Here is a 50,679-nt window from a genome sequence, read left to right as displayed (position 1 = left end):
AACAATAAAACACCAGTGAAAATGTAAACAACACTAGATAATATTTTATAACATGGAATTATTTACATTTGATATTCTGTTGTTTACTTTATCTATTTTAATCGTGAATTTCTATATTTTGTAAATATTTTGCTTTTGAACATTTTTTTAGACATGTACATGCATTATTGTAAATATCATATCATGTGAATGTGTTCAACAATAGTTTATTTAAAAACATTTTGAATAGTGATTTCTCATATGCAAATATTTGAGAATATCAGTTCTTGGTAATTTATGCAAATTATAATGATAATGATTATGTATATAATTATCCATAGTAATTCGATATATTATTTTAAGTATGAGCAAGAGTTTCTGGGGTTTCGAAGGTGAAATTTGATATTATCCAAGATAAAGGTTTGTTTGTTTTTTTGAATTTCGCACAAAGCTACTCGAGGGCTATCTGTGCTAGCCGTCCCTAATTTAGCAGTGTAAGACTAGAGGGAAGGCAGCTAGTCATCACCACCCACCGCCAACTCTTGGGCTACTCTTTTACCAACGAATAGTGGGATTGATCGCACATTATAACACCCCCACGGCTGGGAGGGCGAGCATGTTTAGCGCGACGCGGGCGCGAACCCGCGACCGTCGGATTACGAGTCGCACGCCTTGCGCGCTTGGCCATGCCAGGCCCAAGATAAAGGCGTGCAATCTCGAAAAGAATCGGAAGAGGGAGGATATGCCTGATTGTTCTTGGTTAATTCCTGTTTGCATCTTTCAACTGATCTGTGAATATGTGCTCTGTATACTTTTGTTATTTACAGCACAAGATTGGCTAGAATGAAAAACAAAAAAGAAGAAAAAAAAAACAAAAAGCAACTAGACTTTGCCCCTTTCTTCACTTGTAGATCTGGGTCAAGTACTTCGAACTTGTCGAAATTAAGCCTGAAAATAAAGTGTTGCTGAAATGTTGCAATTTATTTTTTTACTTAAGGTTCTTCCTTTTCCCATTGTTTCAAAAGTAAGTTTATTCTTTCTGTGTATTATGGTTAGAATAATTTAAAAGTTAAAACATAAATGGTACGTCTAAGACTGAACTTGTCAATTACGAAAAAAATGGCCTTTTGGCTTCACGCTCCAAATAAATATAAAATTTGCGGTTTCTTCAAAAAGGTCGTTTTTTTTTCTAAACTGTTACCAAAATTTTTTAAAATTTCCTCCAGTGTGCGCCACAATTCTTGAAAGACAACAAAAATTAACTTGACAGTGTTTTCATTTGCCTGAGAGTTTTCTACCAATTAATGGTTTATTTGGACTAAGGGAGCAATTCTTTTTCAGCTGTTGAGTGCTACTGATATTATTGTGCAAATATTATGTGGATAGGTATTACTACATAACCAAAACAACGTGTTGAAATTAGAACTTCGCAGTTGGGATATTCAAAAATAAAATGCAAATGGAGATTTTCAATCCCAAAATACAATGAATCAACTGTATATAGCGTATATTCTAATATTATGTGAAATAAAATTTATTTACCAATGCGTGTTTGGCTCTCAGTATATTTAGACACAAGATGGTTGCAGAGTGCATTCAACCTTTAAGTTTTTTTATGCCATAATAACTGTAATTGAATAGGTAATTGAAATAGCAACTATTTTTGATGAAATCACTATTAACGTTATTGTTAATAATGTTGCATATCTCCATGCTTTATTAGAGTTGACAATTTTGAGCATTTCAGCAATAATTTGTAAAACATGGACTGTGGCAATTGTGTGTGAAACATATGATATTTATATTACAATAGTTTTAACCAAATGTTCATAGTAGTAACTTTGTCCTAGGAGAATCACATAATGTTTTAACAATGTTATTACCATGAACATTTGGTTAAAACTGTTATAATGCAAATATCATATGTTTCAAATAGAATTGCCACAGTGTTAACTCAAGTAAAATGTTACTAACAGTGCTTTCTTCACAGTAGTAATAAGTGTTTATTTGAGTTAGGTTGAATCATTCTGGAACCAGATTTTTTTATTTAAAAATAACTTAAATACATTTTGGTAATGAAATCTAGTAAAAACATTAATCTTTAGAACAGAAAATCTCTTATGTTTATCTGTTGTTGTTGTTTTATTTTTGTTTAATCCCTGATGCCAGATTTAGACTTTGAAATTCTGATTGTTAAGTTTTGAATTCTGAATTACAATTGCTAGGTTCTAATTCACAGATCATATCCTATACATAGTTTATTCTAGTCTTCAGAACTTTTATATTATGTCTTACTTATATTTCATTATTCTTTCTAAAACACTACACCATGTATGTCTAGTGTATATAGTATGGATATGTACAATTACACACCTTAATTTAAGGATAATATAAATTGCTGGAAAGGTCTAAAGGCTACTGTTTTGTAATAAAATTACTCCTTATCGTGACTACAAAAGGCACGTAAAGCTTAACTTTAGTTTCCTACGATACAGATAAATATGAATGGTGTTTCAAGTAGTTTTGCAATCTTCTAATTTGCCAGTTTATGTGTATAAAATATTCAAAAAGTGCAAAAACAGCCTTGGATGCCAGAAAAATGCATATTTCCAGTAAAAATTACAAAATATTTCCAAGGGAGATACACTCCAAGATCTCCCTATAAAGCTATACCATTAATTTCCATAATGGTATAGTAATTGTTTACTCCATAACTATTTTTCCTTTATAGGTTTTTGTAACTTCACCACTCCTTTTTAGTATCTATTTTTCTGATGCAGTATTTTGTTAATGTGTGTGTCAAAAAGTAAATATATATAATTCACATTCATTATGGAACAAGAAATGACTTTTTATATGTTGACAGCATGCATATTATTAACAAATATTTCATTAAAGTGGCTACAATAAAATGCTTATGATTGTTTACAGAATCGTTAAATCATGATGCTTCAAGCCCTTGTGCAGAAAACAAATGTTATTGGTACTGATTTGACTGTGTTATATACTTTAGCCATTTCTTTTCCAAATTCTAGATTGAATTGATAACTTTATCTTAAATTTACCTATATTATTTAGTTTATATAACAACCTCATTTTTCAGTTCTTCCTTTTGTGGTTAACTTGGAATTTTACATTTTGTATTAAGTTTGCTAACATTTCCATTATCTATTTTAACATAGAATATTCCACTTCAGATACTGTTGATTATAGATTATTTGATTGCTCCTAACTTACATGAAAGTGCATTAACAGCTAAACCACAGATGCTAATGTTTATTTGTTTAAAAAATAATCATTTTATATTGCAAAAAAATGCCAACATTAGGAAATATGCACCTTGTTCTATAATGAATTAGTGGTATTGTTGGTAACGTACTTCATTACGTCCATGTTTTTTTACTTGTTTGTGAAATATAATGAAGCTACAATGATATTTTAGTCTTAGTTTATTATAATTTGTTTGTAGGGCCAATAGAACAGTGGCTTTATAGGGCAAAATAAATGTAATGATTAAGCTGTATATTATGGGAGAGGATGTGTCAGTTTCTCTGATCCAGGTTTATTTTCATTTAAAAGATATGCAGAGGATAATTCCACTGATATTGAGCAAAATTACTGTAAGTTGAATAATGTGTTTGTTAATTGATGCAGACAAAAATACACAGTTATGTTAATCAACATTGTACTTTTTATTCATATTTATTTCAAAATGTATGTAAATGTTTGTTGGTTGCACTCGGGTAAGAATTTTATAAATTACATAATCTCCTTTCGGTACTTTAGGTTTAAAAAATCAGTTGTATTCCATCGTGTTGAAGACATATTCTCTTTGGGTTTAATAATCAAAATTCATCATATGTAGTATTGGTCTGAAATTACTCAGTTGGCATAAAAATATATCTGTCTGTGAAGTTTATTGACCAGAAGCTGATCTCATATGAATGGTCAGTTAGTTAATTCTGTTTCAATGATGTAGATGGTCTTGTATATTGTCAGCATGGTAGTATTAAAACAATGGCTATTTATGAAGTTATTGTACAATTGATACATGAGAGTTGTGTATGTAGTCTTTTCTAATGTTAGAGGCATGTAATAGTAACATAAGACATTGAGTTTTATTTCAGTGGTACATTTGATTCAAACCTTTCCTTTTTTCCAAAAAAGAAAAAAACGTTTTGAAATTTGACTTGCAAAACTAGAGAATTCATGCATTACACTATGGTAATAAAATATGGAAGTGGAATTAATCGTCTTCCCAAAAATGGGCTGAAGATCATCTGAATTAGTTATCTGTTTTAACAAGTGGCACTATTATATAATAATGATTTGTTTTTCAGTCAGTCAGCAGACACAAAAATGACACCACATAAGGGACATTTAACATTGCTGCCATTTGTTGTGTGGTGATTTCAGTAAAATATGTGCATACCATGAATCGTGAGAATAATTATTCTTTCTGTAGTTACAACACATGACATAAACTTTAAAAGTAAGAAATAAAAATATTTCCCTTAATTTTAGTTTTATTTACTCTTGAAACAGATCATTTTAAAGGACTATAAGCAAATACATATAGTATATGTTTACTCTTATGCATACATTTACTCACAGTGCTTAGCATTTGCATCACATGTGTTTATCAATCCTAAACATAAGGGCCAAAACATACAAGACTTAAGACTGCAAATCAGTATTTCTCATTTGAATTTGTGAGGAAAGTACATAATGCTTATAGTTGAAATAGTATATGAGGAAAAAGAAATGGTGTATAAATATTGTCTATAGGCTGGTTTGTTCTTAGTCTAATGTATAAATATTGCATTGCCATAAACACTGCAAATTGGACTTTGTATTCTGTAAGAAACTATATATTATAAATTTCAAATTTCTTTATTGGTATTTCAGTCAATATCACAGATGATATACAGCCATTGCTAAATGTATAATTCAAACTATCTTTCATAGTTGTACTCTAAAAATGACTTTTTACATAAGTAATAACTTTCTTACATCCAAGTGCACTTCATAGTTTTTAATTTTTAACGTAAATGTTTACATGTAATTTAACTATTTGTAATCTATATTTCAGAGCACAAACAAAATTCTTACCAGAATGTTTGCATCTGGAGGTGGTTTAAAGGTATGTTTATATCTGGGTTGATCAGACCATGTGCATAACTATACTTACGTTTTGATATAAGACTTGTACAAATTTTAATGTTTAGTATATTAATTCAGTTTTGTTATTGAATCAACAATCATTCTTTCAAAACTTTCTTCATGTTCTAAACATAAATAGATCTTACTCTTCATGTAATTAAGAAAACAGTGGACAGTATTTCTTCTGTTAAAAAATCAAATCATCATTATAATAAATCTGAGTTCCTCAGGGTTGTAGTTGCTTATTTTAATATGAGTTGGAATTTGTTCTCAGTGATTAAAACATTCTCTAGTTGTAGAACAGTGAAACAGATGATTTCAATATTTGTAATGGTAGCTTAGAAAGTGAATAAAAATTTATAAAATAGAAATTGACATATTGTTATTAGTTATTTGCTGCTCAATAAAATTGATTCAATTCTTCTATTGCCTAAATAATCATATAATGAGCAATACAATAAGTAAAAGTATCTTTAGTTTCTGTATAATATCTTTAGTGTTACATCAGCAAAATGTATATATGAAAGGATAATGGATTATTTATATAATAACCTAACTTTTATAATTTTTTGTTAGCAAGAGTTTTATGTTCAAATTTGAAAATGGTTTTTACACAAAAATACAATTTGTTACCATTGTGAAGTTTTAAAAAAGAATGATGTAATTCCAAATAATTGTGTTAATTTTTATTTCATGATTGATATAACCAGTTTCTACAAATAATGTTATTCAGAATGACGTTGAAGAACGTGTGTGTAAATTTATTTGTTTCATGAAAGTTATTCACACTAATTATAAGATGCAGTTTACCAGTCTCACTCATTTTCTTTTTTATTTACTGTTTGAATGTTTCTCAGAATGGAACCTTTGTGTTTCTAAATTGTATAGTTTACTTTCAGTTATGTTATTAAAAATGTCCCTTCTCAGTTTAGCTGAATGAAACTATACTTGGTGGATATGTATGTTGCATATAGATATTGTAATTCATGATAACTGCATGAATAATTTATATCTTGAATCATGGTTAAAAAACAGTAAATGATGTACAGGTGACGAAGTTTTTTAAAAAAAATTAATGAAGAATTTCAGTGAGAAATTTTAAGTGTGATTCAAGTGGGACCAGATTAAGATACATTTCTTTCTATGTAAGACTGTTAGATAAAATTTGGTTATTCTACCAGTTATTCTTAGAAACACTCAGAGGTTTTGTTTTTTGAATATTTATCTATTTTACTGTATCCTCTATCATAATTTGCAAAAACTAAGGGAAAATTGTCAAATTAGCTGAACTACTTGAGCATTGCTCAGAATGAAATTTTCATATCTCTGCTTTTTTTAAATGTTTTTTTCTAATTTAATGTGAAAAATATTTTTATTTTTGTTTAAAATGACATTTATGTTATGAGATCTTAATAGTATCAGAAATCAGCTGTAAATTGGCTTCTCAATGTTTAATTATGTGCAGTTTGGAATTATTGTTACATTCATGTACATCTTGATTGAATTTCAGCACTCCTACTAGACTACATTCTATATGTTCATGTGGGGGTTAATTTTATCTCCAAACAGTATATGAAATAGGTTTTTTTGTAAAGATCTTTTTGTCTACTGTTGCACTGTATTTTACCATGTTTTTCTATTTCTAGGAAGTTTTTGTTGTTTCTGCAGCTCGTACACCTATGGGAGCCTTCAGAGGTTCATTAGGATCTTTGACTGCTCCTAGATTAGGAGCAATTGCAATTCAAGCAGCCCTGGAGAGAGCAGGTATTTTTCTCACATTCATACTTTCTTATTTATTTATTTATTTTCAGTTACATAATTTGTTATTTTAGAGTTATACATTTTATTTGTTGCTATTCTCTATATATACAAAAACATTTTTATGCATGCAACAAGCCTTTTATCTCATTGGATTTGACTGATTGCTATGCATCTTTGATGCGAATCATAAACCCTCCACCAACAAGAGTGCAACATCCTTTCAGGGTGCATGTGACTTTCCGTATTCAATTCTATTAAACTGTCACTTCTTGTTTCGTCGTACTCATTTTCAGACTTTTTTCTCTTGGTGCCCCTTGAGTTGGATTCCTATACGTGATGAGAGGACCTCCCAGTGAGGGTTCTGTACTTTCAGTTTACCTTCTCTGGGATCTGAACATCCACCAACATGTTTGCTGTATGTGGCAATGCATGAAGTAGAGGAAAGGGGCCTAGTGGTTGATGGATTCAACCCAACATGCCACATTGGCCTTGAATTCCTCTAGATGTGCAATTTTGGGGTGAGTTCCCTCAAGGTCAATCGACTGGTCCACTTGAGCTAGGGTCAACCAAGTGCCAATGTTGGACATTCTCAATGGATGTTGTAGACATTATGTGTGATGCTGGTGTTTGGGTATAGTGCTCACAAAACCCTAGTGTTGCTGCAGTCTCCTTGTTTGGCATTGTAGTGCATTCTCTTATGGGGACCCATGGCAGGTGAGGTCAGTGGGCACTGAAATGTGTTTATTTATTATGGGTGCTCACATCCATGAAAACAAAACCAACTGATCATTGTAAAACAACCACGTATGGACAACTATGTCAGATTCTGTGCTTCGATTTCTCACTATGCATTCCTTGTCCAAGAAATCCATAGGGCAGATGTCTCCTTTTTCTTCATTCAAAAGGGATTGGAGGGGCTTGCTTGCTCTCCACAAGTCAATAAGGAAGTTGTGCTCTTGAGACATTTTGGTGGAAATATCATACCACAACACACCAAACTCCTCATGAATTTAAAGATCATGTAACTTTGAATTCCTCAAGAGGAGTTATTGTTGAGAAGGATTTAAAGAACATTTCTGAGTTGGAAATTCTCACTGTTTTCTTCAGCCAAGGTGTTTCTCTGGTGTGCTATTTCTCTACGTAAGGATGGAATAATGCTGCCTGTCAGTGTTCTTATATTGACATTTACATTGCCACATCCACCTGCCACTATCAAAACAGGTTACTTGAACTATAAGATATGTCCATATATTTCAAAACCTATGATGTTTCCAGTGTTAGCAGTTCTGTCATTCAAAAACAAATGTGGACTGGAACCTCGCTGTGATAACTGTAGTAGTTCCCCACCCTCTTATTTTTTGTTTTGCTCTAAGTGGGTGGAGGAGAAAGAGGTCTAACATTTGGAAACAGTGAACAATATTTTTTATCTTGAGGCTCAGAAATCGCTGTTTCCTACTCCATCTAGGACGTATGCTGTTGCACTGCATTTCACTTCTACAGTGAGAGTGCAAGCAGATTTTTTCATGTTGCTAACAGAGATATTCTCCAACCATTGAGGAGTCTTTTTGCCCTCCATGGTTTAAAAAGTTGACAAGTCTACATCTACTTTCATCTCTGTTCTCACCACTCCTTTCAGTGGCTCCTTGGGTCCACTTCCCTTTAGCTCTGAAGTCTGGCATTTTCTCAGGTCTTTTTTCTTCTTTGGCCCCCGAAATGCAGAAAAATTATTCTTTCATGCCTTCAGTTGCTGGGATCTTTGTCTACCAACAGAGACCTGCCCACTCTACCTACCCAGGGTAGGATCCAGGGAGGTCTATAGATCTCCTTCTAATTTTGGAAACATTTTTGAAACCTGCTGATACAGTCACCTTTCAGCAGTTTTCTTCATACTGGAATGACAGGTTTGTGTGATGGACAAGTGCATAAAGGGGTGGCTCTGCTGGTTGACAAGCATGTGCCTGCCCTATTTTTACTATTTTATACACCTTGGAGCCATCAGTGTTTTCTTTGGGTTGTACCATCACTGTTTGTCTTGTCTCTAGTGATCAATCAGATCTTGATGCTTTCACTGAACAGTTGGCATCTTCGTTTTTAATTCTAGAGAACTTTCATGGACAATCCTCCCTGGGGTGGTGCTAATATTGATGAGAGGGGTTGTTCCATAGAGTGAATGCTCTCAGATCACAACCTTTCTTTCTTCAGCATTGTTTTATACTTATTTTCATGCACCTAGTCAGTTTTTACTGCTATTGATCTCTCTATCAATCCCATTAACTTTTCTCTCACTTCTCTTGATGGGTTGACAGTGACCCATGGGGCAGTGATCATTTTCCTATCATTTGTCACCTGACCCATGAGCCTTGGTGGAAACTGGACCAGGCCAATTGGCCCTCTTTTGCTGTTCTCCCAAGAATTGATCCTACCATCATCTGTAAGCCATTGGTAAACAACTGAGTGGCATCAGTGACTGATCATATTATTGAGGCAGCTGCTCAGTTTATTCCCAAAACATCAGCATGTTTTCCACCTTATCCTTGGCCATGGTAGAATTCTTCCTGCCACCTGGCACAAAAACTCAAAAGCAGGCCTCAGATACCTTTCATAAGTATCCCAAACTTTCAGACAGCATCACTTTTAAGCAGGTAAAATGTCAAAGCCAGAAAGAATCTTGGACTAAGTTCACAACCAGCATCTCTTCTACCACCAGTGCCAAAATCACATGGGACAAGATTAGGATGGTCAGTTGGTAGTATACATCCCTCCTTGTTTTGATCTTGATTTCAGATGGCCAGGAAGTTGTTGATGCTTTAAGCATTGCTGCTACTCTCGGCAAAAGCTTTCCTCATGCATCTAGCACATCTGTTTCATCTCCTACCTTCTTAGCCATCAAGACTCAGGCAGAGTGATTGCCTCTTTCCTTTTGGGCTGATCATCTCTGTGACTGTAATCACCCCCTTTACAAGTTCGTGTGTGCTCGTTACTTTCCTGTTCTTTCCCACAGGAACCTGGATTCCCTCAGGGATGAGTCTTGAGCATCACTTTTTAGTGTCATTCATCAAACATGAAGTTCATTGAGCAGCAGTTTTACACTGCTTTCAATTGTTTATTAAAGTTGAACACAGCAAACAGTTTTACCTTTCCTTTCTATAAAACCATTTGCATGCACTTTTGCTGCCTACTTGGTATTCACCCTGCTCGTGTGCTTCATCCCAGTGTAGTTTTTCTTCCCATGGTCCATAAGGCAAAGTTCTTTTGGCTTATCTTTGACTATAAGCTAACCTTCTTCCCACATATGAAACAGCTATGCATCAATTATACAAGGGCAATAAACATCCTCCACATTCTCTCTTCCACCTTTTGTGAAGCAGATTGATGTTCTGTGCTAAAGATCTATTGTGCCTTCATTAGATCCAAACTGGACTATGGGCCTGTGGTCTGTGGTTCTGCCAGGAGTTTGGCCTTGAAGGTGTTGGACCCCATTCATCATCTGGGACTATGGCTCTGCATGGAGACTTTCCACTCTTCTCCAGTCCAGAGTTTGTGCATTAACTTTCACAAATCTCCTTTACATTTCTGCCATTAGCAACTTTCTTTACTATATATTTCAAAGCTTCATTTCTTACCCATGGTGGTCCATGCTTTTCCTTTTGGCCTTCATATCTAGCCAAAGCTGGATAAATTGGGTCTGTCCTTGGGTGACATTGCTGTCTCCACTGGTCAGCCCATCCCACCATGTCTTAATACCATTCCCAAATATGACCTTTCTTTGAGTCATCTGAGGAAGGTGGATATTCCCGATTGGTAGTATTGCCTTCTATTTGCAGAGCATCTTTCAAACCATCCTTCCATTCTTATATATGTAGATAGTTCAAAATCAGGTGACTCTGTGGGCTCTGCCATGGTTTTTTTGTGGTTCAGTGACTGCACACAGGATACCATCTACAATTTCTGTATTCAATGCTGAATTTTATGTGATTTCTCTTGCCCTAATCATGTAGGAACTATGCAGTACATCAGGTGTACTGTTTATATCAATTTTCTTAGCTCTCTACTAGCCATAGAATCACTTCAGTTTAGTTCTCACCCTGTTGTGAGTAATATTCAAAATCAACTGGCCCATCTCTCTCTATCTTTCATTTCTATTGAGTTGGACCCCCTGCTAGTATAGCAGCATGTCTACAGATTTACGATGCTAAAATCAGGGGTTTGATTCCTCTTGGTGGATTCAGCAGATAGCCTGATGTGGCTTTGTTATAAGGAGGCACATACAAGTTCTATCCAGTTTTTCAAGATATCAGGCCACCTCAGTATTTGTAGGAATGAGCTCACTGACACTGCAGCTAAGTCTGTCTGCTCTGGTGTTATCACTGCTGTACCTGTTCTATACATGGACTACATCCTGTAGTTAAGGCTTGGACCCCATGCCAGTTGGCAGTTGACCATGAGTGAGCAACATGATAACAAGCTTTTCCAGATTAAATCCTCTGGTGCTCTTTAACCATCTTATTACCATAAAGATCAGAAGGAGGAAATTGTCCTGGCAAGGCTATGCATTGGTCACAGTTTTTTTATTCATTGTTTTCTTTTATCTTTGACCATTGCATGGCCTTTGTGACACATGAGTCACAATAGCTCAAGTTTTACTTCGTGGCATTGTTACAACTCTGAACCATGGCACTATTTTAGATTAGTTTTTTACTGTGGGCTTACCCCTGGTGCTGGACAATGTCATTGGCGATGGTGATACTGTCCACTTATGTTTTTTTGTTTTTAAGGGCCATTGACCCTTTTAATTCTATAAGTTTTTTATCCAAATTTAGGCCATTGTTTTATCTTGATTACTTTTCACATTTTACAGGGATTTTAATTTTTCTCTTTTGTTTATATAAGTTGTTTGGCACAGATAGCCCAGTTGCTTTGTGCCAATAAATGTCAAACAATGAACCAACCAATTACATTTTTTTGGTGTTCTCGATGGGAATCGTTTTCAATATTTTAATGGTTTAATTTCTGAAGCAGGATTATTTTCTTACTTGTTTTTGCTTTACATTGAAGAAATCTTTTAATTTAACATACTTCCCCAGTCTTTTTTTTTCTTCCTCATACTTGCATATTTTACATCAAACACATTTGTTTTACTTATGTATTTCTACTATGAATTTTAAGGTTTGTGTTCCCACTTCTGGTGTTATACCTCTGGTACTAATTTCATAAGCTGTAGATGGGGAAGATCCTTCAATGGATTTCACTATTATTATCTGCAGTGAGATTGACCATTATATAGATGGGTTAATCTTTTTCTCCTGCACTTGCCCTACTAATCTTCCTGAACAAACTGAACCTGTTTGAGCCAATGAAGATTTGATAGCCTTTTTACACCAACAGATTTAGCTGTCTTTCTGTACACCTGCAGAATTAGCTAGGCCTAATATAGCCTTTTCTGACATTATTTCAGAAATAATGTGATATGTGATGTTTTGTCCAATGACCCATTTTTTTTTATTCCTTATTATCTCCATGTTGGCTCTTTTGTCATCTTAGGCTATCATTTTACACACTTTATTTTGCTGTTGTTAAGATCATGTTGGTTGCAATGTGACCTCATCCTAACTTCATTTGCTGTCTCTTTTTGAGATTTGCATGGGCCATTTTTGCTTTAACAATATGTTTTCAATGTATTGAGACTTTGAAATCATGTGGGTAATCTTTTATCAACACTCTATCTTTTAATCTTTGGTTGCATGTTTATTGCAGTTGGAGCCACAAGAAGCCTCTATTCCTTTCCTGTCCTGGTCATTATCTACCCTTCCCTGCCTCCTCATGGGAGTTTCTCATCTTGTCATTTTGTTAAATGTAGATAGGCATGTTACCAACAGTACTGGAGATTAACTAGTGAGCTCTGGTCAAGTGAGAGTTTGACTGTATTATTTTGTTACCCTTTGGCATATTTCACTAAAGATCCATGTGTTCTTTGGGTTTATCAGAAGGACATGTTCTACTATTTTCCCTGCTTCCTTTATCTCGGGTACCTTTTTTCCTTCCCATGACTAGCATCTATCTAAAGTAGTACAATATTTTTTGTCTCAAACCATTTTTCCTGTTCATCATCTTTCTCCAGGCTGTTTGTTGTCCTCATGACAAATAATAGATTGGTGGCCCATACTTGCCCATACTTGGTTTGTCCCACCTTAATCTGATTTTTGATCTACCTCATTTTTATAGTAGCCCTTGTTTCCTTAGGTCAGGCTTATTTGTGATCTCTTTCATAGGTTCTTATAACTAGTGGTATCTTGCAAAGTATCCATTATTAGCTCTTATTACCTTTCCTCCTACCCTAGTTAACATTTGTAAAGATCTGGTGTTTTGATCTGCAGCTGAGAGGTCTCATCATGTCAACATCCTGGAACTTCTCTCTGTACATCATGTTTTGATTTATTTTCAACTTTTATGCACTAATTGCTTATCTTTATTAGCAGGGTAGTACCTATTGTTAATCTCTCTGTTTTCATGTTTCCTGCCCCACACTTTGTTTTTGTTGATTCCACAAATATGTACCTCTCCTACACTTTACCTGTTGATGTCTCTTCTTCTGTTTGCCTACAGACATTGGTAGTGTGTTTATTCACTACTGATTTTCCTTATACTCTTTATCCTTCTACATGTGTTCTCTCTTCTCCAGACTGTTTTTCTCCCTAAATCATTGGCAGCTCATGAAGATAACTCCTCTATTCAGTTGATTTCCCTTCCTTCCATTTGATAGGCCCGGAATGGCCAAGCGCATTAAGGCGTGCGACACGTAATCCGAGGGTCACGGGTTCGCATCCCTGTCATGCCAAACATGCTCGCCCTTTCAGCTGTGTGGGTGTCATAATGTGACGGTCAATCCCACTATTCGTTGGTAAAAGAGTAGCCCAAGAGTTGGCAGTGGATGGTGATGACTAGCTGCCTTCCCTCTAGTCTTACACTGCAAAATTAGGGACGGCTAGCACAGATAGCTCTCGAGTAGCTTTGTGCAAAATTCAAAAACAAACAAAACAAACCTCCCATTTGACACCTTTACCCTTGTTCTAATCTGGTGTCCATTCTTTTTCCTTTTTTGGTAAATGCCCTCTGTTGATAATCTTTCTCCTTTATCTTCACCAGTTGGATTTGGCTCTTAACTCAGTTGGCTTATTTCTCTTTATTATCTTCTTTTGTACTTTATTCCAGGTGTCTTTTGTCCAATTCAACACCTACTTTTTCATTTGTTTTTTATCTTTGTTGTCCCTTGGAGGTTCTTCTTCAGTCAGTCATGTGGACTACTCATGATATGTCTGTCTCTCACTATTTGCATCAGATCATGGTTTTCTACCTCTTTGTGTTGTCATCTTCCACTTGTAGGCATTCTTTAGAATTCAGTGAGACTGACTAGGTAAGTTATTTTTCATTATTTATCCTTTTCAGGGGTTCTCTTCCCTTTTATTATTGCTCATTGTTTTGATCCTGCTCTGTGGCAAGTGGTGCCTGACCAAATATATTTTAACAAATCATATCCATGCTGTAAGACCATGTTGACTTGAATATTATTTCCCTGGCCACATAATGCACACTGCAGAGATGGGATGTTCCCTGAGATTGCTGTTGGGTGCTCCTCTATGTGAAGAGGTATTTATGTGAAAGGAAGTGAGTAATTATTGGAAGCTATAATTTTCCTGTACTGAAAATATATTTCCAGTTGGTACTTACCTCCTCTCACACTTCTCACCCTTCCAACCCACTGAAAACCAGTGCTTTCATCTTCTGCTAAAACTTGAAGTGATAGTTTAGTAGAATTGGAAGGTTAATGCATGATTATTTGAATGAGAGATGTATTGCAATTAGTTAATTCCAATAGAGGGGAGATAAAAAGCTTGTGGATTTAATGACTTACATTCAAATTTTATTAATCTACTTTTTGCTTATGTTATACAAATTAGTATAGCATAAAATCTTAACTAATAACTCTTATTTTATTGGTGTATAAATCTAGGCATGTTCTCTTTTCTATCTTACCCACTACCCTTCCAATAAGTATGAAATTAAATATAAATTATGCCTTGTTCTGACAAGGCATAAATTTTATAGCCTTCAATTTTGTTTGGTTCCAGAGCGATTGAGTAGAAAGTCAGTCTTCTCCTGCCATAACTACCTGTCACATCCTCTCTTCCAGGACTTGTTAATATTTACATTTAATTCTATATTATCTATAACCATTAGAAAACCAAAGGTTTAATCTATCAAATGACATATTGTATAATGTTGTTTTCTGAATGGAGAACTATCAATTTCACTGTTAGTAGAAGTTTTGTTCCCGTGGAAAAGGTAACAACTAGCTTGGATAATTTTCCAATGGTTTTTGTAATGTAATTAGGAAGCCAGAAAAATAGTGAGAGTTAGGGGAAATTGTCTACTTTTTGCATGTTATTAGTTTATGTTCATTGGTGTGCATTATTTAATTGAATAAAAATTATTTAGTACATTAGTATTAATAAAGTAAAGTTTCAATGACAATGAACAGCAAGAAAAAAAGATTTGGATAAGTACTTTATTTATGGTTTTCATGTTTATTCATTATTTCTTTTTATAAAAGTAATTAAATTTAAAAATAGAAATCCCTTTAGGTTAGTCAAGATTATATTAGGTAAAATAAATAATGATATAATAAACATTCCACAAGATGCATGTGCTAGGAGCTTTTGGGTTACATAATTGTGAAGTCCATACTTTCCTAGTGATTCACAATTTATAATGGCAAGAATAGTAGTTTCATGATTCAAAAGGTAATAAAACAATGAAATTTAATTATAAATAGATATACACAAAGTGGCCACTTTGTTAGTTCTACCTATCTAGTACCAGGTACGACCCCCTTGTGCCTCCGAAACAGCCTGAATTCTTCACGGCATGGGTTCAACAAAGTGCTGGAAACGTTTTATGGAATTTGGTCCATGCTGATTTAATATCATCACACAGTTTCTACAGATTTGTTGGCCACACATTCATGCTGTGAACCTCCCATTCCACCTCTTCCCAAAAGTGCTCTAGTAGATTGAGATTTGTGGAGTGTGCAGGCCATTGGAGTACTCTGAAGTCATTGTCATGTTCATGGAACCAGCTCGAGATGATGTGTGCTGTGTGCATTATCTTGCTGGAAGTAGCCATTGGAAAACAGGTAGACTGTGGCCATAAAGGGATACACATGGTCAACAACAATCCTCAAGTACCCTGTGATATTCAAATGATGCTTAGTTGGTATTAAGGGACCTAATGTATGCCAAGAAATATTCCCCACATCATTATACCACCACCACCAAACTGTACCATTGACACAAGGCAGGATGGATTCATGCTGTTTATGCCAAATTCTGACCCTAACATTTGCATGTCACAGTAGAAATTGAGGTTCTTTAGACGAGGCAATATTTTTCCAGTCTTCAGTTATCCAGTTTTGGTGATCTTGTGCCCACTAGAGCTTCATCTTCCTGTTCCTAGCTGACAGGAGTGGAACCTGTCATGATCTGCTGCTTCTGTAGCCCAACCTCTTCGAGATTTGACACATTATGCATTCACAGCTACCCTTCTGCACATCACTGTTATAAATAGTGGCTATTTGAGTATTTGTGGCCTTCCTGTCAGCCTGAAGAAGTCTGGCCATTCTCCTCTGACATGTCTCATTAACTAGGTGTTTTTGTCCACAGAACTGCCACTCACTGGATATTGTTTTGTCTTTTGCACTATTCTTTGTAAACACTAGTCACTGTAGTGCATGAAAATCCCAGGTAGTCAGAAGTTTCTGAGATGCTGGAACCACCACATCTGGCACCAACAATCATTCCATGGTCGTCTCTTAGATCATGCATCTTCCCCATTCTAACATTTGATTGAACAACAACTGAACCTCTTAACTGTGTCTGCATGCTTTATATATTGAGTTGCAGCCACATGGTTTGCTGTTTGGCTATTTGCATTAAAGAGCAGATGTACATTACAAAGCAGCCACTGAGTATATACTGTTATGAGCTTAAAGCAACTTAGGATATAAGAATTGAAGTTCATGTTACAATTTCAAGTAATTATAGAAAGCAAAATGGGTAATTCAAATTTGTTTTGATGTTTATTGGTAGTTACAAGGACAGTTAAATTTACTAATCGTGTATACAAATAGAGTAGTGAAAATGTATTTAGGAGATTTTAGGGATTATACAAAGGAAATTTGAGATCTTCAATGTGAAGAAAAGTATTTTTAACTTTAACATGAAAATCACTTTGCACACAGACTATTTAAAACAAATCCTCAATATGCTTGTGGGCAAATCTTTAGTTTATTAAAAATACTTCACTAAAAATATAATTTTTTTTATATGTGAAGGATATTTAACTTGTAATGTTAACTGAAAGATTGCCTAATTTTGTAAAGATATACATACTATATTGCAAGTTAGGAGTGCTAAATCTATAAAGACTTTAAACGAATACAAAAAGGTCATAGTCAGGCAAGTTGACTGAACCTGTTATTGAAAGAGTTAAGCCTGGCATTATTAAAATTGCAATATTTATTTTAATCTGTAAATAGCTTATCTTATAATTGAAAAACTTGTAATTTATCTTTTTTCTAACTGTCTTTCAAAACTGTTTAAATATAAATCAGTTTCAACCTCCTGTAATTTCTCATTACAATATTCAAAATTTTTGAGATTCATTTTAATCATTCACCCTTCAGGTATTCCAAAAGATGCTATTCAAGAAACTTACATGGGAAATGTGTATCAAGCTGGTGTTGGCCAGAATCCAGCCAGACAAGCAGCACTAGGAGCAGGTAACTTGTATGAGATAGTTATATGATGAAACTAAAAAATAAGATCTCAATGACTCTTCTGTGTTGATAGGTTGTGACTCTTGCTTTGATGGAGGAGGGTATTTTGTTTATTGTATTTAATACAGGAAAATGGTTTTGAACAGTAAAAGTTTGACTTTATTATGAATTATTACTCACCTGGACATTTCTGTTGAGGATTCTAATTTTTATGCCTTTTGAGAAAAATACCATGAAAGAAACATCTTTTTTATATAAAGGCTTTCACTAGTTAATAAGACATATGAAGCTAATTTAGTTTTTACACAGTCTGTAGTTACCTATCAAACTATTATTATTGTACTTTGTGGTTTCTGTGAAAGTAGTTTTATATATATTTTAGTATTATTTATATTTACTTTGGGATCTTTAGTTACCATAACATATCTTGGAAAAAATATTATTACTATTTGGTGTGATCCTTGGTTGCATCAAAAAATACAAAAAACGATTTATTGGAGGGAGGGCTATTTGAAACTTTCCAAGAATATTTTATAATAATAAATAGAATCAACACATTCTATCTAACAATATGATAGTGAGGACAAAAATTAGATAATCAGAAAATTGAATATTCTCTCACATCAAAGTAGAATAGATTATTTCTGTTTTATTCTTAAGATGCAAGTCTCAGTAAGTGTGAAGGCGTTATTGTTGACCTGAAGATGACCTAGGAAGGTCAAAATGTTGTTCTCTGCTTTATTAATAGAAGTGTTAATACCAATACCAGCTGTTCTGAGATTCATTTTTATTTCAAGTGGATTTCTCATCATCAAGAATTATTATGTGCTGTAAAACAAAGCCACTAATAATAGGAAATTTGTTTTCAGTTGATCAGAATTTATCCTATATTTTGAAAGCCAATAAACCATATGAAGTAGAAAGTTTACTTGCAGATTAATAATATTTAGTTGTATTTGAGACTGTTTGCTTAAAACTTACAGTCCCACTAGAGAGTGTGCAGTCATATGACCTGTGCAGTTGTGCTTGCCATTTTGCAGGTCAAACATCTCATTGCTTGCATTTGTCATTACATGTTATACACTGTTGTGGTGAGATGCACGTTGCCAAAGATAACATTTTTGTCACTAATTGTACTAGACATCTCGCAGAACAGTAATTTGAGATCTCTAACCAGAGACTGGCTTTTTTGGGTGCATTTGATCTCTATACAATGCCTCAAGTATTGTTTATGATCCTGTCAATTTTGGAGTTTAGTGACATTCATGTTTTCCTCATTAAAAAATCCATCACCCTAAGCAGGACACTTCATGAAGACTTACAAGCATGGACAGCTTCAAGTATTTTCTAACTGAGTGAATGAATGATCCAATGATGCAACATTTAAAATCCAAGAAAATGTACTGTATCACTGCAAGAGTAAATGATAACCATTGTCATATTTCTGTGTGTGAAAGTATGTAGGCCATAAACTATGCACTGTAGACTAAAATAAATACATATTTCTTTGTGATTGGCCTAGATTTAATAACATTTGTGTATATTCATACATGTTTATGCATTGTACACTGTAAGTCATGTCTAATTGCAATGAGTAAAATATCAGTTTAGAAAACATCCAAGCAGTGTATCAATCATTCATATCATCTGTAACTATTACAGGTAAACCACTCACTGAACTTCAGCATATTCATGGGTAGGAATCAAGGAGGATGAAGTTATGCTTGTAGCATGAGTGGCCAAGGAGAGGTATGGTTACAAGTATGAGCTGTAGTATTTGCAGTTGAAGTTGTGGTGTGAATGAAAGCTGGACAGTTTTGTACTGATGGAATGAACCAAGCCTAAGATCTCTCAAAAAGGCAGATTATGCTGAAGGTACCAGAATGAACTTTACCAGAAATCAGCATAAGTGATACTTACTGAAGACAACTGTTTCACCACTGACAGGTGAAGAGTGTCAGGGTCTATACACTAAGCCACATGAAAGTGAAGTTGAAGAACCAGAGAAAAAAAAATGCATTTCCTTTAGTACTTCATGGACATGCAGATAGACATGTACCTCAGACATTTTAGCATAATATGCTCCTATCTCTAACCAGTGTCTACTTAAGTGTTATATTGGAATGGGACATTCAAAAATTACTTTTAAGGAGCAAGAGTTGTTCAGTAAATTAATTTTCACAAGTGAGCAGTTTTTTTACATATATTTTAAGCTTACAACATATGCATGTTTGTTTTCTTTGGTTTGTTTTGAATTTTGTGCAAAGCTACACAAGGGCTATCTGGGCTCGTATGCATGTGAAAGAATATTTAATTTTCACTGAAATATTATGTTTTTATAATTGCAGTGTATTAACATACACGTGGTTGATTATAAAATAATATCTGAAACATTGCATATTACTATGCCATGTCAATGAAAGAGAGACATTACTATAAGCAAAGAGCAGGGTAGTGTTCAGTCAGAGAGCAAAATAATGACAGCATCCAACTTCAGTATAACAGCAAAAACAAACCCAAACTAATCATCTGTGTCCCTTATTTAAAAGATCTGCTACCTCCATTCACACACATTTTCAAGGGAAGCAACCAGGTAACGTAATGAAAATGCATTCATTAATTTAGCAATTTTTAACTATCTACGTTGCATGATCTTGGGGGATAATTTGTTCAAAATAGATTTTCCTGTTTTCTCTACTAACATACACTGTAAAGTTGTTACTTCAAAATCTGTAAGTGTAATGTCAAATGCAGTTTCTCTATAAAACTGTTAAATACTACATGTTCATAACTTTATTACACATTAAAAATAATCACATAATTATTTCAGAACACAAAAAATTCTGCCCCTCATACTTGAAACTTCCACTGCATAAAGTAATGCCAACTATTAACTCAGTTGTTTATGCTTATATTTAGATGGAACTGGGTCATAAGGAAACTGTAATGACTGCTAACTGTGACAGAGCCAGACAGGAGTATATAAACTTCTAGTAAGAATATTTCAGTCTCATAATCATACTTCAATCCATGGAAAATGATCAATCTCCAGATGGAATGGTTGAGTGTGACTGTCTTGACAAAGCAGTACTGGAAATAAAGTGCTCCCAGTGCTCAACTACCAAATTAGTTGCTGACAAATTAGATGACACCATATTCTGCCTATAGATAATTGATAATGGGATCACATCATTAATACTAGATCATACATAACACTTTTAATTATTTCCTCGGTGTGGATTCCTGTACGTGGTGAAGGGACCTCCCAGGATAGGTTCTATTGTTTCAGTTTACCTCCTCTGGGATCTAAACATCCACCCACGTGTTTGCTGTGCATGGCAACCTGTGAAAGGGAGGAGAGGTTCCTGGTGGTTGAGGGGTCCAACCCTAACATATCACTTTGGCCTTGTATTCCTGTAGACGAGCAGCCTTGAGGTGGGCCCCCCTTGGGTCATTTGGCTTGCCCACTTGAGCTAGGGTCAACCAAGTACCAGTGTTGGATGTTCTCAACAGGTGTTGTGGACATTATATCTAATGCTGGTGTTTAGGTATAATGCTCACGAAACCCTGACATTGCTGCATTGTCCTTGTTTGACATTGTAGTGTGTCCCTTTGTAGGGGTTCATGGTGGGTGGGATCAGTGGGTACTGAAATATTTTTTTTTTATTATGGATCCTCCAAATAAAAACTTAAATAAAATAATAAACAAATAGTCCATAGGTAAATGACTACATCTTGAAGATTCTAAGCAGCAATTTTCAACATCTGTAACACCTGTATCTCATTTTCTTGTAATACATTCTCTTTCAGACAAACCTTTAGGGAAAATATCTTCCTTTTTCATTCAGAAGGGACTAGAGAGACTTGCTGGCTCTCCAAAGTCAATAAAAAAGCTTTGATCAGGTGACATATTGGTGAAAACATCCACATCTCAACACAGTGAACTCCTCATGCGTTCAAAGGCAATTGGGGATATACCTGTTGAGGTTACACCTCATGCTACTTTGAATTCATCACAAGGAGTTATTATTGAGAGGGATTTGAAGAACATCCCAGAGTTGGAGATTCTCACTGGTTTCTCCACCCAACGAATTTCTGCAGTGAGGCGTATCTCCACTCACAAAGATGGAATTATGGTGCCAACCAATGTCCTCATTCTGACATTTACGTCACCACGTCCACCTGCCACCATCCAGGCAGGTTATCTTAATTGCAGAGTACGGCCATACATTCCAAACCCTCTCAGATGTTTCCAGTGTCTACGGTTTGGTCACTTGAAAACATCATGTGTAGTTCCTTGACGTGTGGTTGTTGCAGTGGCAAGGACTATGAGGCCTATGAGTGTGAAACAGACCCTCGTTGCATCAATTGCAATGGTTCTCACCGATCCTACTTTTGTTCTTGCCCTTAATGGTTGGGAGAAAAAGGGTTGTAGCATTTGAAAACGATTCATAAGTTACATGAACATCTTTTGAACAATCTTTCCATTCCAATTTATATGGATGGTTCCAAATCAGGTGATTCTATGGGCTCTGCCATGGGTTGTTGTGGTTCAGTTGTTGCACACAGAATCCCTTCTACAGCTTCTGTGTTCACTGCTGAACTGTACTCCATTTCTCTTGCCCTGGATCATATTGAAGCTAAACAGTACTCCAGCTGCACTATTTATACTGACTTGCTTTGTTCTCTACTGGCTCTGGAATCACTTCATGTTGGTTCACACCTTGTTCTCGCTGATATTCAAAACTGACTGGTCCATTTCTCATTAACATCTACTTCTATCCAGTTTTTCTGGATACCAGGCCATGTTGGTATTCTCGAGAACAAGTTTGCAGACATGGCAGCTAAATCTATCTGCTCTGGCACTATCACTGCAGTGTCTATTTCATACTTGGACTATGATCCTGTAGTCAAGGCTCGACTCCGTGCCAGCTGGCAGTCGACTTGGAGTGAGCAACAAGAAAACAAGCTTTTCCAAATAAAACCCTATATTGGACTTTGGCTGTCTTGTTCCCTTAACGTTTGATAAGAGGAAGTTGTTCTAACTACACTACGCATTGGTCCCAGTTTTTTAACTCATTGTTTTCTCTTATCTGGAACTGATGGACCAGTGTGTAATTTGTGTAACACTCAGATCACAGTAAGCCACATTTTACTTTCTTGTCATCATTATGATTCACAACGACAGCACCATTTTAAGCATGTTCTATCTTGAGGTTTGTCCATAACGTTAAACAGTGTTATTGTTGATGGTGACACTGTCCACCTTGGTAGTGTTTTTAGTTTTTAAAAGGCCATTAATATTTTTAATGCCATTTAAGTTTTTTATATTTATTCATTAAACCTTTTTTAATGTGGCTTCCTTTTAAAAATCACAGTTCACCTAGTTCAATTTGAAATTAGAAACAGACTGTAACATTAAGTAAATTAAAACTACGACTGGAAAGGCCAACTTCAGGTGACTAATGGTGGTTTTTGTACTTACCTGTTAATCTTTCTGGTGAGTTTTGATTATTAGTCACGCTACAGAAAGTCCTTTACAACTTGAAGTACTGTAGTTTTTCCCTTGGCATTGTAGACTAGATGTAAACATTGGTTTTATGCTATTTATTTATTTTTAACTTTGTTTTGTTTTACCTTAATTTCCTTTTATGAAGTTTACTAAATTTACTTTTACCTTTTTACTGAACGTTTGGCGCAGATAGCCTAGCTGCTTTGTGCAATAAAACACTTAATCAATCAACCAACCAACCAAATTTTAATTATAGGCTGAGATGCTGAATATTATTTTGTGATTTTGTTGTTTGAAGTAAGGGGAACTACTTTATTCAGCAAATTTTGTCGTAGAGAAGGTTTTTCACAAAACCTGTGCTAGTGTTTCAGGCTTCATAAAGAAAGATGTCATACCAGAGTTTCTGGGCAAATGATTCACTGTGCTAAGAACCTCAAAAAGTGCATCTTGTGTAGAATCAGCCTCTACATCTAAATGTTCTGCTATTGGGTGAACCAGACAATGTTCACAATGACTGTATGCTGTTATGTACATCCAACATTTGTAAAAGAGCAAGATTCTATGAATCATGCCTGAAAGTGAGCAAAGCTCCAAAATTATGGAAATGCATAGATTAGATGAAGGTTACCAGTAAAGAAAAATATGAAAACAGAAAGAATGAAAGCAAAAGCCAGCAATGTCTAAATTTTAAGGTGTAATATTGTGAACACTTGTTTTTATTTTTAAAAATTATTATGGTATATAAAGTAATTCTGTAAAACTTGTCAAGCACTCAAGTTTTCAATTAAAATACTTTTTATTTAGTTTCCTCCTATTCTTCATCATATTCCTTTTGTATTAACAAAACACAAACTTTACAGGATAAAAGATGTATTTTTATTCTTTCAGTAATGATTCTATACTAATTTCATTAAGGACTGTAATTATGAAGTGTTACATTTCTCAGTTGTGATGTGTACAATTCATATACTGCAGATGTTAACATAAGCAGTATATGGAAAATGACACACTTTCTGTAATATCCAATAAATATTATATACCTTAATAAATTCACCTTAGTAGTAATTCCTTTTATGAGGATTAAACGTCAAATGTTGTTACAATTATATTTAGTGGTCATAATGTGCCTCAATGCAATACATGGAAGATGATAAAATATAACTCATTTGTAAGTTATACAAATGTTTCAGGATCAATGTTTCATCAGTAATTTTTTTATTCTCTCTTAATATTTGTTATTACAGAACACCTTTTCTGAAATACAAAACCAGAGGCTTATAGTTAAGCAGGCAGTAACACTGCCTATGTAGGAATGGCTGAGATTTTTCATCAGAATGGCATTTCAAAAATCTCAATAGGTCATCAGAACTTTACAGTCTTTCCTTTTATAACATTATCTATGTAATGACTGAGTCATAGGTTTTAGGAATGTCTGTAAACATCATAACAATAAGTTTGAATTTCTATTTTTTTATTGCATGGTAACTTAAAAACAAAACAGTGTCAACCAATTTCACTATGGTGACATAGTTTCAAATGGAGTATCCACTTTTATAAGTATTATTAATAACTAGTATTGATTTTTTTAAAACCATAATACTGGTGAAAACAATGTTATAATTCCTCCTTCAAGTGAGCATTTTTACAGAAATTTAATGTTCCTTTAAAAAGCGTAAGTACACTGCAAAACAGGAATTACCAATGAATAACAGATAAACAGTAAATGTTACAGTTGGAACCTCTTGTAATTTAGAACTTGGCTATAAATGCAACCTTCCTATGTCTGTTGAAACACTACTTTAAAAAACAAGCAAACTAGTAAAGAAAGAATTTTCACAAAAGGAAGTAAACATAGGGTTGGCTATTATCAATACTTCAAAAACAAGACAGTATGGAATGATATTTGTGTTATCTCTACATAACAGCACAGGCAAGAATTAACATACAGCAATATATGTAACTATTCAAGCACATTTGAGTTCAATTTATCCTATTATTGTCTATTAACATTTTACTACAGTGTGAAGGATTTTTATTAGTCATCCCTTTATTTACTTCATTTTTAGAAGTTTTTTTTTTACTTATCAATGTTTTATGTGTTCCTTTATCTAAACTTTTGATATATAAATTTCAACAATGTACACACATTTATTGCAATCTTCACAACTAAAGAAACGTTTTATTATTAACCTTTAATCTATTACAATACTAAAATATTAAAAATAATTTTTTAAAACCTGAAGATACTGTTATGATGTGAGCAGTACAATGAAATTACAGGAAAATGTGCAATGCATGATACATATAATAACAATAATATTATTATAACGAATCTTTGTAGAATGGACAGCAACTGTCTGTTATGGAGACACGAGTGTAGAGGACATTTCAAAAGGCAGAAGACTTTCCAAACATCGTCCTCTACACTTGTTTCAAAAATAGGCAGTTGCCATCCATTCTGCAAAGTTTCATCATGAATACTCTGCCTAAACAATCTATCAAAAATTATTATTATAATTTATCAACAAAAACAGTATTGTTTAAACATTCTAATATAATTGTCATTGTAAAATATACAAGATCATAGAAATTTCCATTGATCATCAAACATATAAAAAAACAGAAAAACACTATTTTCATACAATATAAAATCTGTGCATGTGAATAAAGTCGCATCACTTGGCTTAAAATATCTGAAATTATTCAAGTATACAATCTAAAAGGTGCAAAGGTAGAATACATATCTTTAGAGGAAATTGTCTACTCAAACTGTACAAGTGAGGTGTAAATCTTTGTTAAGGCACAACAAACTTGGACAATTTTACCTAAAGTAGTAGATCATCCCTAGATATCCAAAGCACAGAAATTAATGGGTATAGTATCCTGCAACGTATTTTTTGTATAACAACACATATTACTCTTTGTACATGTTTTCTAACAGTAGTAAGACATTTGGTAAGTTCAATTTCTGCTGGATGAAGGGTTTTTATTTATTTATTTATTTTTCCCTTTTGTGAATGCAGGAATTTTTAACTGGACATTTTACAGACATCCTATGAAGTCACCTATTGAACCTCTCTCTGCTAAAACCACATCCCCTGCAAATGTTTTGTGTAAAAACCCATTATTTTCAATAATATATTTACCACTTGGTTACCTCCCTACCCTTTAGAAATAAATGACAGCTTGAAGAGTTATTTCTGTTGAATATTTCATAGTGATATAGTGTTTATATTAGGAATATGTTTTCACCTGAGCTCATGGATCATTGGTTCATTTGATAAAAAATGTCAAAACAGTCAATTATACAAATACACTGTTGCCTCAGGCTATGACCAACACACTTTTGGTCAACACCATCATGCCACAAGCAAAGCTGCTGAAGCAAAAACCTAACATTAAGCAAGTATGGTATGATGTGGACTACTTGCTTAGACTTTACAATACCACTACATGTATAAATCTGTAATATACTCTGTACTGCTAACTTTGAACCTGTATTATCACTATGTAGTGCAAACCTAACATTAAATCTACATGCACAGGGTCAATCCACAGAATTGACCTTGTATTGGAAAATTAGTTTTTACTATAAATTTTGTAATTCAATATTTATTCATTGCATCATCACAAACTTTGGTATTCTTTTAGTAAACATTATAGGTTTGTCATACAGGAAAAAAAACAACAGTAGTACAGCAAAATATCTGCAGACTTACAACACTAGAAACTTTGTTTCAACACCCATGATGAAGGAGAACAGATACACAGACCATTGTATATTTTTGTGCTTAAACAAACTTAATTGACAAATAAGCATGATTAAATAACTAAATAAAACATCATAAAATTAATTTTTCCATTTGCACAAATAACTTGCATAATGTTGAAAAACAAATCTGCTTTGTTATTTCATGAAGATGTGGACCATTCTGTCCACCAAAATAGGTAGAGCATGTTTTTAATATTATACAACTAAAGTTATTGTACACATGATTAACAATGATTAACACGTGAGAGTAAGCACAAGTGCTAGCAGTCTAATGTATTTAATGAATAAATAATTTCAAAATCATGAAGAGTTGGAAGTAACTTGGTGGGTTTTATAAACTTGTATCTCATAAAATAAAGGTGAGAAATTCTTATCTTAAATTATGTCATCTCAGTGTCTGTAATTAATGGATAGAGATTTCAAAGCAGAAAGACATCACATGACAAACATAAGTAAAGACAAATTTTATTTAAATATTTCCTTCTTGAATTAAGAATTTAAAACTTCATAGCAAAATTTGAATAATAATCTAGAATTTGAAGCTCAATTTATTAACACATATAGATGATGAACCTTAATTAAATTTTAAATGTATAAAAATCATGACATGCAAGGTTTGACTCTTACCTGTGCACTTGAGTTTAAGCAAGCAGGGTACAATCTATATTGGAAGACTGAAATTTGCAGTACCACCATATGAAGCACAAACCAAACTTTAAGCAAATGCTAGGTTGGAACTTTGAGTGCCATTATATTAGCACAAATGTATCATTAAGCAAAGTTTGGCCAGCTTAGAAAATTTAATTGTAGTTGAATTTTGTGTAAAGTTAATTGAAGGCAATCTGTTATTTGGAGGTTTAAGTTAGTCCTAAATCAACATAATGAGCCAATAATGTAAAAACATTATCATGATATAAATGTATAATAAAATAAATTATAGTTGCACATTGACCAATTCAATCAATACACTTAGTAATAGCTGAGAAGTAATTTGCTTCCTATACTTGTTACTGTTTCTTTATCCTGTGAAGAGTATGAAACCAATATATGCAAATGTTGATACAATTCTTCCTAACAAATGTAGTGCCTTTCAGTGGTAAATTTGCAGATATCTAACTCTAAAAATCAAGCACAAACAGCCTATTGTGTAGCTTTTCATTTAATAACAAACAATCTATAAACAAATATCTAGTAATCAGTGAATGTCCAATAAATACGTCTGACAATATAACTGTAGCAGCTTAACATTTAAGATGCATTTCTATGATATGTTAACTCCAGAGTCAGGTAGTAAGACAGTGTAGATAGTACAGCACAAAAAACGTTTCTATAAGATAATAAGAATAGTAAATGAATATCAAAAATCATACAATACACAATAAAAATGTAATGATGTAAGCAAAAAAAAAGCAAGTTAAACGTGATAAGAAAAGTAATATTCTAAAAATATGAGCCGTCTAAACATTACTAATCTCACTTGAACTATTTCCTAAACACTCCCTATACATTATTTTATATATTTAGCTGCTTCATATAATTTCTATAGGTTTATCTACTTCCACACCCTGTACTACTGTTAACAAAGTTTGTGCCTCAGGAATGAAAGCCATAGCATTTGCAGCACAAAATCTTATGGTAGGACATCAGGTAAGCATTTAAAATAAGGTTTTCGTTGTTTCTTTCTGACATAAACTAGATAGTTTGCTTGTTCAAAAAACCATTTAGTTACCCAACAAAGAAGGAGCAATTTGTGATTTATATTTGTTTTTAACGTGTAAAATCTAAACTAAATTATCAGAAGGAATGTAACTTTTTAATGCACATTTCCTGTTGTCAAATGAAGTTACTTGAAATGGCCTTTATATAAGGTATGATGATTTAGTAAATAAAGCCAACATTTAATAAAGTGTCATTTATAGAAAAAAAACGAGCATGTTTCTGTTAAAATTATTTGGTTAAACTAAATGTAAAGGAAAAGGAAACAAATGAACCTATGAAATGAATAAAGAAGAAAAAACTAAAACTTTTAAAATGTAAAGTTTCCATTAGCTTATTAAAAAATTCAGAGATGTTGTGGTAAAACAAAATATGAAGAAATAATAATAGCTGGAAATGATGTCTGAAGAACAAGTTAACATTTGATACAAATACCAATATAAATGTTTTTTTATATAACAGTAGAATTTTCAAACAAATCAAGCATTTTTTATTATTAAAAAAATACTTTTTTAAAATTTTATAGAAATCAAACATACATCTTGAGAAAAACAGATTTTAAGTACAAATTTGTATGCTTGTATTTTTCCTGTTATTGTAAGCTATGTTTTTTATATATAAACAATGTTACCCTGACTCGTTTTGTTCATGGACCACCCAAATTCTTTTGTGTGTGTACGTGAAGGTGGAGTGTATGATTTGATGAATCACATTATGACAGGATAATTTAATCATATAAAATGAGCACATTGAATTGCTATAATGTTTACTTTAGACATACTTTTCTAAAGATTAATGCAATGGGTGAACCTTTTTTTTATGAACAAAGTTCTGTAGTGATGTTTGTAATGTTTGCCAACTGAAGCCTCCAATCAGGTTCAGCATTCATTCTGGCTGTTTATTTGGACTTCAAAAATGTAAGTGATGAAAATTTAATCTTGCTAGAGCATAAGGAAATTAACTGCTTTATCTGCAATTTCTGGGTATTCTCCGAAACTTCTATAGCAGATTTCTTATAAACTCTGACCTTACTGTTCTTCCAACAAGTGCTTCTCTTCTTGGAGAAACTGGTAGGCATGTCATTATTTAACTTACAATGGGTGAAACTTTCCAGTAATGAATAAATTATCTCTCTTTAACTTAAACTATATGAAAGTGAGCTTCAGATTTTTCCATTTAATTTGTACATATTTTTCATGCTTATTAGGTTGAAAGTTTTTAAGTATTTGGTTTCCTCTGTGATCTAAAACCTTTGATTAAAAACTCTTCCTTTTGGAAATTTTGAAACCTTTCTATGGATCACAGTTTGGGAAGCTTTACTCTGAAAGAACAAATCAATAACACTAAAAAATATGGTAACAGTTTGCTGCTACTAAAATAAATTGGTAATACACTACATATTGTAGGAATTTGTAATGTATCAATTTAGTTAAAGTATTTTGTCTTACAAAATGATGCTTTGAAATGACTGATTGCTTTTGTATGTTTAATGACAATATTCTGGAATGAACAAACCCCTATATATGGATCTCCAGTTTGTGTTTCATCATGATTATAGTGCTCAACATGAAACTTTTACATATTTTTCACATTTAAACATAATTCCTGTTTCTTTTTTTTGTGATATAATTTTAATCCCCAATAAGGCAAACCGAAAAAAAAATGGTGAATCATTTTTATGAACAAGGACAACAACTCTTACAGACAAATGGTAATAATATATTCTATTTAACAGGAAGTCATGGTTGCTGGTGGAATGGAAAGTATATCCAATGTCCCATATTATCTTCCTCGAGCAGACCCACCATTTGGAAACAATACTTTAATAGTAAGTATTTTTTGCACAAACTACTATAAATGTGCATAATTACCACAATATATATATATATATATGTACACCTTTGTGAGAATGTAATTATTGGAGAAAAACTACACATTAGTGCATAATACGAAAGTTTATCTGTTGTAATAATAATGAAACACTTTCTAACCAAAGTGGGTGAGTAGTGGACTTGGATAATCAGTTAATTGTTATTCTAATTAATTGTTGCATTCAACTTATTGATTGTTCTTGCATAAGACTTGGATAGTTGGAATGCTCAAAAGTACTGATAGGAAATTGTAATGGCAGTAATTCAATTACTTGTACAATAGTAATAATCAGAAATGCTAATTTGAATTAGTCAGTTATTGTCATTACATTAATTCATTCAGTTTAATTTATTATTTTACAGAACACTAATGATTGTAATCAATGTTCATTGATTGAGTTAATTGCCCAGCTCTATTTATGTATAAATTCTTTCAATTTTCATGTGACATCATTTTATTGAGAAGCTTGTACATTTTTTGACAGTGGTATGAAATTTTAAAAAAATGTTTTGATTTTACTCTTAGAATACTTTTATTTGTACAAATTAAATATTTTTAAATATTCTGTTTCTTTGCAAACAATTCTATTCTGTGAAAAAAAACATTTTTATAGCCAGCTTTTCTGTACAAAAGAAACTTTGTGAATATTAATATTTAGTATCAAACTTATTTAAACTCGCATATAGCTGGGTCAAAGTGTGTCTATCATATATATTCAAAATTTAATTAACATTATTATCAATGTATTTCAATAAACTTATCTCTTATTTTTAGAAGGAAATATTTTAAAAATTGCCATTCTTCACTTCCAATACAAAATTTTACTTCCTCTCTTGACTTAAATTGACCTGTTTCAGTACAGATTTTCACTCATCACTAGCTTTGATATTCCCAGTTACCCTCATGTATGTTAACTTGGGATATCTGTATACTAACATGTAAATAATTATGCAGCATTCCTCCGATAGTAGAGTGCAACACTTCTCCTATCATAATTAATGCCTTTTCTTATCTTGCTGCCCTTAATCACTTCTCATTTGACAACTTTACAGTTAGGACTTGTTACCAAACTGATGATTTCACTTAATTGTCAAAGTTTATAGTTTAATTTTCCAGGTGTGTATTTTTTTTGCCATTATTTTTTCCAAATTTGTATAGTTTTAAAACTTCTTTTTGGAGTTAAATTTCTTATTTCCCTGTCCATTTCACTCCCTGTATTCCATTTGGCTTCTACCTTAATGTCAGTAATTATTATAACTGATTTGTCTCACACTTCAAAGGAGTATGAGCACATTATCAGCTCATGATGTAATGGCTGCTTTGCCAGGAGTTGGCCACATTATTACAGACTTCTGAGCACATGTTGATTGTCCTTCTTTACCTTCTAATGCTTTACCTGTGTGTGACAAAGAGAATATTGAGCTGCCTAGTTCCTCATCATTTCTATGACTCACAGTCATGTATTGTTTCAGGAGAGGTATGTATGTCTCCTTTCTCTTTTGTAAACTTTTTCAGTCAGGATGTTATTTTTTATCATAACCTTCTGTTTATTTTCATTCTATTCCTGCTCTTTTCAATGATGAGCTATGCAGTCAGTTTTAGCATTCCCTGAACCCCTCTGGTTATCTGAGTTTTTGAGAATGGACTTTGGGGACCAGTAAAGTTCAGGGTAAGTATACCTTCACCCCACATACTTTGGACAGCCATGTTGTCACTCTGACTTCACTCCTTAGATTTGCAGAGTTTGGAGCAGCTTGTACCTTTGTGGAAATTGCACCCTCTTTATCTCTATTTTCAAGTTAGGCACTTTTGTTTTGTACCAGATTGTTGTTGTTGTTTGTGTGTTTTTTTTTTTGGAAGGGGGGGCACTTCCATTTCTCGGGAGCCCAGGGTCATATCAAACATTTTGCCTAACTTCACTTACTTTTCCTTTTATTCCACTCACTCTATTTATCCCCATTCCTCCTCTGGTCAGTTATGGCCTCCTGAATGCTTGTAGTTCCCCATTGGTCCTTGAGGTACTGCATCTTACAGCTGGGGTGATTTTATGGTCACCCAGGAGGTTTGGGATTGGTGGTCTCTCTTGGAGTCCTCTTGCCCTTCCTTTCCTGCAAACTTCTGACAGTTCATTTGGCTCAGGTTCACTTCCTTCTGACAAACATGGACAGTAAGTTGTATTGTTCTCTGATTATTCACCTCTAGTTTTTTCCATCTTCAGCAGATGAACACTTAGTTAAATAATCTCTTATATTGGCCACTGGTCCTCCTGTATTGAGCCACAACTGTCAAATTATTGTGATGACTGTTATATTCTGGGTGCCCTGTATCTCATTTGTCACTGCCTGCATCAGGGACCTACCCTGATACAAGGTGTGCATTGATTCTTTCCATGGTAACTGCTCTAATTATTCTGCTCTGTTTATTCTGTGGAATCCTTTCCAATCTCACTATGCAGTTACTATTATGGTAGGATTGGCCAGTGGATTTTCTTGGCTTATATTTCCTTTCTCCAACTTGTTTTTTTTCATTTCATATTTACCACCTCATTTTGTCCATTAACTGCTTATTTCTATCATCTGTTGGAGGAATTCTCTGGTGTCAGTATGTGGACCATTCCCCATGTCATTATTGCTTATTATCTTCACTCACTGACTGTTTTTTTGTTCCAAGAGATTTTTGTTTTGTTCAGGATGTGATTTTATATCACATGTTGGACATTTTCTCTTTAAGTGGGTAAGTATTCCATTCATCTTTTTTTTCCTTTGCAGGAGCCTGTGTCATGTATTGAGATTCCACATAGTGGTGAGTGGTGTCTGACCAGGTATATTATTCTTAAATCTGCAATGAAAGACCTGTCCAAAAAGTCAATACATTTTAGTATAACTCATGCATGTCATAAAACACCCACATGATGGAGTGTTCTGCAAGACCACTGGTAGGTATGTCTCTTAATATTTTGCTTCATAAATATGTTCATCCTGGATCATCCATTTATGGACTCAACAAAGGTAACGTAGACAGAGGTTACAACCCATCTCTGAAAATTCTTTGGATTTGAGACTTATTCTGCCACAGACTAGATGCTACCAGGTGCTGGATGATGAACTCTGTCAATGTGATTGCTCAGCTTTTCAATAAGGTATCAAGGTCATTCATTACACTTTCTTTGATGCTTTAGTCCTCCAAACTCTCCAACACACTTTTATCCTCCTCCTTCTAGTGAAGTATGAAAGTCCTTAACACTTACTAGTTCCTAACCATTGAGGTGGTGGACCATAGAGGCCTGTCTTCCTGAATGTGCACAGTACCATTCAGTTGAGAGTAGGGTGGTGGCATTCTGTTTTTACAGATGGCATAAAACTCTTCCTACTGTGGTCCTGATGTACAATGGCAAATGCCTTCAGGTGTTGGATAATGCACATTCCCAGATATTGGAGCTTGCTCCTCTGGTGAGGAACCCTCCTTCCTACCATCTGCCAGATGCCTGTTCCCATTGGATCTGGCATTGGTTGGAACTGTGCCAGTCACATAAATCAATACATATGTTTGGATGGTTATTCTCTTCCTACTGCAGGTTGGACATTAAATTCCCAGTAACACCTGATTTTGCAGTCCCTCTTCCTACCATCCACTGGATGCTGGTTCTTGATAAATCTGGTATTGGTTGTAGTAAGAAGAGATACATGAATTCCTTCACATGTATAGCTGGGTATCCTCCTCTTATCATGGACTGGGTGAAAAATTCCAAATGCTTCTGGGATACAAACAGGAGTTACATACCCACCTGAGCTCTCCACCTACTTTCCTTCCATTGGATGTCAGTTTCCAATGAATCTGGTGTTGGTTGTGTTGGAGGTGTGTGCATGCAGTAGCTGGTTCCTAGCACAGTAGCTCCTCTTTCCTGCAAGTAACCTATTTGTAGAGGTGAAAGGTAGAGGACCCTCTTCTACAGACCCAATTTATAATTCCAAATGCCACAAGGTGTTAGTTCAGATTAAACTCTCATTCACAGTCTGGTTTGTCCTAATCACTCTGCATCAAGAGGTCCATTTATTTCTGCTCTTTTGGCAATATATTATTAACAGGCAAAGAGTATACCTGGCACAGAAGAGATGCAGTCCCCCACAGGTGTATTATTATTAACTTATTCTCACACCCCATGGTTTTCCTTTGAGTGCTTCTTAAAAGGGGGTCATCTTCTCATCTGTCCTTTGCTTGTTCAGTGTATGATTCTGGCTTTTTATGATAGGAAACAAGATATTATATTGAAAGTTAATTTTTTCTTAAACTTAAAATGTATATCCAATAGATACTTACATCATCTCATATTTCCCACCCATTCTCTTCACTTCTGGTGTGAATTGGAATGACCTGCCCAATCTTGAAGTGATTAAGGGCTGCAAGGTCAGAGAGTGTGCTAGTTTTGATAATGTCATGCTCCTACTGGTGGAGCTGTATGCATAATAATTTGCATGTTAGTATGCAGATATCTCAAGTTAATATACATGAACAAAAGCAGAAATATTAAGACTAGTGCTGAGCAACAATTTGTACTGATAGAAGGCAGTTTACGTTGAGTAAAGTTTTTTTCAGAAGAGGTAAACATCTGTCAAAAATACATTTTCAATTGAGGAAAATGTTAACTTCTCTGTGTCATATGATGCATTTTTGCTCTGAATTCTCTAACTTAGATTTCACATTCACAGTAATTCAGCTTACAGAATGACCAACCAATTATAAACATAAGCTATATGTAATTGCAAGAAAATTGTAAAATCTGAACTTGCCACCCTGTGGATTTCTAAAATATCAATAAATTTGTCAAACCCATTCATTGAAACCCCTCCCATTTGTCCTGTCTTTCAAGGCAAGTAGGCATGTGTAGATAGTTTACCTTTGATTCTTTGTCTGTGATTATTGTTATTCCACTCCAAACAACTAATGGAATTTTTAAACATATTTATATCTTACTTAGAAAGCTAAACAAATAATAATAATTTTGAGACAATAAGTTATACATATTGATATATTTTAGTGAATATATTTATGTGTATATTTACAAGCATGCAGCTATTGAAATGATCAATGTTTTTTTTTTCCTTAGGATGGATGCATGTATGACGGTCTAACTGATGTATACAATGGGGTATCAATGGTATGCTAAATTCTTTATAATTTGTTTGTATTACTAATATTAAAGTATGCACTTACTTAGGCAGTATTATTTTGGTATTTTTAAAATGGATTTATCATTAGAATGAACTTTATAATGTATTCAGATGTATAATTACAAAGTAATTATTGCTGATTTTTAATATTGAGTGAAAGGTAGAAAATGCTGCATTTTGATATTTCTGTAATACTGCAAATGTACGTGTCAATTGTCTTAATAGTGATCTAGAACTTGATGGTAAAAGTATTAAAAACAATCGTGCATTATGAGTTTTTCTACTTTTTCAATAAAGATAATTTGTAAAGCATAAGTAAACAAATTGCCATGAAAGTTTTGTAACTGTCAGTTGTAATAATTTTATTTCATTTTGTTCACTTCAATTTTTTTAAATAATTTCCTTCTTCAATTAGGGAGTTTGTAGTGAGAAAGCTGCCAAGGCTTACAACATCAGTCGACAAGAACAAGATGAATATGCTATAAGCAGTTATAAAAAATCTATAGCTGCTTTTGAGGTGTGTAGTACAATTAAAATTATGAATAAATTAATACATTAATGGTTTTTTAGACTATACTTTATGCTTCCATTTTAATAAAAAAAATTGTAGATTGAAAACCACAAAATAATAATTACTGGAATTGAAAATAAAAATCTGTTCTTAAATTTCATATTTGATAGAAGTATTATTCTTGAAACTTTCTAATATGAACACTAAACTGCTTTTAACAGGTCTTTTGTGAGCCAGTTGGGAACATTTTTGTTGAAAACAAATTTACTCAATCCAGTTTTTCTTAATTTGAACTGAACTTTATTAGACATTTTTATTGGCTAAAAAGAAGGGATAGAAGTGTTCATATGACACACAGAGGTATTCATGAACCATTTATAATGACCTAGGTAGATATTGTGCAGCAAGTCTAGTACAATATTAAGCACCTGGCTGCTTTCAAAGTGTTCCTATCTGCTCATCCCACTAATAACTATTATGATGTTTTGACAATTCCTACTTAATCACAGATGAAATTGTTCATATTTCAGGTGAAAGCTAAACATAAAAAATGGGATAACAGAAGCATAAAAATGGGAGCATTGTAACCCCTTGTACACTTCTTGCCTTACCTACTACTAGTTCATTAGTAATACAATGTTAACAAAAGGTTAATTTGATTATATTGGTACATAACTTAATCTGAGATCCAAAACAATACTTGCCTGTTTATATTTGTACAAAAAAAAAGTTTTGGGTAGACTTTAGTACTAGCTAGTTTGGACACTTGGAGATGCAGTTTTTGTTCAAAAATTATCATTCAACAAAGAAAACTTGCTTCTAAGTTATCTCAAAATATTCTTCTAAAATTACATCCTTTTGAGTTTCTGGATTGAACTTTTAATATTCAACAAATTGTAGTGTAAAGACAACCCCTTGTCTCCTGAGGGACATGTTAAAAGTATGTGAATTTTGTTACTGAATAGTTTATAATGTTGAAGTATTGTTACGTTTGTAATTAAATCCTCCATTTCTATCATATATTTTATACATTTAAATTACTTAGAAATGGAATGTAAGAAAATCTCATTGTAAATATAATCTTAAAATAATTTAAATGTAGGTACAACTTAACTTCTAGCCATAATAATTTTCAATGTAATTATTATTTTAAAATAATAGTGAGAAAGGTTTCATAATAAGTTTCTGGTTTAATTTAATGGGTGCAAATCTCGTTGAATTTACTTAAAATTAGTTTTGTGTTTAGGCTGGGGTGTTTGAAAAAGAGATTGTCCATGTTGTCATCCCAGGAAAAAAAGGAAAACCTGATACCAAAGTGAAACAGGATGAAGAATTTACCAATTGCAATATTGAAAAGCTTGGAAAATTACCTCCTGCATTTCAAAAAGATGGTAGCTTTCAAACCAGAACTTTTAATATTATTATAGTTGTTTCTTTTTGGTATTCAAATTCCTAATAACTACAAATTGGTAATAATATTTTGCAAACTTCTACGTAACAATTTCTAATATTGTTATGGTGAACTTGCAGTGTTCTTTATCACAAATTTGTTGCCATATAGGTAATATCTAAACAAAACCACTCTGTAAAAGTATATTGCTTAATCATGTACTTGAGTAAAAAGTAGAGCATTGTAACCCCTTGTACACTTCTTGCCTTACCTACTACTAGTTCATTGGTAATACAATGTTAACAAAAGGTTAATTTGATTATATTGGTACATAACTTAATCTAAGATCCAAAGCAATACTTGCCTGTTTATATTTGTACAACAAAAAGTTTTATCACAAAATGTTTTAAGTTTTCTCATATCATATTGGTACATTCTGTCTCTTTGTAAATTGCAATGGTCTTAACTGTTATTGGTTTAATTGTTGCTACATGTTTTCGAGAATTTCCTAGCCTTATTATTAGGCCTAAATGAGACTTTTATTATAAGTTTTTATTTCATCTGTTTGAACAATTCTTAGACATACATGAGAGTTTCAATTTAATTTAATGTGAGTATTATCATTAAAATAGCTTATGTTGCGTCAATGTTAAATTTAATTATTTTTTGAAGCGATAGTTTATTACAGATTTGTTTACATTACTGTCAGCAGATCATACTAAGTGTAGCTCACTAATTATGAATTGATGATTGTTATAATATTACATCATGTTACTATAACCTTCTAGGTTTTTCTCATTGTTTTAATTGAGTATTATTGCATCGTAATATCTTGTAGTGTGTACAATGTTCTACGCCTCTATTAGAATATGCACGTGTGTACAAAATATAGTTAGATAGATAGATAGTTGTAGACTGTCCACTTATGCATTCAGCTATAAAGAGCATATAGGGGTGATTTTTAAAGTGAAATTATCACAGATTCTATTGTAATAACAGAGCAAGAATGAGAATTCTTCTTGTCAAATTGTTGTTCTATAGTAACTGAACCAACCTGTGTGAACTTTAATTAAAAAGACAATTATTTAGGACTCTGGATATAACTGTAGTAACCAACAGTTATAGTGGTGATTTTAATGTGAAATTATCACATAGACTGTATTGTAATAACAGAGCAGGAATAATATTTTTTCTTGTCAAATTGTGTTCTAAAGTAACTGAACCAGTCTGTGTGGACTGTGACAAAAAAAAGAGAATTTTATAAAACTTTGGATACAAATGTAATAATTAACAGTATAAGGAACATTTGAATGTATATTTGACTTGCTTTAACATATTAGTTTAAAATAAGTAAAATTTGTGCTCTTTGTTTGCTGTTGAAATTTATCACTAACAAACCATAGGCATCTAGTGTAAAAAGTCTAGTCTAAACATGTATAAAAACCTGACAACAATTTTTCACATACAGTAGTTGAAATTGTTAATTAAATTTTCATACTAAAGAAAAACATATATGCTTGTTGCACACATTGCATTGTGTGATACGTATGCCCCAGTTATGGAATCATAGGTTAGTTTTTCTGATAGAATTTTGTTTTCGTAAACTGAAAATTAACGCCAAGATGAGACTTTGAACTCTGACATACTTTGTAGGATGCAGGTCTGGTTTTGAAAAGTAGGTGGAATATAATCACATGCTTAGGGTTACAAAATCAAGAAAACATTTTATATGGCCTTTGCTTTCAATGAAATTGATTAAACTCATGATTATTTAGAGCTCTGTAACTGCTTCCTAATCCGAACTGTTGTGTTGGATAGCATTTTAAAATTTTACCTTGGTTAATGCAATAGCTAGCACTGTTGGGCAAATTATTTTTCAAATTCATTCATTGAATTTCTAATGCTCAAGTCTTCATATCATAATCATTAATAGTAGAAACTGGCAGAACACTTGAACTATGCCAGTCATTTTTAAAATCTGAAATATGCTAACCATCATTGTGTCATTAAAAATGCCACCTTTAAAGTATTTTAAGTTAAGTATTTAATTTGTCACTTCTAACTGATATAATTCTACACAAGATGATGCTTAGACATTTTAAGAATGAACTTGTATAAGTTTCTGATAACTAGTTTTCCTATGGACTTTTATGTATTAGAAAAATGGGTTAATTTGTAAAAATCATAGTTTAACTTGGAATTATATATTTATTTTTTGAATAATTTTATCAACAGTAGACCTTCATGTCGTAATTTTACCTGGTGAACTTTCCATACAAAGCTACAAACTTTATGGAAATAAAAGTATTTGCTAGGTATAAAGTTCCTCAGGAGGTGAAACGTAACTTATTCTATCTTCAAAACTGTACTTCCTGAATACTGAAGAAATTGTTTTGCTCTGTTTGTTCTACCAGAATATACTGTTGGTAGAAAAACTGTCACTTGCACCATTGGATTGTATTTTATAAAGACTTGAATTAATCTTCTAAATTCCTTAGATACATATTTTTAAAATGATGTATTTAAATTCAGTTTCAGTCAAAATATAAAATTAAATGGATAAGACTGAGAAATATCAAAGTATTATAATATCTGATTATATGGAAACACTAAATACTCGTTTCTATAAAAAATAACAGGTATAAATCACTTTAGTTATGCAAGCTTTTAAAGTAATTTTTATGCTATATAAATGTTATTCCTTAATCTTGAAATTATTAAAATTTTTATACCATTCACTGCTAGTTGAATCCATTGGATCCATGTGTTGCATCATTTGCTGTGTAAAGAACTTAACAAAAAGAAATTGGGTATCACTTTCTAACTTTTAGACAAAACTTTATGAATTATTAATGTGATTCAATATTCTCTCTCTCTTTCATAGTAGACTGTAAAAAAATTGTTTTGAATTTCAACAAAGTAAAGGATAAGCTTAACTTCTCTCTCAGAATTTTATTGCTTTTGTCAAGTAGTATGTAAGGAAATTGTATCTTCAAGACTTGCCTGTGTTTAACCAAAAACATTGCTTAAACTTATTTGAAGATTTATAAATTTTTTTCTCTAGCTTATTTAGGTCTTAACTTTCAGGTTACCCTTTTAGATTTAATTTATTTAACATTTAAATCAAGTTATTTAAAGAACAAAAATTATAAATTTGCTCATCAATTTCTTCTGTATCAACTATAAAAACTACATTGGGAAACATGCAAGATTTTCTCTTTTGCTCAGTTATGATAGCTAACTGACCTTTCTTTTCATTCATCCAGGTTGAAAGTCACTTGCAATAATGTATTTCTCTTTTCATGCATTTAACAACAGTATTATGTTTATAGCTTTAGGAATAATTTCAAACCAATATACATAAATTGAGTAAATAATTACTTTGGAATTGTTTAAGTTTTCTCTCTGGCATTGCATGGTACCTGAAGGAATTAAAATTCTAATGAAATGTTCTTTTGCTGTTAGATATAAATAGAATTAGTTTTATTTAATTAGTTTTATTAGTTTTATTTTATTCTTTTGCTGTTAGGTATAAATAGAATTAGTTTTATTTAAGTCTTCCTGAATTTGAAACTCTTTACATTCTTGTAATTTTGTGTATTAAATTTTACTTTATTAATTTTTGTGATAAAAAAATCACTCCACTTTTTGAAAATATGTTGTATATATGGTCTGTGTTGCTTCTTTGCTTATTAATCTCTTAATAAGATAAAAAAATTTAAGATTATGTTTCCCATCTTGCTAACTTCATTACACAATACTGTAATATGATGACAAACGAATTTCTTGGTTTCTATGTAATGTTATGTTATAAGCTATAGTTTTAACGTAATAATTAAAATCTAGAAAATTCCAGAATGTTTAGGAATATTAGTGTTCAAGAGATTTTATGATGTGTGTAGAAACTTAAACTACAGATATAAATACAAGTAGGCAATTATTTCTGAAAGAATGAATAATGAGTGTTTTCAATTGGTAGTATCGATCATTGAGTGCACTCTTGTGTAGTGTGATTCATATTGAGTGAGTGTGTAGGCCAGTGGTATTGACTATGTATATTCAGTTGCTCAATCAAATAACTGTGAAATTGTACAAGTAAGTTTACTTGCACATTAGTTCTAATACCATTAACATGTTTGAATGTCATTTGTGAATTTAGGTCTACAACTATGTATAAGTAAAAGCAGCCTATAGGAAATGTAAAGGAAGACATAAGCTAATTTGCTATCATTACATGAACTGGAAGTAAAATTATTTTCTTTTAAGTTTGCATGTTGGGCATAAAGTGACATTTTTAGAAAAATAAAAACAAATAAAGTTTGGTTTTTGGATGTTGCCAATAATTTTAGTGTGTTTTGTATTTAATAACTGATTTTTTTTAACTAGACTGATACTTTGTACAAGTTTTTTTTAGTAACAAGAAAACTGTCTTAAAGGAGTAGTAATTACTTTCCATTTCTTAAAGCCTTTGAATAAATTATTTTTTGATAGGGACCATAACTTTAGCTAATTCAGGTAAATTAAGTGATGGAGGAGCTGCCTGTGTTCTAATGACTGAACAAGCTATGGAAAAGTTTAAAGTTAAGCCTCTTGCAAAAATAATCGGTAAGCACAAGATCAGTTCTTTCATTCAATTTATTAGTTTCTAATTTTTGTTCCAGATATATTTCTAATATTGTCATAATTGAAATAATATAGATGAAGAATAATATTGTGAATGACATTTTTGATTCATTAAAAAAGAATTTCATACAGTTTATTACTATTATTATTGAAATGAAACATTACATTTTCTAAACCCTGTACTTTTATTGTGTGGGTATAGCCTTGTAAATATTGTTGTGTCAGATTTTATACAATACTAAAAAGTTTAAAAATGTATACATAAAATGTTGGAATGAAAGTGGTAAATGGTAATGAAATTTGTGTATTACAAGTTTTGTTTGAATTTTATTTAATTGACAGCATTTATTAATGTAACTGCAGTAAATATAAATAGCTAAGTATATTTGTATGTAGTGGATAGAAATTAACACTAAAGCATATTCAGCTATTGTTTACAAAACATGAAAAAGTAAATAAATTATCAAAATGAAATTTCGTTTTCCATCTCTGATCTTAGGCCTTAAATAAAAATGCATCAATGTAATTCTGAATAGGTATAATCTCCCTGCACCCAAACCTATTATGACCATGGTTTGCCCTCTAAGCCTTGTTAAAAAAAATTTTCACTAACATGAACTTGTCTTTTATACTTCTCCATTTTATGTCATTTCATATCATGTGACTACCCTCCACCAATCATAATACATCATCTATACTACCATAGCTATCGTCCTGTACTGTTCTAACACAATCCCCATTTCATCATTTGGCATTCTGGTACATAGATGTATGTTTTAACTCATTCTTCATATGACTGTAAAATTTTGATTCCGTTTTGGTCACAACTTTTTATTAGTTTCAACTTCTTGTATTTGGTTTCCATTAATTTTACTCTCATGTTTTAGAAATATTTCTGTTTTCTGCTTTCTAATTTCTTAATATGAATTAAAGATTTAATATGGCAAATGATAAAATTCCCATGTCAGTACACAGTTGCTCTGATACGAGTTCCAAATTCTCACAGTCGACGATGTTTACTGGGGAAGCACACACTTTAATTCATGAGGAGTTTGTGTCATGTATTTGACTAACAATTTCATACCTTGAGATTATGATGTTTTGTGAAGAAGGATATAACTATTGTACAGAAATTTCTTTCTATAGCACTTTCGTGTTACCATGCCTCCATTTTATCTGCTGGGAAAGATATTCTTCTTTTTTTTCCCTGGAGATCTATGGTAAGATTTTTAGTGTGCATTCATCACCCCAGTAGGTGTACCCATGTTAAATGTATGCTTGTGTGGATGGACCTGATTTCTGCACTTAATAATTTAGGTTTTTCATGTCTTCCCTGCTTAGTATTTGGTAAGTTAGGTTTTTATAATTCTTTGACCGTGCAAATTACTTTAGCCAAAATTTTTGCTTAGAGTTTGTTTACTACTTTCTTTTTGTTTGAATTTTGGTATACTCACTGGCAGTGCATGATTATGACTATTTTGGTAATTTTACCTTTTGCTAATTTTGTAGGTGTGTTGGTTTGTTTTGTTTACTTATTTTCTCTGCTTGTGTTATTTAGTTTGTAAGTTCCTTTTTCTTTACTAACTGGAGATTGGATTTCAGTGAAACTTGTTACTATTAACTAGGTGCAATTTTTTCTTATTTTATTTTGGTTAGGTTTTACTTTTATGTCCTTTGTCTTATAGGTTCTTTTAGTGGACTTGTATGTTTGACATTTAAGTATTTTATATTCTAAGTTTCTTTAGTAGTTTTGTACTTTATGGGTCACTTATTATTTTCTGTTTTATGTCAAATTTCATAGTTTTGCAGTTTTGTTATTTTTTTGTACTTTGCAGATTCTACAAATTCTTAAGTTTTGTTATTTCATTAGTATTGAGTACTTTCTCTAAATATGTTAAATTTGTATCTTTTTGATTACACTTCATGACAGTTCCATAAGTTCTATCTGAAGGTTTTTGCCTTCAGTTCCATTCCCCCTCTATCCACTTTCCTCCTCCTTAAGATCACATCTCATTCTGTCATCTTATCTAGTTTATTTGAGACCTCCTACACAGAAGAGATATCATTTAGGTGATGCACACTTAACCAGGATTTTACTCCTGTCTGTGTACTGCCTGCATACCTATCTGGAGACATCTAGTTACACCACAGAGTCCTACTTCTCATTTCAGTGGGCTTTTTCTCCAGGAATTTGAATTACCTAGTTCATCGTGATGGTTCTGTGTCTTCGTATTCCAGTTGCTGCAGCGTTATTTTCTTTGGTTCATCCACAAAGGTTCTGTCTTTTGTTACTGAGGGTTGCTGTTTGATTCTTCTTCAACTCCGTATGTATTTTGTCAAGTGGTATGCTCCTTTACAAATCACCTTCTCTTGCTGGATTTTCAGACTCACCATTAGATAGATAACTGGTGATTGCTTTCCCCTTCTTATGTCCAGTCATTCACTCACACCCACTCACTTCTTTGAAAGCTACTCAGATGGGGTTTTTCATCAAGTTGAAGAAGTGCTTTACTACCCCCACACAATATCTTATTCATTTGGGGATCAGGGCTGACCTTACTTGATGGCTTGATAGGGACTTGACCACAGTGGAGTTCCCATTCTTTCAGTTTATTCTCAGTTTCATCTGTTCACAGATATTTCCCTCATAGGTTGAGAGCTTTCTTCAATTCTCAAAAGATTTTGGGTAAGTGGTCAGTCAAGGAGACTACTCTCTGTATCAACATCCTAGAACCTTTGATAGTTCATCAGGCTCTGTATCATTTCTTTCCATTTCTTCAAGGGTGGGTGGTTATGGTTACTTCAGACAATTCTACTGTAATCAGCTATATCACCAAGCAAGGAGGAATCAAATTCAGATCTCTTTGCTTTCAGATTTTAGATCTCTTGTACTAGGCCAATGACCATGACATAACATGACAGTTCTAACATGTCATGTTCCCAGAATTATGACTCTTGGGGCCAATTACTTATCCCATCCCAACCAAGTTCTCCTCACAGGATGGTCCCTTCATCCTTAAGTATTTATGTGGGTGTGCCAAACTTCCTTTTGTTCTCCAGTTCCTCATTCTTCAGCTACGGGTGTGGATGCTTTCAGTCAAGATTGGAAAGGTCTTCACCAATGTCTACCATCCAATCGCACTTCTCTTATCCAGATCACTTGTTATTTTCTGCCATTTGCTCCATGTTGGGTACCTCAGATATGGCTCCTTTTGCTCTGGCTGATATGTGGACAACTCCCACAACATTTGTGGCACTAAATTTGTGTATTTCTATAATGCTCACTGTTGAGGTGTGGTGTTTCTGTAAGACCTCCAAGTGCTTTTGTGTGTATGTGTATTATATTTATCATTCTTTCATACATAAAAGACTATCACTCATGGACCTCATGAGTAAAGCAGATGGATATTTTGCCCACCTACACTGGCCCATGACTCTTATAATTAAGATCTTTCTGCTTTTCAAAATAGGGAATCACATAGTATTCTGGATTCCAGGTGCTTCCCCTGGATGTTTTTGCTTGGATTTACCCTTCTTGTTGATCACAAAATAAATATCTTAATGCAAGGTGCTTCCACTGGATATTTTCTGCCAGGATTAACCATACTTTACATAATCTACTGTATCTCCAAGTGCTTCCACTGAATTATTTTGCCTGGACAGACTGCACCTGTGGATTTCTGTATCTTATGCAAGGAGCTTCCTCCACTGAATGTTTTCTGCCCAAATGAATTGCACCTGGCATATTCCAAGGTGCTTTCCCTGCATGGTTTTGCCCTAGTGGACTGACTGCACTTGGCTTAATCCTATGCATCTAACAAGATTCTCCCTGGATTTTGCCCTAGTGAATGGCATTTTTTGATCTATGCATCTTATTTAAGGCACTTCCACTGGCTGTTTTCTACCTGGATGGATTGCACTGGGTATACTTCCAATGTATCTCAAGGCAGTTCCATCTGGGCAAAACCATCCAGTGAAACTGCCTTGAGATATATTTGTTCAAATGGACCATGATTAGTATAATCCAGCATATCTTAAGGTGCTTATCCTGAATGTTTTTGCCTAGGCAGACTGCACATGGCCTGTTCATATACAAGTTGTGGTCCTTTAGTCCTGGCAACGTATACTTAAATCACATTTTTAAGCACCTTATTGTGACAAACTATTACTAACTTGCCACATATATGGAGTGGATGTTTTAGCTGGTTTGACAGCAATTGACATGCTCTAGTGTGCTCTAAGCCCCTACCCTTGGCACATATTTCTTTGAAATCATTATTGATCACACACTAATTATTGTGTTTTTCCACACTGTCCTGTTTCATGTCATAGTTGTACTGCACTTCTCTGTAGAACAGTACTCTACGTATCCATTGTGAGGCTATAGTTCCTTCCTGTTACATTCCACCCTGTATGTATTACTGTGTTTATTACTAGGCAAAGAGCATACCTGTTCCATAAGCAGTGCTACACCCCACAGGTGTGCCTTCTTTGCTTATTCTTGCATACCTGTTCTTTCAAAGCAGTTGCTCTGTGCTTAATTGAAAACTATAAGTCCTTCTTAGGCCACTCCACCTTTGAATTGTGGGATTCTAGCTTTGGGTGAAAAGAGGGGGTACTGTTTTGAAAGTTAGCCTTTTCTTACACTGAAAATGTATTTCTAATGGGTACTTACCTCCTTTCACCCACATCTCACCCTTTCTCCCCACTGATTACTGGTGTTTCCAGTTTGTACCTGCCAATTCTTGAAAGTGAGGATTGTGCTAGAATAGTAGAGGGAGCTAGCTAAGGTAGTATAGATGGCTTCATCTTTATCTAGTTTTGTGCTTATTCAGTTGGAATATGTTTGCCAAATGTGTGGATAAAATATTTTTCTTTTCTTAAGGCTTTGCTGATGCTGCTGTTGATCCTATGGACTTTCCAGTCGCTCCAGCTCAGGCTGTACATAAGGTTTGTAATATTTGTTTAAAATATGATTTTTAATACATTCATAATTACAGAATAAAGTTGGAAGATACAAATTTGTCACCTTTTGGCATGAATTATATAAAAAAGTCCTTAACTTCATTTTTCAAGATATTAATTTAATTTCAAATATTCAGCTTCATATGAAGAGTATTTTCAACCAATCACAGTGAATTGTAAAAGCTATAACTACAGTATGTTTGTTATTTTTAAGTAACTAATATTTTACTGCATAACCTGTTGTAACCATCTATCATATATCTTGCTGCTTTGAAATTTTTTCTAAGAGATTAATTAAATTTCAAGATTATTACTGGTTTCTTCATAAAAGTAAGACTATATCTTAATTTAATATTCCCCAAAACATAATTTTGCATAACAATACAACCTTTAAACACATTTTGTTTGCTGGCACAATTTTGTGGTTTACTGAAACTAGCAGTTTATAATTTGTTTGTTTTTTTTCAAAAAATCATTTTAAAAAACATCTATGTTGTGTAGATCACTATTACTTTTGTTTTAAAAAACAACAATGAAAATTACTTTACATTATTTCATACACTTGAAAATAGACCCATTAACTATAGAGTAGTTCTGAATTTCTCAGAATAATTGAATTTGAGAAAGAAAGAAAGGTTCAATGTGGTATAAAAACACAAATGAACAATCTTTATCATATCTTAAATATGATGTGTGTACTGGTTTGATGATAAACTGTCACTTTTACTAGGTCGTAAACAAATTCTACCTAGCTGACTTGGCCAATGTTATTTATTGTACTGTTTAAATCTGACTTCACTTACTTCCAGGGCAACATCAGACTTGCTCAAAACGACTATCAGTATTCATATGGCTAGTCACTCTCATTAAATCTTAATGGGATTTATAGAGGTGTTACCTCATCTACTGCTGGATGATGTTGCTTTTAACACCCTTGTGCAATGTATTCAGGATAACTGAATTTTTTTATATAATACTATTGTAAAATAAAAAGGCCAAAAGTACACACTATGTTTCTATAAAACAAAAGACAGTTGCCAAAATGAATGTAGAACTTAGTAATTGGGTCCTGGACAAAAACCTTATTAGTTAATTAGTGTTCTGTTACCTAGTTTTTTTTTCATTTTCAATGCAGCTTATAACTGAACACAATCTCTGTCTATTTGTTATTTTAGCTTCTTGCTACAGCAGGAATTAAAACAGAAGATGTTGCTCTGTGGGAGATTAATGAAGCTTTCAGTGTTGTTGCTATAGTAAATATCAAGCTGTTAGGCCTCAACCCTGCAAAGGTCAACCCAAATGGTGGTTCAGTAAGCTTGGGACATCCTTTTGGGTATGTAACTGACCTTTTTTTTATTTCAGTTTTAACCTGAGTTAGATAATTGAAATTTAAAAAAATTATATAAATAACATTCAGAGATGACTTTAATAAAAGGATGACTTGAAAAAATATACTTGTTTAAATAATGTAAAATATGAAGGACAGAGGAAAGTGGAATCAAGAAAATGATAGGGCCAGCTACAATATTCTAGTTAATATTGCTTCAAGTTAGCCCTTTACTGTTGATTAGAATCATATGCAGAGGTCAGAAATACAAGAGCTATCATAATTAGACACTATATATACTCACATGTTCCATTCAAAAATGGTGTATTATATCAATAAAAATATAACAATGCTGTCTATTCTTGATGATGAGAAATCCACTTGAAATAAAAATGTATCTCAGAACAGCTGGTATGGGTATTAATACTTTTATTGATAACCTGAAGATAACCAAGGAATGTCAAAACACTGTTCTCTGCTTATCAATAAAAGTGTTAATACCCATACTAGTAGTACTGTCTATTGTATATCCATGTAGCTACTTTGCAAGATACAGATGGATCTTCACCAAAATTTGGTGTTGTGGTTCATTAAGTCCATGTGGAGAGGGGGCTTGGCACATTTTCCATTTTGTGGTTTTTATGGGAGTTTGCCTTTTACCACTACTTCACCCTCTGTAGATGGATATTCACCAGATTTGGTATGAAGATTCACTGGCTTCATGGAGAAATACATACAAATCTTAATTTTGCATTTTGTGGTTTTTATGGCCATTTTTGTGATTTTTTTACTACAACTTCACCTGCAGTGGATGGAGTTTTCACCAACTATGTTTGGGGAGATGCATAAAAATGTACAGTTTAACACTTTGTGTTTTACCGTTTTTCTGGTGTTTTTTTTACATTTTTACAATTATATGTAAGAGAAGCAACTTCTCATTTCCTAAAGTAACATTTCATTAATCACAAATTTACATAACTTCTGGGTACTCCAGCTAGTGAAGAAATATGTTGTTTTTTGCCATGTTTATAAGAGTAGTCCATTCTAAGTAATTTGTGTAAATATTCTTTTGTTTATTTGATCATAATTATTATTATTATTATACACACAGAATGTCTGGTGCCCGACTTGTTAATTGTCTTGCCTTGAACCTGAAACCTGGAGAATATGGTGTGGCAACTGTGTGCAATGGTGGTGGTGGTGCTGGTGCCATGTTGGTGCAGAAATTGTAAGTGGACTTTAAGAAAGAAGAGTAGTGCCATTGAAAAGTATAAAAATGAATAAAATGTTTCATTTTAACTTACATAAAAAAGAATTAAAAAGAATAGAAGAATGTATTGCATGTCACAGAACTATGTTTAATATTATTTTTTCCTTAAATTTAAATTTAAAACATTGGAGTTAATTTAAAAGTTAAGAATGAAATTACATTTAAAACATAAGTTTAAAACTTTATCCAATTCTTCTGTAATACAACCAGTGTTTGAAACATCCTAAAAATATGATTTCCTTCCTGACATAATATTCAGGTTTTATGTGACATTGAGTGAGTTTTATGAATCATTACCTTGTTATAAAGTGATTTAAAAATAATTGTTTGAGTACAAATAATGCAAAATATTGCATTAACATCTGTTTATTAAGATGAAATTAACAGCTAAATCTTTGATATAAAATAAAATGCAAAAAAGAAAAGTTTATAACAAATGGAGCACTCCTGTACAACAGAAAATAAAGATATTTTTCTATTGTATATGCATTTGTTTTATACGTTTGCTTTATAAATCACCTTGCATAAGATTTTTAGTTAACTTAAAATGAACTTGATAAAAATTTCTAAGTAAATATTTAGGTTTTAAAAATTAAAACTTTAGTCATCATATTCAAAAAAACTTCCTCAGCTTCTATATAAATATATAAATGATGCATTTTATTTTTACAATATTTTCTTTTACACAAAATTGTTACATTATTTTTCCAATACCATAAATGACTTTCCCAATTTTTTTTTCACAAGACTAAAGGTCAAAGTTATGGTTTTATAAGAATATTCATTATGAATAACAAAAAAAGAAATTGTTTTAGTTAG

The 50,679-nt window shown here is 32.9% G+C and overlaps 1 protein-coding gene across 4 annotated transcripts; it reads left to right on the top strand.

Annotated features, from left to right (window-relative positions):
* Nucleotides 1–635: 635 nt before the first annotated feature.
* Nucleotides 636–50,343, top strand: LOC143258612 (acetyl-CoA acetyltransferase A, mitochondrial-like). 4 transcript variants are annotated; one of them, XM_076517823.1, is made up of 13 exons: nt 636–1,003; nt 5,072–5,122; nt 6,789–6,906; nt 17,642–17,737; nt 28,565–28,665; nt 30,470–30,562; nt 35,711–35,761; nt 36,190–36,291; nt 37,532–37,676; nt 42,167–42,280; nt 47,184–47,248; nt 48,439–48,596; nt 49,702–50,343. In XM_076517823.1, exons 1-13 carry the CDS (start codon nt 950–952, stop codon nt 49,820–49,822), a joined length of 1,269 nt encoding a protein of 422 aa, XP_076373938.1. In that variant the 5' UTR covers nt 636–949; the 3' UTR covers nt 49,823–50,343. The 4 variants fall into 4 exon arrangements, with proteins under 4 accessions (XP_076373938.1, XP_076373940.1, XP_076373939.1 ...); XM_076517825.1 differs by lacking the exon at nt 636–1,003 and adding an exon at nt 1,266–1,365; XM_076517824.1 differs by lacking the exon at nt 636–1,003 and adding an exon at nt 1,534–1,620.
* The last annotated feature ends 336 nt before the right edge of the window (nt 50,344–50,679 follow it).

The sequence above is a fragment of the Tachypleus tridentatus genome, chromosome 8 (genome assembly GCF_004210375.1).
Source record: "Tachypleus tridentatus isolate NWPU-2018 chromosome 8, ASM421037v1, whole genome shotgun sequence".
NCBI classification, from domain to species: Eukaryota; Metazoa; Arthropoda; class Merostomata; order Xiphosura; family Limulidae; genus Tachypleus; species Tachypleus tridentatus.
Note: the sequence above shows the minus strand (reverse complement) of the source record. Positions and strands in the feature narration are given on the sequence as shown.

Excerpts from the sequence above, each read along its gene's own strand:
- LOC143258612 (XM_076517822.1), top strand. The coding sequence starts at position 3,507 with ATGGGAGAGGATGTGTCAGTTTCTCTGATCCAGGTTTATTTTCATTTA. Across the intron at positions 5,123-6,788 it reads CATCTGGAGGTGGTTTAAAG|GAAGTTTTTGTTGTTTCTGC; the intron begins GTATGTTTATAT and ends TTCTATTTCTAG. Across the intron at positions 42,281-47,183 it reads GCCTCTTGCAAAAATAATCG|GCTTTGCTGATGCTGCTGTT; the intron begins GTAAGCACAAGA and ends TCTTTTCTTAAG.